Source organism: Nannobrachium achirus (genome assembly GCF_963921795.1).
Source record: "Nannobrachium achirus genome assembly, chromosome: 10".
Taxonomy (NCBI): Eukaryota; Metazoa; Chordata; class Actinopteri; order Myctophiformes; family Myctophidae; genus Nannobrachium; species Nannobrachium achirus.
In genome coordinates this window covers 14,448,688-14,520,776 of record NC_137819.1, presented here as the reverse complement: position 1 = coordinate 14,520,776, position 72,089 = coordinate 14,448,688, and the positions used below count along the sequence as shown (strand labels likewise).

The following is a 72,089-nucleotide window of genomic DNA, read 5'->3' as shown; positions in this document are numbered from 1 at the left end:
AAGAAGCAGTGAAAATAGCCCATTTACAAGCATACAACGCAGTGCAAAGCAACACCTTGTGAGCTTGTAGATAGGCTATTTTTGGTCTAATTTCTTGTGCTAAAAGGTTTGGGAACCACTGCATTAAAGGGTCTTTGACCAATTTATAATGTGAACCCTGTCAATCCTGTTCTGTAGTGACAGTTTTTTTGGCTGGGTGGGGACCCTCAGGTGCTCCCGAGGGAGTGGCACCCGGGGGGTCCCCAGCCCCCCCCCCCCCCCCCCCACAGCCAGAAGCAGTGTAATCGTCTTATCAAGGCACTCTCTCCAACAGACCAATAGTTAGTGTACAAATACTATCTGTGTTGTCGTGGCAGAGACCTCGTATCGCCATATTTCAACTTCTTATGTTTTTAAGGCCTCATTTACACTGGCAGCCAAATCCAGCCTGATACAGATCTGTGCCACATCCAGATTGGAATCTGATTGGTTTAAATGGTCACGTGGAACAAATCAGATCCCAATCTGGATGTGACACAGATTTGATTCAGGCTGGATTTGGCTGCCAGTCTAAATGGGGGCCTAAAAACAAACACAAAACTTTGTCGTACAGGAGTATGATCACACAAAGGGAGAGAGAATAGCCGATCTACACGTTTTCAAGCTTCGATTTTAAAATGTTTTTTTTTTTTTTTTTTTTTTTTATGATTATAAAAAGGGAAAAATTATTTGTGACATATACAGTACAAGGTTTCTGCCCGACAGCAACGATTAAACTCCCTGTCTCACGACCCGTCCTGTCTCACACCCTGTCCTCCTGTCTCACACCCCGTCCTGTCTCACACCCCGTGATCTCAACATGAGGTCCCGCTGGCAGTGAGGGCTATTTTGGTTATTTATTTATTGGCCAAAGAATGAGCTGCCGTCGCTCGCGGTGCGTCGGCACGCGTCTGATTGAAACACTCGACTTTGGATGACTTTTTCTCACCTCGTGTGCGGCTGCATGTCAGGATGGCACGTGAGAACACAAGTTAGGTAGTACGCAATCGTTGTCTTTCTATGGACCGTAGCTAGCTTACACACAGATCATCGCGTCTGTATTTTTTCATCTCTGCGTGAAAGAAAAAAGCCGCGAACGGCCACGAACGGGAGCGGCAGCGTGTAACACGTCCACAATGAAAATCAGGTAAAAACAATAGAAAGGATCCACGGTTAATCTAAGTGGGTTAACCCATTTAGGCCTAAAATTATAGGATGCTTTAACTATTAAAAAATAGCAGATATACAAGCTCACAGCGCGGCATTGCAGCTTGTAGATCTGCTATTTTTGAAAAAATCGTGAAAATGTGTGCAAATCTTTGAATATATGTATTTTCAAAGCGAACGTTTGTAACTCAAACTTTGCTTCTGGGTGGTCCCTGGAACTAAATATTTTGAGATGGGGGTCTGTGGCCAAATACATATCATTTTGGGGGTCCTTCACATGAAAAGATTTGAGAACCACTGACATAGTAGTCTCTCAAGAACAGGCTAACTGAGCTCCATTTAAGTGAAAAGGACCTTTTCTTTGACGATGGCGATTGCTGACATAAAAACATAGGTTTTTAAAAAAAACCTTAGAAGGATTCAAAAGACACTTATAGAATCGGGTCAAAATTCTAATTTTCACGATTTTTCTAAAATAGCAGATCTACAAGCTCACAGCGCGGCACTCGGTGCCGCGCTGTGAGCTTGTATATCTGCTATTTTTCAATGGTTAAAGCAGTCAATAATCCTAGGCCTAAATCTAAATGGGTTAAGGCAGAACTATGGCAGCCCGAGTGTTGAGACGGCGTTGCATCGTCACTGGTGGTCGGGGGGGAAGGCAGGGGCGTAGCGGGGGAGCTGGGAGGGGTGCGGGGGGGCCCGGTGGTGGTCTCGGCTCCCCTCTCTCCTCTTGGAGGCGTGGCTTCGGGGGGACCCCCACTCAGACTGGGAGGAGGAGGAGGAGGGCCTCTTCGCCCCGAAGGGCGGCCCGCCGGGGCCCAGGCCGGCGGCGGCGGCGCGGGCGGGGTGTATCCACTGCCCCGGGGGAGGAGGGAGGAGTCCATCGCCCCTGGGGGGAAACCCCGCGAGAGGCGGAGCCGCCGCGGGGGGGAATCCCTGGCCTCCTCGGGGGGACCAGGGATGTGATTGGTTAGTCCCTGCTCTCGGAGGTGTTTGGTTATATCCTCCTCTCGTATGTGATTGGTTAAACCCTCCTCTCGGATGCGATTGGTTAGATCCCCCTCTCGAAGGCGATTGGTTGAATCCTCCTCTCGGATGCGATTGGTTGGATCCTCCTCTTCTCGAAGGCGATTGGTCGAATCCTCCTCTCGGATGTGATTGGTTGGATCCTCCCCTTCTCGAAGGCGATTGGTGGAATCCTCCTCTCGGATGTGATTGGCTAGATCCCCCTCTCGAAGGCGACCGGTTCGTCTCGCCTCGCCACGATTGGTGGTGCAGGTCTCTGCGAGGGGACCAGTTAGTCCCGCCTCCTCTGGGAGGTGACTGGTGGTAGTTCACCCCCTCGCCGCCCCCGGCTTTGAAAGGGCGCCGCCGTCTTGGGCGGACAGCCTCGTACTGACTGTCTGTCCCGGACCACTGATGCCGTCTGTCCTCTTGTCCAATGGCCACGCTGTGTGGGCGGGTCAGCAGTCCGTCCTGTCCAATAGGGAGGCACTCTGGGCGGGTCACGGCCAGGCCTCTCATTGGGTCCTGTTCGGACTGGTCCATCCCCTCGTTGCTCCTCCTGGGCCCTGATTGGAGGTCGCCCAGGTAGTTCTGTCTCTCTATTGGATGACCTCTGGACGAGTTGAACAGCTGCACCGCCTCCCCGGGGTCAAAGCCATCCACATCTGTAGGAGAGAGAGAGAGACAGAGAGACAGAGGGGACAGACAGAAACGGAAAGAGAGAGACAGAGAGACAGAGGTCAGGGCTTCACAATATAATGCTTTCAACATCAACATGGCAATACAAGCATGTGCAATATTCACTTACAGAGGATGCAAGCAATAGCCGAGGCAAATTGACCCAGTCAATCACACGAAAAACTGTACAAGACCATTTTTTTAATATATAAAATAAAATAATGTAAAGGTCGGTACCTATGAGGTATCGACAGACCAGGTATCCGGTGCGGTTCAGTCCGTGCGTGCAGTGAACGCCGATCAGCTTGTCGTTGTCGGGGTTCTCTCGTAGGAAGTGACGCACGGCCCGTTTAAAACTGAGGATGGTCTGTTCACTGGGAACCTGGTGGCCCTCTGTAAAGATCTGCATGAGACAAAATAAAAATTAAGTAAAAAAAAGAAAAAGATCTGCATGAAGAGAAGAGTTAATCATAAGATCTGGAGTTATTGGGGAAAAATAGCAGATATACAAGCTCATAACACGGCACTGCGAGCTTGTAGATGTGCTATTTTTGAAAAAATCATATTTTAGTTTCTTTGAATGTATATTGTTCAATGGAAACGTTTGTAACTCAAATCTCTGCTTCCGGGGGTCCCCGGAACAACACATTTTGAGATGGGGGTCTGTGGCCCCAGGTCTAAAAAAAAAAAGAATCCAAACTAAACTGAAGCTGAAAACAAAACAAAAAAAGTCAAAACAAAACAAAAATAAAAAGGAATAATGAAAATATCATAAACAAAAGAAGAAAGAAAAAATGCTGTACTAGCCTTGATAAAAAGCAGGGACTACGGCAGGTCATGGAGCTTTACTAACTAACCTTAATAAAAAGCAGGGATTGAGGCAGGTCGTGTACTAACCTTGATAAAAAGCAGGGACTGTGGCAGGTCGTGCAGCTTGTAGTATCTGGTGGTGAAGGTGAGGTCGATGATGAGCCCCAGCTCCTGGCCGCTCTCCTGCAGAGCGTCGAGGAGCTCCCAGGGTCCGAAGGCCTCCTCCGGGGGGAGCATCCGTGTCAGGCCGGGCCTCAGGGGAACCTTGAAGGCAATGAAGCGCGTCCCGGGAATCCTCTCGCCCACCGCCCGGTAGTCCAGCCATCTGTCCGGCACGCCGTTCTTCTTGTTTTTGGAAAACATTGTGTTTGTCGCTGGGAGACGCCGACTCAGCAAACTAAGCACATTGCGGGAAATGTGTTAGTTTGTCAATTTAGAAATAGATATATAAGGAGTACAGCAAGGATCAGTCAGTGGCTCTAATAGATAGGTGCTCTTTGTTGATAGAGATAGGAAAATAATGAACAAAAAAGGTTTCAAAGAAGTGCTGCTTAAAGGCCCATTCCCACTGGGCCAGATAAAAAATATCTGTCTCCATTCAAGAGGATGGTAAGATACAGATACGCGTTTTATCTGTTTATCTGGCCCAGTGGGAATGGGCCTTAACTCCCTGAAGGTGTGGGTTGCAGACTCACAAAGAAACACTTCCAAGGCACTCCGTTTTTAATGTATGAACATTTCGCAACATGAAAACAATTAGCCAGTAGCTATGCCCCTCCCGAAAAAGCTTTTGTCCAATGCTAGCTTAGCAACCGGCAGTTTGCCAAGGCTGGTGCCAAGGCAAACCTTGGCAAGCAGGAAGTTACAGGCATTGACACTAAGGCTTGCCCACCTGCCCCCGGCAGGTAAATAAAACGTCAGGGCAGGTGAAGTTGGCTTTCAGGTTGCCCGACAGGGAAAGTGCTCATTTGAGAGGGGACACAAATGTCTATAAACACAACACGAGATATCTGTCTAAACACCTGAACGTGGCCAGTGCGCCAGTCTTCTGGTCTGTGGAATGTAAAATAAGAGTACTATTTACCTATAATGTGCTGTTTTTACTGTTGCTACATTTAAAAATATAAATTAACAAGTGTGAAACCATAGACATATTCAATCATAGCTAAAGTATTTGGTATTTGGATTTGGAGGTATTGAGGTATGACATTTTATCGCACAGCCCCAGAAAGTAAAGAAATAAGTGTTAAATTGAGCGGTAATTAAAATCGTACCTATCATTTTATAATGGACGATTTGCTTTTTGGGCAAGTGGGCATTACCTTCGGGCAAGTAGAACATGACCTGTACTTGCCCGATGGGCAAGTGCCTCTGAGACCTTAGTGTCAACCCCTGAGTTATTCTAAGCAAGCATTGGACAACAGCTTTTTGGGAGGGGCATAGCTACTGGTTAATTGTGGCGATTATGACAAAATAAATAGCGATTATCTCAAATAATTGAGATTGGTCTCGCAAACTAAACACATTATATTACTTGTTTTTTGTTTGAAGACACTGTCTGAAGAGTCTGAAGAACAGCATCCAAACAGCTCCAAAATGTCTGTCTTTTTAACCTTGGAAAAAATAAAAAGAATAGAATAAAAAGAAAAACAATGATCAAAGCAGCTACAACTCTATTCTCTTTACTCTCTTTTGAAGACACCGATACACCAAACTAAATACACTGGCGTCAAAACAAAACAAGTTATCAGTATAGTAGCAGTATGATTATCAATAGTGATGGAGTTAACCGTGACATATTAATGTCAGTTAATACAAACAAATAGGACCTTTCTATGTCATAAAGGGGCTGTCAATGGAGGGTGTTTCAATTTGGAGGTAGATCACATTTTGAATGAATATTTTATTAACAGATGGTAAATAGTACAGTCACAGTGGTACGATTATGCCATGCAATGATGCTAAAAATGACAACACATGTTTCTAATATGGTCCTGACCTGTGTTCAATTAATCTATTCTAGTCCAGTGATTTTCGACAAGTGGTCCGGGGACCACCAGTGGTGCCCAGCTAAATGATGGAAAGTTGGTAACCATATGGAACTTTATATATATTTAACTCTTGAGAGTGCACAATGAAACTTTCATTTCACGCTCTCAAGAGATGAATTATTATTAAACATCTGCATTACTTAATTTACAAGTGTACATAATTATTAGGACAATGTTGAAAGGGGGGAAAAAGGTTATTTCGGTCAAACGTTTGCTGGTTATCTCTCCACATCAATACAGCATGGTATTGTGGACAAAATCTTATCCAAGGACAACAAAATATTTGTAAGTTTTGGGTCTGAGTCTGAGAGGCTACATGTCATCAAATGGTGTTGGTCCCTGGCTCAAATGCAGAATAAATAGTGAACCTTGATATGAAGAAGGTTAAAAACCAATGTTCTAGACATACAATATGAGTTGTTTGTGGATAGTGTACCTAGTCTGTTCCCTCAGTCCTTTGTTCCCTAACCCCCACAACCCTAAACAGTCCCCCACTACTAGCAACAATGACTACTATTACTAGTAGCTGCTGGTGCTTTAAAATGTAATTACATTAGGTAGTAACTAAGGTAATGATTGATTGACGACTTTATTAGACGTTTGCATAGGAAAAAGTACAGTTTCAAGACGGTACAGTTCACGGGTACAAGGTCAACTCAAAGGAGATCCTAGGAAAGCACTTGGCTTATTTACACAGGAAACCATTGAAGTATTAGGACTGTATTATCGATAGTACTAGTAGTATTACAGTGTTATTGTACCAGCAGTAGTAATAACAGTAGCATTAGTAGTTATAAACTTTTGTGGGTTGGTTAGCTTAGCACTTATGTGTAATGTTAAAACTAAACTACCAGCAGCCTCCTCGTGGGAAAGCCGTGACGTTGGACCGGCACGAGCTTAAAAACCCTAAGCTGTTTACCTCCACGGCGTCCCGAGCCTCCGGTAACCTGGGCGGCAACCACGACTAGCTGGTTAACGGCGTTTCCATGGCAACGGGTCGGTTTACTTTGATTTGTGTCGACTAGAGAGAGACTAATCTACCGGAGCCGTTTGTTTACCACGTTACACTGTAGAGCTGGCGCGCTCCGATGACGTCGGGTTACGGAGGGGCGGGGCCTGGTCGCGGATAACTACGTCACCGCGTTCTGGTTGCGCGTGCGTGGCCCTAAGCCAAGGAGTAAGGAACATTATGATAAGGAGAGGTCACATACATCACGTTTTGAGCCCCTCTTTGCACCCATTGGTTGCTGTGTCCTGGTGGGCGCCCATTGGTTGCTGTGTCCTGGACTCCTGGTGGGACAAAAGTCCTTCCTCTCCATCCACTACCATAGAGCATCGCAGTTGAAGCCCCACCCCGTCCTCACTCTGGTGTCGGAAGCGTTTTCCGCATTCATTTCTTCCATAGACATTTCATAAAGTATTTATTTAAACGTTTTTAAGCCTTGGACAAAGCCACCTCGGCTGGAGAGGGATCATGTCAATATTCACATTTTTTTGAATGCAAAGATTAATTAGAAAGCTGAAAAAAAGGGCAGGGTACAAGACTGTGTACATCATTATTTTTAAAATTGCGGAAACTACACTCCCAGAATGCATTGCGAATGTTGTTGTTGTTTCCTGAAATAAAGCCATTAAATCACGCTCAGTTTAGTTATCCAGGCCAGCATATGGCCTGAAATGTAGTGATTGTCATCTCTGTGGACGCTCTTATCGTCATCCTTAGCATAGTGCATCATATTTGTAAAAGAAAGACGATCGCTCACGTTGTTCTGCTGACGTGCAATAATCCGCCGGGAAGACAGGGGGCAGTAGCTACTTCCGCGGTAACCACAAGATACATGAAAGAAGAAGAAGCTAGACCAATCACAGACGTCGATTTCACCGGATGTACATGTTTAGCAGTATGGGAAATGCAGTTCTTCTCCGTGCGATCTTGATTAAAACGTGTTTTTACTAAAACTAGAGTGATTGCATACATACTCGGGGGTTCTACAGGAGCATATAGAACCATTTTACAACCACCAGCCTAGTGGTAAGTGTACATTGAATTGCTACGACTTTGTGGCTGATAATGAAAAACGCTATGGTGAAAATGAATGGGTTGTTTACTTCCGACACCGCACTGCGATGCTCTATTGACATTCAGTTGCTTCTTATTGTTATTCTGTGTATTAAATTCTCATTTTAAACTTGGTTTCAGTAAAAAGGAGCCTCTCAGGTGCAGTATAGTGACTCAGCATGTTTTTAAATGTTTTTATTTCTCAAAAAAAAAAATAAAAAAAAAATAGCAAATTATATTCCCCCTGTTGACAAAATGTTGTAAATAATATTGACATTGACACACGTCACTTGCTAAGTGGCATTATTAAAGACAGTCCAATGTTAGATGCATAGTTTTGCAGACTCTAAGTGTGCCAATGTACAGTATGCATGATGTAAACATTTGGTTGGCCTACCATTTTAATGCCAAGGACCCCCTGTTTGACTAGCTCCTTTCGGAACCCCTCACTCCACTGCTACGCAGCTCCGAGATGGGGTTCCTACTGGTTGGCTGCCGAAATCCTGTTGTTGGATCCACGATCCGCCGTTAGCGATCACTTCTTACCTTTGTTGAACACTCTATCCAAAAAGTAACCGGCCTATGTGAAAGTATAATCGTTTTACTTTTTAAGCGTGGAACAACCTTGATGCACTGGGGTGAAATGAAGACTTTATATCGCTCGAAAGACCAGCCGGCTCTGTGTTTACCCGTGTTTTCCCCCGTTGTAGTCTCGCGTGGCTGTGAGCATTTGACCAAATCGCGGAGGCAACAGTCTGGCCACGCGAGACTACAACGGGGGAAAACACGGGTAACACAGAGCCGGCTGGTCTTTCGAGCGATATAAAGTCTTCATTGCTTCGAGGTTGTTCCACGCTTAAAAAGTAAAACGATTATACTTTCACATAGGCCGGTTACTTTTTGGATAGAGTGTTCAACAAAGGTAAGAAGTGATCGCTAACGGCGGATCGTGGATCCAACAACAGGATTTCGGCAGCCGACCAGTAGGAACCCCATCTCGGAGCTGCGTAGCAGTGGAGTGAGGGGTTCCGAAAGGAGCTACTGTTTGACATGCATTAAGCTATACGGACCCCCATTTAACGGCATTTATATTTCTGAGACCCCAATTTATTGTAAAATCAATGTTAATTTAACTCTGAGAGTAAGCTATCTGAGTTACATTGGGTTCCATTTGGTTGGACCCCACATAGACCCATGCCAGCTGGGGACCCCTGGAACTCCCTAAATGGGGACCCCACTTCGAGAACCAATGTATTACAGGACTCTGGAGGAGAGAGTCGACAACATTAGAAAGTGAATGACATAATTATGGCCTTCATCCAGCTGCAGACTTTGCAGTTCAGAATACCTGGAGCCTGGAGGGGGTCTGGAGCCTGGAGGAGATGTGTTAACTCCGGTCTATTAGGGCTGAAGTGGTTATACTGTATGTTTTGTATTTGTAATAATAATCACATTTACAAAGTAATAACTAACTAAATCTCTGTCATTTTTGTCTGTGTGAGGTTCTGTACTGTTCTGGGGATGTTGTTTGGCCCTTTCACCGCCAGATGGTGCAGTTGTGTCAGAAAAGGAAGGACTCGTGGCATTGTTTTGGTTCCAAAACAGACCGCTTCCATCCATCCTGGTGACGTCACCCTGCTTCCAGTCCTTCCTCTGACGAGAGGAAGGGTTTCCCGGAAGAACCGTGACGTCATTTACACCCACCCACCCATAAGAGGAGAGCTCAGTCCATGCATAGAGCTATAATAATAAAGGAGTCCATGGTCTGGCAGTGTGAGGCGTGGAGTCCATGGAGTTACAATAAGTTTATTATAAGAGCACAGTTGGACTAACGGTAACTTGGAACAACAAATCATTTTTAAATAGAATCGTTTGGATAAGAGATTTGTTTTCTTCTCATTTGTCTTTGCTTTTTGGCAAAGGTAAGTTATGATCTTTTATCCTTTACTAGTATGAAATATCCCAGACCAGTGGTTCTCAAACTTTGAAATCTCAAGGTCTACCCTCAACTCTGGCAGTGTACAAATGCATCCGTTAAGCTGGTTGCACACTGCTGCGTTTTTCGTTGCGAAATGCGTTTTTCAGGGCAAGGAGAGAGAGAGATAGAGCAAGGGACCGAGTGGTGCGCGAAACGGGCGGCAGTGTGCAAACGTGACTGACATAACGTGAGGTTGATTTTTTATTTGCGTGCTCCGAAATTCACTCCGATATTCGGCCCGAAAAACGCAGCAGTGTGCAACCACCTTTAGGGTTCATTTGGTTCCATTTGTACACTGTCAGAGTTACAGACTTGTGTGGGTCAATCAGACCCCCATAAAGGAACCCACAGAGTCCCTGCAATCCACTTTGAGAACCACTGTCCCAGACCATTAAGTTTTGTGGAAGATCATGCTTTTGTTTTGTAATTGATGTTATCCTATGTAAAGTACTAGGCCTATGTTCTAGCCGCCTGTCTTTCAATGTTATATGAGATACATAAAGTGGTTCTTGTGTAAATAAGCCGTAAAGCTTACTATAGGATCTCCTTTTAGTTAACCTTGTAACAGTGATTTGCAGCTGTCATCAAACTGTACTCTTTCCTAATGCAAACTTCTAATACATTCTTCAATCAATCAATCAATCAATCATGATGATGCTAAACCCATAGCACTACTACACTCCCCTTCCCTCAATGACCATACCATACATGAAGCTAGATAGCATTTTTAGGTTTTAGAAAAGTGTTTTACTGATTAGGTGCGTGGTCTAGCTATGTTATTGTTTTTCTAGATTGATTTTCCTATGGATTGTTATATTGTTGTTGATGTACTGACATATTATCTTGCTTATTATAGTGATGTATTACCTGCTTATTGTAAGTCGCTTTGGATTAAAAGCGTCTGCTAAATGCCTAAATTGTAAATTGGTGATTCTTCTGAACATGTGTTCAATCACCAGTTTGACCACTTCAGAGTTCAGACATCATACAGACTCAGTTTAATGTTACAACAAATAACTGAAAATAGCCGATTTACATAAATGTATGTAGGCCTATTCATAAAACACAATGTGGAAGACTAATTTTTAAACTAGAAATACTGTTCCTTCGAAACAGTGTGGGCTCGATTCCAACCCAACAAATAGGATACTTTAAGGTACTGTAAGGTACAGTACCCTACAGTATTGTACTGTACCTTACTATACTGTACTGCACCTTACTGTACTGTACTGTACTGTACTGTACTGTACTGTAACTTACTGTACTTTACTGTACTCTACTGTACTTTACCTTACTGTACTTTACTGTACTCTACTGTAACTTACTGTACTTTACTGTACTCTACTGTACCTTACTGTACTGTACTTTACTGTACTCTACTGTACCTTACTGTACTGTACTGTACTGTACCTTACTGTACTGTACCTTACTGTACTGTACTTAACTGTACTCTACTGTACCTTACTGTACTATACTGTACTGTACTCTACTATGCCGTACTGTAACTTACTGTACTGTACTCTACTGTACCTTACTATACTGTACTTTACTGTACTCTACTGTACCTTACTGTACTCTACTGTACTTTACTGTACTATACTGTACCTTACTGTACTGTATTGTACTTTACTGTACTGTACTTTACTGTACACTACTGTATCTTGCTGTACCTTACTGTGCTGTACGTTACTGTACTTTACTGTACTTTACTGTACACTACTGTACTGTACTGTACCTTACAGTACTGTACTTTACTGTACTCTGCTGTACCTTACTGTACTTTACTGTACTCTACTGTAACTTACTGTACCTTACTGTACTGTACTTTACTCTACTCTACTGTACTGTACCTTACTGTACTTTACTGTACTCTACTGTACCTTACTGTACTGTACCTTACTGTACTGTACTTTACTGTACTCTACTGTACCTTACTGTACTATACTGTACTGTACTCTACTGTGCCGTACTGTACCTTACTGTACTGTACTCTACTGTACCTTACTATACTGTACTTTACTGTACTCTACTGTACCTTACTGTACTCTACTGTACTTTACTGTACTCTACTGTACCTTACTGTACTGTATTGTACTTTACTGTACCTTACTGTACTGTACTCTACTGTACCTTTCTGTACTGTACCTTTCTGTACCTTACTGTACTTTACTGTACTCTACTGAACCTTACTGTACTTTTACTGTACTCTACTGAACCTTACTGTACTGTACATATTCTATGTGTTCTAGATCTACATTTTTGATTCTGTGTTTGGGAACCAGCAACTGTCAAATGGACTCCAACTGTAGTGGAGTATATTGAGTGCATATACTGTAGGCTAACAATCCCAGATCACATCTGTCCTCCACTATGTCTATAACCAAGGCGTTCTTCTATGTGGCCACTCCAGACTGAGGAGTGGAGCATGGCTTTTATTGTGTTTGTGGATCTGACTTGGAAATGCATTGGTTTTGATATCTCCCTGACAACCAACAACAACCACTAATATGGCTGACTGTCCCTGCGGGCTCTAGGATATATGGCTATGGGATTTACATCCCATCGCCCGGACTTGATTCTTGATCACAGCTGTGTAATCAGTAGAGTGGAGAGGGACATTTATTTATAGTTTTAACTATAACTATAGTTTTATACATCACACAGCTTAGATATTTGGATCAAATCAGAGAGCAGACCTGTGTGAACGCATTGATATAAATAGCATATCTGAAGTGTGAATATTGCAGCCACAGCGCCTTAATATAAACATGGGTCCCTTTCCTCACTAAACCCATTGGAAATGCATTGGGTGCTTAAAGTTAAACATTTTTATTTTTTTATAATTATACTACAAAACATTTCAAAAAGAAAAATACACGCACACTTGTCCTCAGTAAGCTGAACACATAAAAAATTGAATGGTGTCGAAAGGTGTAAGCGTTTAAGAGATGAAGCGCGCCAAAGTTTTGAGGATACTGACTAGTATAGAAATAAATAATGAAGATAACATACGTGTGCTCGCCTTCCAGGCGAGCCCACAATTAACCAATAGCCTAGGCCTACATTGTTTTGATTCAGTGATAGATCATATAATGACGTTACACATGATAAGTTTAAGGTTTTGAGACGTGAATGGTTATAGACTACGTTACAAATAAAAAACAGTAGGTCTATTTATTTATGTTACAGTTGTAGCCGAATATTTGAGTTACAAATGTTCGCCTTGATTCTGACGTGACATATTTGTTATATATTTATATAACTTTAATGATTTTTCAAGAAATAGCAGATCCACTTAAACCGCTTAATTGTATATCTGCTATCTTTCAATATCTAAGGCATAAAATAATTCCATGTCTTAATGGGTTGAATGTAATGTTTCTGTGCAGACATGCATCCTCTCCCGAGCAGCAGCAGCAGTATGATGATGATGATGATGATGGACAGTGACTACGACCTGGACCATCCCTGGTTCTTCTGTGCCGATGAGGAGGATCAGAACTTCTACCCAGCAGCAGAGGAGCGGCTCCAGGGACAGGCGTCCTGCTCGGCCCTCAGCGACGACATCTGGAAGAAGTTTGAGCTGGTTCCCTCCTCCCGCCCGCACAGTCACACACCCATCCCCGCCAACACCTCCTCCAGGTACGCATGATGTTGCCATTATTACCTAGATCATTGCCTCACAGCAGTTATTTGAGATTATAGAGCAGGGGTAGGCAACCTTAGACACAGGTGCCAACATTGGCACAGGGGAGGGTGATTACTGGCACACTGGCAGAATAACTCTGCATTCATTAAAACTCTGAATTTTTATGGCGTGTCATTAAAATGTATGTTGACTTGGCACACTGACTATCTAGAAAATAAAAACATGACACTTCATTTCAAAAAGGTCGCTGACCCCTGTTATAGAGCATCGCATGCAGTGGGTGTGGTTTAGCGGTGCCAAAAAAAACTAAAAGAAAAAAACAATTAAGCCTAGAATCAAGCCATCCAGGATGTCAGTGAATCATGACCATGAAACCTTTGATCCTGTGAAAAACATATTTGAATATTTAATTATTTGATACACTAAATTACATTTATTAAATACCATTTGCTTAGCGATTTTAAATCTTTCTCTTCACAGAATCAAAGGTTTCATGGTTATGATTCACTGACATCCTGGATGGCTTGGTTCTAGGCTTAAAATAATTGTTAAAAATAATTTAGTAAAAGTCTAACGGGAAAATTAATGAGAGATTTTTTTAGTGGCACCTGTACCGGCCGTGTCTGTTTAGGCCAGATCTTGTCATATCTGCCCTGATGCGATTTCTGCTCACAAAAAAACAAAAAGGCAAACAGAAATGAAATTTATGTTCCAACGTTCAATTTCCCACAAACTATTATTATTCAATTATTTGTTGTTTGACAATTATTCTAAAATCTCTCGATGGTTCGACAGCCCTGCTGCCCCTGGGGAATCTCTGAGAGACAAGTCTGTCAGCCAGAGCTTCATCTGGGACCGGGTTCCAGACATGGACCCTGATGCCTCCTGGTGGGATCTGGACCCTGACGGACCCTCCACCCTCAGCTCTGTGGTGGTGCAGGACTGCATGTGGAGCAGCTTCTCAGCAGTGGAGAGGCTGGAGAAGGTGGTCTCTGAGAGGTGGGCCTCCCTTCAGGCCAAGAGGAGCTCCTCCTCCTCCTCCTGGGGGTCCTCCTGGGGGTCCCGTGGTGGGGAGGCGGGCGGGTCAGATGCCCAGGTTCCAAGTCCTGACCATCTCCCCGAGGACTGCGTCGACCCGAGCGAGGTGTTCTCCTGCAGCCTGCGTGAGAGCCAGGAGGGTCCAGCGGCGACGCATCCATCTGTAGACCCCTGTCCATCTGTGGACCCCCGTCCCCCTCCTCACTGCCACACTAAGCCAGGTCAGTGGTCCTCCAAGTCTTTATTCATTTTAAACACCCCCCCCACCTAAGTCTGTGATGCATTAGGCCGCTGGTTCGATTCCCGACCAACCTTTGCTGCGTGTCACTCCCCATCTCTCTCTCCATTTCTGTTGACTCCGCGATTTGCAAATGCTCCCGTCATACAGTCTGGGGTAACGTAAGAAGAATGATGAGTACCCAGTTAAAACGGAAGTGAAGCCTCCTCCCCACTTCCGTTTCTGTCTCACATCGCGCACATTTATCATTATATTTTTTTTTTGTTATCAATTATTTTTATTTTCCATAACATAAAATTAGAGACATACATATGGACAGAACAAGAAAAAGTAAAACATTAATCAAAAGAAAAATGCAATTAACAGACAAACAACACAAACAATAGCAAAACAAGAAAAGGAAAAGAAAACCCACCCACCCCCTTCCCCCGGACCAACACGGAATGTACAATAGTGCATGCCTGTGCTAGGCTGTTACCACTATATAGTGATTTCTTGAATCATAGCCTTAAGCTTATCTGCAATCATTTATCATTATATGAATAAAAATCATCTAAGCATATTTAACTTGCTGCTTATCAGAAATGACATTTTAAAATATATTTTCTTGAACGGAAATGCCAGCTTCCATTACTCGCCGTTCAGGAGCTGTAGTTCCAGACTGTATAGCATTCGGAAATGGTGGAATAATTGTTTGGCTAAGCGAGACTACTGTCCTATCAATAAAGGCATAAAAGCCCCCAAAACATATCTTAACAGGACTGATCTATGAAGCTGAAGTTATGTAAACTCTCCATAATGTTCCTCTGTCCCCCAGAAGAAGTTGAAGAGGAGGAAGAGGAGGTCGACGTGGTGACAGTGAACCAGAGGAAGACGTCTCCTAGGAGAGCAGGCAGCTCAGGTGCTTCTTCATCGTCGGAAAGCTCAGGCAGCGCTCCTCGTCATCATCATCATGTGGTGAGGAAGAGGGCTCATGTAAACATCCACCAGCACAACTACGCTGCCCCGCCCCCCTCCTCCTCCTCCACAAAACGTGCGAAAAAGTGCGATCGGGACGAACAGCAGAATAACGACATCGTCACCTGTTCAGATGTGGATCGGCGCAGGGGCCACAATGTTAGTTTTGACAATGATCTTTTCTTTTTCAGTTAGTTTTAATTAGTTTTTAGAGCGGGTTTGATAGTTTCTGATTTTTTATAGTTTTTATTTGGTTTTTATTCGTAGCAACCACGAAAACTTTTGTGTAATAAAAAAAAGTCATCAAAAGATAAAAAAAACATATATACCGGTATATATTCAGTTACTGTTAGTAACGGGGAAAAAATATGTGCATTTTGTCTGTAATTTCTGTTTGATTTTTGTTAGTTTTGTAAACACACAATACAGTTTCACTTGGTTATCGTTTTTTTATTATGGTTTTTATTTAGTTCAGTTAACTAAAACACTGTTTCTCCAACTTTAAAATGTCAAGGTCTCCCCTTAACTCTGACAGTGTACAATGGAACCAAATGGACCCGTCAGGGTACAGACTTGTATGGGTCCATTTAGACCCCCCTAAAGGAACCCACAGATTCCCTAGAATCCACTTTGAGAACCACAGAACTTTTTCATGTTCATTAACTATAATAACCTTGCAGGAGAGACAACGCAGGAGTCACAACGTTCAGGAGAGACAGCGGCGAGACGAGCTGAAGCTCAGCTTCCTGTTGCTGCGGCGGCAGCTTCCTGAACTCAACCACGACAACAACAACAAAGCCTCCAAGGCGGTCATCCTGAAGAGGGCGCAGCAGTGCATCATGGGAATGCGAGCGGAGCAGAGGAGGCTGTCGGCGCTGGAGGAGCAGCTGAGGAGGAAAGGGGAGGAGCTGAAACGCAGACTGGAAGAGCTGAGGTCTGAAAAGACTCAGTTTAAAGACTCGGTCTGAAAAGACTCAGTTTTAAGACTCAATCTAAAAGACTCAGTTTAAAATACTCTGTTTAAAGACTCAGTTGAAAGACTCAATCTAAAAGACTCGGTCTAAAAGACTCAGTATGGAATCAGTTTAAAGACTCTATCTATGAGACTCAGTATGGCATCAGTCTAAAGACTCTGTGGCAGTGTTGACAGAGTCTGAAGACTTACTGTAAGGTGACCAAGTCTGTTGTTCTTAATATGGTTACGTTGAAAGTATATTATTTAATATATAACGTAGGTTTATAAAGCCATAAATAGTTCACATTTGGATGCTTTAGAAGGCAGGTAAAAACATGCATGTACAAATCACCTCTGTACAGTCCTTTACATACACATCTGTTTGATGTTATTGCTGCTAATTTCATTCAAGGGGCTGTGCTCAATCTATGGTCTTTTATGTGTTGGATTTTATCTTATCTTATTTATTTTGTATCGGTTTCATACTTTGTTTAATGTATTGTATTGTATTGTATTGTGTGTTTTTATGAGTGGTGGTTTTACTAGTTCTGTCTTTGCCCGTTTTTAATGATAACGATAATGAACTTCATTCATATTGCACTACTTAATGTGAAGAAATGCAGCTAAAGGTGTTGTACAACACAGCAGCAACATCAAGATGCTGAGTAATACATCTCATAAGATGCTAAATTAATAGCTGAGTCAAAAAGGTGGGTTTTCAGTTGACGCTTAAAGACGTTGACTGCGCTTAATGCCTCCCTGATAGTTGGTATCGAATCGTTTTGCAATGCAAATTATCAATTGTATGGATACTAAGTATTTGTGCTTTGTATTGCTATTTTAAGAAGAAAAAAGAGAAAGAGGGTTTAATTACTTTTCCATTCCATATCGCTTGGTCTATAGCGATAAATGTGTGTGTATAGGCCTATTCTCTGTGTTCATGTCAAGGTGTGGGTTTGTCCATAATGTGTTCAAATGCAATGTCCATGTATTTGCAAGAGAATCCCTATTTACTTAATTATATCTATAATAATAAATGTTTCCCTTAAAGAAAACCTTCTCTTTGTGTGCACGTGCACATGCTCACGGTATGGATCGGCACTATTGTGTTCATGGAAAACATTGTATTTATTTATAAGCCTTTTAAAAAGATGCAATATTTGCATGTTTTATCAGCGGACTGAAATATTTCACTGAACTCACTTCTTCTCATACACATCTACTCAGTTCCTTGTTTATTTAATGTAATGCCTGTTGTACCACAGTTCATTGATACAATAGCAATTTAGTTGTAGTTTGTCTAAAGTTTTGTGTATAATTCACAGGCATTGATCATTATTTATTTTAATAATTGTTAGTCCTGTTTGTCTGGTTTTATTGCTCACTATCCGTGGGGCTGTCCTGTATACAATTCACTGCATTTTAGAACTTTAAAAACAAATTAAGTACATTTAAATAATGGTTGATTGATTTATTGATGGATCTAACTAAGACATTTTATGAATCTGTTTCTCCACTGATGGCATTTGGTGAGCTGTCATTTTTCTGTGAGACTAACATAAGATGCTTGAGAGGAGAGGAGAGGAGAAGTTCAGACATGTGCTCTCCACATGGTCATGCCCCATGCTCTGACCCATGCTTTCATTGACCACACCCCCACTCATATAGACCACATCCCCACTCAGATAAACACGCCCCCACTCAGATAGACCACAAAAGACTGAACGCAAATACTTTGAAACTCTTTCAATAAAACCTATTATTCACAGACATGAGGGGGACAGGTGTCTGTCCCTTGTCCCACAATGGGACAATTCCACAAAGAAGATCCCATGCACCCTCTTCTAGGACAGTGGTTCTCAACCTGATCTACCTAACCTGATCGGCTATTTTCACAATTTATTTCTGCCTCTAATATTTGACAATTTGGCCAATGTTTTTATTTGTCATGTAGAGATATTAAAAAGTCCTTAAATTGTCACTTTAGAAATGTGCAGATACCCTCTATACACTTAAAACTTTATGTTGGTTTGTTTACTGTTGAGCGAGAAAACAATGTTGCACATTAAGTTAATAATTTGGAGACCGACCCACAGGTTGAGAACATAGCGGTTGAGAACCAGTGTTCGTAGAAAGTGACGTTTTCGGCCTCTCCTTCTTCTAGATTCTCCTTGATGTAACCCGGAAGTGATCCGCCGCTGTGTTTGTTTACATTTTCACCGTTCTTTCTTTGTTTTCTTTTCTGACAGAAGAAATAAAACATTATGACTCAAATAAAGTAAAGTAAACTAATATAAACTAGGGCTGGGCGATATGTCGATATTATTGTGATATGACACTATTGTCGTCTCGTATTTAGGATGTCGTGGATGGGTGGATTACAAAAGTGTTGTAATTACTAAGTAATAACGTCATTAATTATTTACATTATCCACTTGTAGTTGTTCTATTACTATTGATATTAAACGATATTGTCATGTAGACATGAATCATTCACCAAACATCTCTCCGTGTGTAATTACTTTGCCATCCCCACAATATCGATATTGAGGTATAAACCGTATGATTTGATTGTGTCCGGATATTGCTCAGCCCTATAAGTCTACAGTTATTATTGAAACAGTAAGGTGTAGTAACCATGTCATCGATAGACTCAGTGATCAAGCAGCAGCTGGTTTCAGCAGCAGAAGACATCATAGTTTTATTGAAATCTAGACGTTCGGATTCAGATAAAAGACGTAAAGGTAACGGTCTGTCCGTCCTCCGTGTGCTGGTGACAGACAGACTGATGGACGCTGTCTCTCACATCTTCACCGAGTTGGAGAAAACAACAAAAAGAACAACTGCAGGTAGGTTCATTAACATTAAAATAATACACACTGGATGAACAGAACAGCTCCACTGAGATTTAATCCACATGCTGCACAACAGTGACACCTGCTGCCGGGCAGAAGAACTTAGGGCAGCTACATGTGAAACCATTTAGTTTGTACTACACAACAAACACACGGATCTGAGTTGCTGAGTAAAATAAGATCAGATCATCAAACATATGTGTATTGTGTAACCTGCATATTTATGTGGGTTTACACCTTTGTCAGTTGTTGCGACCAATCCGACCATGTGTCTTAAGGCAGTTGTGCTCTTTAGCAAAAGTATTTCATTGTATTTGTATGGCTATAGCAGCCTGCAGCCTACAGTATGTGACAATACACACACACACACACACACACACACACACACACACACACACACACACACACACACACACACACACACACACACACACACACACAGGGTTTGACACTAAGGTCTCAGAGGCACTTGTCCATCAGGTGAGTACAGGTCATGATCTACTTGCCCAAAGGTCATACCCACTTAGTAAATCCTTACTCTTGTAGATCAAAATAATGTTAAATCCAATGGATAACTGCAGAGTGGCAACAGTCACTTTGAAAAACATCATTCTTAGTTCTTGTACTGTAATAAGTCAGAAGTAACCTGCTATTGGTTCCCTGCAGATCCTTCACCCACCACCTCATCCAATCAGAGCAGAGCTGAGAAAACCCCTCCCCTTCCCACCAGCCCTGTCAATCATGAGGAAACCCCTCCCCCTCTGACCAGCCCTGTCAATCATGAGGCCGAAAAGGAGGTTGACTGCAAGGCAGAGGATGTTGAAAATGAGGTTTGATTGATTGATTAGTAACTTTAATTTACAAGATTGTAAAATGTTATTATTAAAGGATGACAAATGTTATACTAGAGACAAATATTGTACTTTTACTCAACTACAATTATTTGAAAGCTGTAGTATTTTGTAGATGTCGATTATTTACAAAACATTCAGCCCTATTTAAAGTAGTAAGAGGCGGCATAGCTCAGGGGTAGAGAAACCGTTATTAGAGCACGAAGGGTTCCCGAAGGGTTCCCAGTTCGAATCCAGGCTCACCCTGAGTTAATGTCGAAGGGTCCTTTAGCAAGACTCTGAAACCCTAATTGCTCCCGGTGAGCAGGTTGGTAATGCACAATCTATGTAAAGCACCTTGGATAAAAGCGCATATGAATGCACCATTTACCATTTTACCATTTAAAATAACTTTGGCAGTTTTCAATACATCTTTTTAATACATTTTAGTGAGTGCTGTTTTCCCCACTCCTGGATTGCTCAGGTGGGCAGCAGGGCAGAGGAGGGAGGCCCCCAGCACTGCAGGGTGTGCAGACAGCGCTTCGTCACCAAAGGCTTTCTGCTCAGGCACGTGGACAAGCACCTCAGAGAGAAGGGCCGACTGTGTGGCCTGTGTGGCGACAACCTGGACACCACGGACGAGCTGAGATGCCACCTCCAGGTACAGACGGGCACAACTATCCTTTATTTAGTGTGTGTTTGCCCCTGCAGGGCATAACCACACTATAGGCTCTATGCACAGAGGCCATTTTGGAGAGAAGTTGGGTCTCTTCTCACTTCCTTCACAGGTGTTACCATTGCCAATGATACTAATGAAGGCTCTGTTAAATTTAATATAGCACAGTGGTTATCAAACCTTTTATTTCAAGGGCCACCATAATTCTGAGAGTGGACAAGCTACACGCTCACAACTTTGAGCTCCAAGCTTGTAGAGCTGCTATTTTCTAAATGTTCCTAATACATTTTAGACATGATAACTTGTGAAACAGAACTTTTTGGTAGTATATTTTAATGCAACTCTTGTACTTTTGATTACTGGACTTGTTTCTACATTGCAGTATTGACACATTTTACTTGAGTGTGTGAGTGCGTGAGTACCCTTTCCACCACCGTCACGACAAGATATTTTTATATATCTTCCAATCCCTGACTTCACAGGCTCACAGAGAGGTCGGCCGGACGTGCGACGTCTGCGGCAAGAAGTTCCCGTCGCTCCGCGCCCAGGAGATGCACCGGCGTCGGCACACCGGGGAGAAACCCTTTGGCTGCCACGTGTGCAGCAAGGGTTTCAACCAGAAGGGCAACCTGACCACGCACATGAGGACCCACTCGGCAGAGAAACCCTACAAATGTACCATCTGCGGGAAAGACTTCTGCCACGCGAGCTCCCTGGAGAGGCACGCCAAATCGCACGCCAGTCAGACGCCGTTCAGCTGCAGGGTTTGCGGCCAGGGCTTCGCTAAGAATGCCGAGCTCAAGAGACACGCGCGGGCGGCGCACAGAGGCGCTTCCAGAGCTGTCAAAGCCAAGCGCAGGAAGCAGGTATTAACCGCTGTCTATCACTGCTGCAAAGTGTGCGGCGGTGCCTTTCAGAACAAGGGAAACCTCATCAGACACGCGGAGAGACATTTGAATGAGCCGGCCGTGCGGTGCGGGGTGTGTGGCGAACGCTTGGACTCTGCAGACGATCTGAAGGTTCACCTGCAGGCTCACAGGTAAAACTGTGTTCTTCTTAGTCGTCAGTAACGCTGTAGGGTAATTGTTTCCCAAACACTGGGTCGGGACACATTTGTGGGTCGCGGACCCATTTTTATGGGTCCTCTTATTTTTTGTTTCCTTTCCTTTTTAAAAAAAAAAAAATATTATTACTTGTATTATTATTATTTCCAAAAAGAAAAAAAACATATTTTTCATTTATGAATTTTGCTCCAAGGAGCACTTTTTCGAGTTTTATGTGTATCTGTACTTTAACTGCTGTGCTGCCTCTGGTGACTGAATCAATAATCTGTTTGTCTGTCTGTCTGTCTGACTCTGTCTGTCTGCAGGAAGACGCTCAGTGAGTGTGAGGTGTGTGGCATCAGCGTGCGCGACATGGATCAGCACATGAGAGTTCACACCGGACTCAAACCCTACAGCTGCAAAGACTGCGGCAAGGACTTCCCACGGAAAGGTGTGTCCATCACCTGGAGTTTGTGGATATTAGATTAAAAGGAGTAGTTCACCCACCAAAATGACTACTCTCCCATGGAACTAGAATTCATGGATTTTGATGTTGTTTCTGTGGCAATTTCTAAGCCAGTAATTTGAAGAGACTCTTTGTGGAGACTCTTTGTGTCTCCACAGGGTCATCCAATTATTAGCTAAGGAATGCGACAAAAACTAAAGAATATATCTATGAATTCAAGTCCCCATGAGGTGAGTAATCGATAGATGAAACATTATTTTTGGGGGAACTATCCCTTTAACTTAATTACTCAAGAGATTTGAGGACAGAATGTGACGAGCAATGGTGTAGAGTAACTCAGTACAATTTAACTCTCAAATACCTGGAACGCGCCCGAGTCGCGTTAGATTTTAACCACTTTAACCATTATAGTATGCTTTAACTTTAGAAAAATAGCAGATATACAAGCTCACAGCGCGGCACTCGTGCCGCGCTGCGAGCTTGTAGATCGGCTATTTTTGAAAAATCGTGAAAATGTGTGCAAGTCTTTGAATATCTTTGACCCGACTTCTAAATCCTTCCTCTAAATCAGTGGTTCTCAAACCTTTTCATGTCAAGGACCCCAAAATTACAGGTATTTAGCCACGGACCCCCATCTCAAAATATGTTGTTCCAGGGACCACCCAGAAGCAAATATTTGAGTTACAAATGTTTGCTTTTAAATAGATATATTCAAAGACTTGCAAAGAAAAATCATGATTTAAAAAAAATAGCAGATCTACGAGTGCCGGGCTGCGAGCTTGTATATCTGCTATTTTTCAATAGTTAAAGCAGTCAATAATTCTAGGCCTAAATGGGTTAATCAAGTACTGTACTTGGGAACCATTTTGAGGTATTTTTACTTTACTGGAGTGTTTCCAATTGTCAGTACTTTTACTTCTACTCCACTGCATCTCAGAGCCAAATACCATGCTCTTACTCTGATATAATTATTGTAAAACTTGAGTTACTAGTTACTTTGTAGATTTGGATTACAAAACACATTATCCACTTCAGCCCTGTATACATTTCGGCCATTGAAAAATAGCCAATCTACAAGCTCACAATGTGTCGCGATGTGACACTTTGTGAGCTTGTAGATCGTCTATCATGTGATCAGTGACATCATGAAAGTGTACTCTTTGCCTTGCAGAGTACACCTTCATGATGTCACAGATCACATGACCCCACAATCAATCCTCCAGTTCTAGGCAACACAGAAGGGGGGGGGACAGCATGTCCGAATGTGCATGTTTTCATAGAATGTCCTAACTGGTTAGGCGTATTTCCCTCATTGCTGCATCTGTTCTGAGATCTGTTGCTCCTTCCCCACAGCTAAAACAGGCTCTTCATCATCTCCCAAAAGTGCATTTTTCGGCCGCTCCAAAGTATTTTTTTTTAAATGAATCGTCCAAGAGATGCACAGTGTTATTGCGTCAGCAGCATGCAAAGCATCAGAACCGGCCAGTGGAGTTTCGCTTTCTCTGCCCAGGCGAGATTCTCGCCTTCTCGCGAGACGTCTGGGCCGGCTGGGAGCCCCGTCGTAGAGTTATATGGGAGCCCCTTTAAGTAGAAAAATGTGAGTACCTTTTTTCCACCAGTGGTATGAGGAGTCATTCATTACCGTACATTTCCCATCATGGCAGGTTCTCTGGAGCGACACATGAAGCTGCACGGTGCGGAGGAGTGGCCGTTCATCTGCGAGTTCTGCGGGAAAACCTTCCCGGAGCAGGGCGTGCTGCGGCGCCACCTCAGGAGCCACGGCGGGGACAAGACCAGGGCGCACGCCTGTGACGTCTGTGGGAAGAGCTTCACCCTGAGCCAACACCTGGACGTCCACAAGAGAATACACACTGGAGAGAAACCATACAGGTGAAGATTAAACCCATTCACACCTGCAGTTTACAGTTTAGGCATTTAGCAGACACTTTTAATCCAAAGCGACTTACAATAAGCAGATACAACATCACAATAATAAACAAGATAATAGGTCAGTACATTAACAGCAATATAACAATGTAAATGGATATCTATCTAGAGAAAACACAATATAATCAAAGTTCTAAAGAAACCTAAACAAAACAAATGCTAACTAGCTTCATGTATGGTCATTGATTTTACTGTAGTGCTAAGGGTTTAGGTGGAGTCTGAAAAGGTGAGTCTTCAGTCCACGGCGAAAGGTAGCTAGTGAGTCCGTTGTTCTAAGTGCGACAGGGAGTTTATTCCACAACTTGGGAGACAAGAGGGCAAACTGTCTCGGACGAGTGGATTTTTGCCCTGGAGCTTTTAGCGAGGGTTCGGTCAGCATCCCTGTGTTGGCTGATCTAAGTGAACGAGTGGGGGTGTAGGGGTTGATCACCTGGAACCATTCGGTTTTATTCCGTTGTAACATTTAGTTTTATAAATAAACCTTACGTTGTCTTTACCCTGCAGCTGTACGGTGTTCAGTAAAACGTTGTGTTTACCTTACAGCTGTACGGTGTGCAGTAAAACCTTCCGGCAGGTCGGAAACCTGGACTCACACATGAGAATTCACACCGGGGAGAAACCCTTCATCTGTAGCCTGTGTGGGAAACGCTTTCGCCAGAAGGTATTCTTTCATTCATTCATTCATTATTTCGTCGTCCGGCAGAAACCAGCTAACCTTTTTTTCTTTTCTTTTTTTCATAAATCAGTGCTATTGAACATCCTTTACATCTGTGTGTTGGTTAAAAAAGAAATATTGACAAGTAGTAAAAAGCGCTTCAGCCAAAACCTCTTAACTGCACTCACTGGATCCTCACACTGTCTGCCAAACCAGCTAACTCCACCCGTTTAGCCCTCTTTAATTTATATATTTTTCATACCCTTTATGTCTGTGAGTTGTTTAAAAAAGAAAATGAGTAAAAGCTGGATGTTGTTGTTTTTCTTTTTTTCTTTTATCCTGAAGAATTAACATTTTGGAGTTACTGTAGCTGGTTTCTACCTGACAGCAGAGATTTATTAGATCCATTTATCCTTATATACAACTTAGAAGTTAGCCACTCCCTGAGAAGTTAATCTCGCCCCCTGTACTGTATCCCGCTGCTACACTGCAGCTATGTTAGCACAGACCCACGGCCCAATTCCCGAAACCATTTAACCAACAGCACAATCATACCTCTCGCTTTTGGACCGTCGCTATTTATTGTCTCTTTATGCATTCTTTTACCTTCTTTGCCACGCTTTTCTGCCTCAGCCGCTAACGGTGCTACGTCACATATCATTCTTCCTGAAAGGTCTGTCCTTCTTCCTGAGACGACAATCACTTATCCTTTACAGTCTCTCCTTCTTCCGTGTCTCTCAAGTAAACGTCCCTGACGTATGCGGATGCGACGTGCCTTTGCGCAAGTGGAACCTATACTTCTCTGCCGGAGCCGCCGCTACGTCACTGACTCCACCTTTGCCTTCAGAACCCATGCCGCCTCTCGCGACCGAGTTTTTCCCGGTGAACCTAAGCGCAACGGTGGGGGCTTGGGAGTGTGGGGAACACGCACCACTGACTACTATTGCTGATGATGGAGAGCTTATATAGCTTAGCCTTTGTATTGAAAATGAGAGGCACTCTTGCCGATTTATTAAGAGTCGAGACTCGTCGCCAATTGCAAGATATTTAAAAGTTATTTGGGGCCATGATGATGATGATATCCTTTTCTTCCCACAACTAGACTAAGGATTTATGTGCGAACACTAGGATTCGCCCGCCAAAGGCGGGCGATATTCTAGTTTACTTACATTTTAAAAGATATTTGAAAATAATAGCGGACATGGCTGATCTACATGCTCACAAAGGGTGGCGACGCATTGTGAGCGAACAAAATTACATCAATACACAATATTCATGCAACAGACTCACCACAACATACAACACTGCCTGTCAATGATGGTTTTATTTTGACACAAAAATGAATCGAATGTTTTATGGTAATGGTTCACCAGGAGCCTGGATGGCTCGCTTCCAGGCTTAAAATAATACATATTTTCAGAAATGTCTCATCAGAAAAATTAATGGGCTTTCTATCTAAATAATAATTATTCACTCTTAGGGATGGGACGATATGAAAATGTCATATCACGATTATTGTGACAAAAGAAATCCCGATTTACGATATTATCGCGATAATCAAAATCCATTATCCTGGGGCGGAACATTTGCGCTACGACACGTTGTGAGCTTGTAGATCTGCTATTTTTTGGCAAAGACATTTGATAGAGAGTGAAAAAAAGATAATCAAGTATGTATATTATAAGTACCTTTTACCAATTATAGAGGGTTTAAGTGGTACCGGATTAAGCAGATTTGCAGCTCGGCAAATAAAAGGTGAATTGATCCCATTGCACGACGGAGGACGATATCACGATAAATTAAATCTCCACGATACGATTATCATGAGTGTTTTTTATCACGATAAACGATAATATCGCTTATCGTCCCATCCTTAATTGTGAGCGAACAACATTACATCAGTACACAATATTCATGCAACAGACTCACCACAACATACAACACTGCCTATCAATGATGGTTTTGTTTTGACACAGAAATTAATCGAATGTTTATGGTGATGGTTCACCAGGAGCCTGGATGGCTCGCTTCCAGGCTTAAAATAACACATATTTTTGTAAATCTCTCATCAGAAAAATGAATGGGCTTTCCATCTAAATGAATAACGATTCACTTGTATTTGGTCTCGTTGGCTACAGGTGTCTCTGGAGATACACGAGAGGTTCCACAACAAAGAGAAACCGTTTGGCTGTCAGCTGTGCGACAAAGGCTTCTGTCAGAAGATCGACCTGAAGCGTCACATGTTGACGCACACGGGAGAAAAACCCTACGAGTGCAGCGTCTGCGGGAAGAAGTACCAGGAGAAGAGATCCATGTTTACTCACATGAAGGTCCACAGACCTCTAGATTTAAACCAAATGAAAGTCCGCAGTCTCCGCACCAGTCCAAATGTAACTGGCATGAAGGTCCACACAGCTCCAAGTTTCACCAAAGAATCTGTTGTGTCGACAGACAGCCAGCAACATGAAACTGTCAATACAAACTTCATACAACTGTAACTTTATACGCAGTGCTGTGTTCTACCTCATACTTGGGTGTATACAGCGTATGCTGTGAAGAAAACAGTGTATGCCCTTGTGTACCTTTCAAAGTAGCATATCTGATAGGCATTTTGCACTGGCGTATGAGCTCGGCACAAAAAAGATCTAGAACACACCACTGTTCATACGTAAAACACATACCTACCTAATGTATACACCTGTAAAGCTGCTGAATTTATCAACCGACATGTTTTCACCTTTGTTTATTCGTTGAGTTGATTCTCTCAATGGATTTTATGCTGTTTTTACAGTTTTAATCTATAATAGACTGTAAGAAACAATGAACAAAGGGAGCCGTGGCGTGACGTCACACACCGGTTTCTACGGACTCGTTTTGAAGGCACCATTTCAGCAAATTAAAATCTGATCATTTTGGTCCCATTTTTTGGTCCCGAAAGGAACCAGAAACAAATGCGATTGGGTGGAAGGGAAACGAGGGCGGGTCTTCATTTGGTTGAACCGATAGAAGCCCTCGAAGCATTCCTTACTTTATCATCAATTTATCAAAATATATTAAAACATTTATATAACAATAGAAACATCATGGTTTGTTTTCTTTAAAACCTTGAAACAAATGAGTTTTCTTTGTGATGAATAGGAACGTATTCCTTAATATATATTCAGTCAGACAACTCTAGGATTGAATTTAGGATATATATTGTGTTGAGCAGAATTGAGCATAGTTATAGGAAGCATAGTTTGGAGTAAGGGCTCTCTGTCTCTATTCATTCACTCTAAGCATGAACATTTTAGTTCTAAGTTATATGGCAAGGGAATTAATTAAGACCTCCTAGGGCAGGGGTGGGCAACTTTGATGATGGTGAGGGCCACTATATTTCCACCTTCACTCCAGAGGGTCACATTTGTCATTCTAGTATTGCATACAAAAGAAGCAAAAATAGCAGATCTACAAGCTCAAAACGCATCGCAGCAGATCGGCTATTTTTGCTTCTTTTGAATTGGAATCCTGAATAATTTTTTGTTATTTCTTAATTAATAAAAAAAAAAAAAAAAAACATTTTAATACGACTATACTAGTCATTAAGCTACTAATATAGACTGATGGAATTAAAGCAGGTCATGTTTGGAATTGTAACAGCTGAAATCAATAATATAAGTGTATCAGTATTCTGGTATTAACCTGCGGGCCGAATTAAGTGAAGGTGGGGGCCGCATGTGGCCCCCGGGCCGCCAGTTGCCCATGTATGTTCCTAGGGGGATCTAGAAATGGAGCCTACAGGTGGATGCTGGGAGGCGGTGGGATTTCAAAACTTCAAGGTCAGCAGCAGCAGACAGCGAGCAGGGCAACGGACGGCAGCACAGCCAGGAGAGAAGACAGAATGAACAGGTAGGCAGAGAGGTTTAAATACCCGCCCTGATCAGGCAAAGAGAGCATGTGACTGATCACCTGATCAGGGTGGCGCGCTGCCTTGAGTTGACTGCCCTGAACTAGCACTATAACGCCACAGTGTATTGATCCAAGCTGGAACACAATGGATTGATTGATCGTGAAAATGCACGTGGCCCACCCATCTGACCACTGAACACGATCGACAGCCCACAACGCTTTTGAGAAGTGGGCCCTGATCGTGAAGAGGTTGAGAACCACTGCTGCAGATGGTCTATTTTGGCATAATGTCATCATGAAGTGTAAAACTGAGCTTAATATGCCTTATCTACTCACTGCATTAAAGATCCCCGCCCTTCTAGTGATGAATTATTCTTCTCTGTGGTGAAAGGTCTTTGTTCTCCAACCTATGAATAAAATGTAGACTTATTCATTCAGTTGACACTTCAGATCAGTTCCACAACTGACCAGTAGGTGGAACTACATGACCATTTTTGGGGAGATAAAATATGAGTAATTTAAACAACAGAGCTGATAGTGCTGTCAAACAAGTATGTCTCTTGTCAGGTGGAAACCTCATTATACAAAACTCTTTCTTTTCAGGATCCAAATTCAAGAGTAGCAGATCTACAAGCTCGCACAGTGTTTTTAGCTTGCAAATCTGCTACTTGATGCTTTTTGGTGCAATGCTGTAGCATGATCATGTGGGCATTAATTTACAAAAAGACTAAACAAAACAAAAATTTAAAAAATACAAATATGGAGATAAGAGGTTTCTGCCTGACAGCAACAGGAAGCCAGTGGTGTAAAGTAGACATTTACTAAGTACAATTTTGTACATGTGTATTTCAAATTTACAATACTTTTATTACAGTATTGATACTTTTACATAAGTAAAAAGGGGGAAAAAAAGTATATGATTATGTCATATGTAGCCTAGTCTCTCGATTACAGACTTCTGCAGTGCTGCAAAAGTGAAAAGAACTTTTCTTTGATGATGGCTAGTCAGATTGTATGTAGCCTAATGGAGGGGGTCCCTGCTTCATGTCTCTCTCTGATAAGGGGTCCTTGGCCTGAAACATATTGAAGACCCCTGTTATAGAGGGTTGGTTCAGTAACAGGGCTCTCCCAATCTCTAACACTCTGAAAACACATTTTCAGGTGGGACACCAATTTCATCCAATTTAGGAGAGAGATTTTATCAGCATCTGTAGTGCTTTCAGTTCAATGTTGTCTCCATCCCTCCCCTGTTGCTGAACAAACACTAATAGATGCTATCACAATATATAAAGCTATAACACCACACATAATCATGAGCTAACAGATGATCATTTTAGACACTACAGTATGCAGGGGCGTCACAAGGGGTAGGAAAGTGGGACTGAGTTACTGGGGCCCAAGGTGGAGGGGCCCTAGTAACTTTAGCTATTGAAAAATAGCAGATATACAAGCTCACAGCGCGGCACCGAGTGCCGCGCTGCAAGCTTGTAGATCTGCTATTTTTATAAGTCGTGAAAATGTGTGCAAATCTTTGAATATGTATTTTTTAAGCGAACATTTGTAACTCAAATTTTGCTTCCGGGGTAGTCCCTGGAACTAAATATTTTGAGACGGGGGTCCGTGGCCAAATTCATATAATTTTGGGGTTCCTTCACATGAAAACGTTTGAGCATCACTGACATGGAAACATGGGTTTCTTGCACACATTTTCACAATTTTTCAAAAATAGCAGATCTACAAGCTTGCAGCGCGGCACTCGGTGCCGCGCTTCAATAGTTAACAACATTCATGGGGGGCCCACAGTGAATCCTTGTACCCAGGGCCCAGAATTTGGTGTGACGCCCCTGACAGTATGTAATGTATGATGAAAATGGGGTGTTGCAGTTTTACGTGAATCGACTTTTTAGTGTAGACTGGTCCTGGTGAATACGTGGACATTTCTGGGTTATTGCAAAACTTTAAATGCTATAGTGCAGGGCCCGGGGTAGGCAACCTATGGGGCTGTTAAGTATGACATCATTTTGTAGGCAGAGGAGAATTTCTGCCCCCAGTTTCCGTGAATCTTTTTACAATTTTTACTATTTACACATTTTTCTTCTCTTTGTTGTTGAAAGGAAAGTGTTAGAATTATACTTTAGTCGTTATTTTTTAGTCGTTGCTTTTTGAAATAGCGAGGGACAGAAAATGCTCTGGGGGCAGATTCTCCTCTGCCTACAAAATGATGTCACGGCTTAAAAGCCCCATAGGCACGGTTGCCAACATTGGAGGGTCACTGGCACACTGGCATATTTGTGAGAGAGGATTTTACTTTTAAAATTAAATATTAGAATCCTGCACATAATTCTACATTATTTAAACTGACAACTCTGACTGCAAGCAGTCTGGGAGACAGGTGGGAGTCTAATGATCATTACATCCTGAAAGAAAATATTACAAAGGTTGTTATGCATATAGCCTATGGACAGTCAAAAAAATCAGTTGGAAATATAAACATTTGATATGGTGTCATGATCAAACTTAATGTTCACATGCCACACTGACTATCAAGAAAATAAAAACATGGCACTTCATGTCAAAAAGGTTGCAGACCCCCTGCAAGGTAGCCGATTCACCTACTGGTACACCGTACAGGCCTACGATTAGGCTATTTGATTCAGGCCCATGTCCATCCACCCATCATTTATCTTTCTTTGGTATGGGACCAGTTAGAGATAGGAGCAAGCTCACCCAGGTAGTTAATCAGGCAAGTAAGATCATTGGAAACAAACAATTGCAACTTAAGGATATATATTATATAGTCTACTTATACAACCACACCACCAAAAAGGCAATGTATAGTGACTCTACTGTACTCAGCCTCTTCGTCGCTCATTTGTGCTGTTACCATCAAACAGGAGGCTTGAAGTACCTCTATCAAAAAAATAAGGGTTACAAGACATTTGTGCCATCTCTCTGCTGTAGTCATTCTAAATAAGGAAATGTTTAAATACCGGTAGTTCCAATCCAACCCCTACAGCCCTTGATCACTTCTGCCATGGGATGCATTTTGTAGCCTATAGTTTTTAATGAATTTGAGTATTCTATGTATGTTTTATTGTTGTATACTGACTGACTGCCCAAAGTCTTTTTTCCATTTTATGCAAAATTTGATGGACAATAAAGTTCTCTTATCTTCTTATATTCTTATCTTTCCCTCCAGCAGGGGCGCTGTGGTTTTACTTGTCCTTCACGTACGTGTCCTTCCTTTACTCTTCATTCAGGACAGGACCCGGAAGTGGCTCACGGTGTTTACATACTCTATGGGTGTTTATTGTTGTCGTGCCCGCTGTGGAGAGAAAGAAAGCAGCGAGTAGTAGCGACGGCGAGGGAACTTTTTTTTTTTTTTTAACACATTTCAACAACAATGAAGACAACTCAACGAGCTCCACACGAAACATTAAGCAGAGGAAACAAACGCATCATTTGAAAAATAGAGAATTTAAGCAACATGCTTGAGCCCGACCTGCTGCTGAGCCTGCGGGTGGAGGTGAGGAGGAGGATGCAGACCGCGGCCAGAGAGGTGGACGTGGTCCACAAGCAGAAGCGGGGCAGAGGACAGAATATGGGCGGTGAGACGCTCAGGGTTCTGATGGCCGCGGCCGAGGACATACTGGAGCTGTTCCACCTCACCCTGTCCGACATGGAGGACACCCTGCACCACCAGAGGGCGCTGCTGGACACACTGCACGCTGCTCAGCAGCTGGTCACACTGAGCACAGATGCAGGTACATCAATGTTTATCAAACTTTCACATTTCAAGGTCTCCTCTTAATTTTGACAGTTTACAAATGGAACCAACTGGACCCATTAGGGTTAATTTGGTTCCATTTGTACCAGGGGTGTAGTTGCCATCCCCTGGATTATTCATGAAGCATTCCCGGAAGAGAAAGATCCCATGATTGGCCGCTAGTTGCACTGTTTTCCCCCTGCGAGGTACCAAAAATAAAAATTCTCCATTGGACTCCATTCATGGTCCTCATTGATTTTCTAACCTTAATAAAATCGTCATAAATACTTTATGGTTCATGTCGCCAGTGAAAAAACTGCCTTTCAATTACCATGATATGTGTTTTGTTAAAATTGATGATAAAGTTGCGGGGGTGTGGCCAACTAAACTGAGGCGGTGTCGGTACTCGATCGCCTGATTATGGATCCCACTGGGAAAGATGGATGGAAACGGCATAGAGCGCTCGTTTTCACAGTTATTGTCCACAACATTGCAAGCGGCGCGAAGGCCAGCGGGCGGCGCTCGGGCGCGAAGAGCAGGACCAAGGCCGCGCGAGTTACGAAGCCGTGGTGAATGCAATCGTTATATTACGGCCTGGGCAAGCGCACGATAAACGCCATGATAATTGGGTTTTGGTGCACCTCGCGCAGTCCAAGTGACTACAACGGAACGCTCCCTACGTCCGGTTCAGCCAATCACAAGCTTCAAAAATGAGTCCGGGGCGTGGTTATCCATCTTTCCCAGTGGGATTCATAATCACGCTACTCGATCTTCTCGCTCTGCCTTTTCTGCTCTCTTCCGGCGCTTGCGACTGACGTCACAAATATGGCTGAAAACAGCAGACCTACAAGCTCAAAACGCATAGCAAGCGCAACGCTTTGTGGGCTTGTAGATCGGCTGTTTTCGCCACCCAACACAGCCACCGGTGCCCAGTCGTTTTTAGAATACTACAGCTACATGGATTATTAATTCTTATTGAACACAGGAAAATAACACGTTTCTTTAAAGAATATTTATTATTAAAAGAAACTATTTACTATATTAATAATATAGTAATAGTTTATTTTAATATAGTAATAATAATAATATAGTAAATAGTTTCTATATTAATAATATAGTGAATAGTTTCTTTTATAAATATCAGCGGTGAGAGACACCCTGGTGGGCAGCAGCGAGGCCCCCGCCGCTGGTCCCGTGGTCAGCGGCGAGACCTCCGCCGCTGACCACGGAGCCGCTGACCGTCACCGGCGAGGCGAGGTGACGGTCATCGGCGAGGCGAGGTGACCATCGGGTCTCCCGGTGGAGGGTCGACGGATCCCCACACGGTAGCCGTGAGTCAGCCGCCCTGCGGGGGTCTCTCGCCGCGGTCACCACGGGGTGGTGGTCAACACGTGATGGTGGTCTCCCGGTGGAGGGTCGACGGATCCCCGCACGGTGGCCGTGAGTAGCCGCCCTGCGGGGGTCTCTCGCCGCCGACCACGGACCTCGAGGAGCGGCGAGAGACCCCCGCAGGGCGGCTACTCACGGCCACCGGGAGACCACCACTCACGGTCAGTGACGGACCTCGCCCCGTGGTCGGCGGTGAGAAAGCCCCGCAGGACGGCTGACTCACACTGAGGTCTCTCGCAGACCACCGGTCCTCAGGGGGGTACCTCAGTACTGTTATTTATTATTAAAAGTTACTTGGAATTTTCGGCAATAAGAATTAATGCAATACTGTTATTTATTATTAAAGGCAATAAGAATTAATGCAGTACTGTTATTTATTATTAAAAGTTACTTTGGGGGATGTTGTTAGTCCTTGTTCAATAAAGGTTTGAAGAGGAAAAGCCAATCACAACATCATATTGTGTGCCGTCAGTTGCAACCGCCGGATGTGCAGAGTTAATATGGCAGGCGCGCAGATCTGGACCCGACACCTGTCGTGTTCTTCTTCGTGTGCTGTATTTCGGGAGGCTCCGACCACATTCTCCCATGTATCCATGCGGTTCCACGTGACCGTTGGCAGCCAATAGCATTCCTTATGATTCCTGGAGTTCAAACAATGATGGCGACACCCATACAAGGGACAAAAAAGCGTCGTTTTTGCCGCATAGAAACCAATGGCTTTGCATCGTCCATATTTTTTTTACAGTCTATGATTTGTACACTGTCAGAGTTGTATGGGTCAATTTAGACACCTCTAAAGGAACCCACTTTGAGAAACACTGAGGAAACATTGAGGAAATGGACAAAAGTATCAGCATCAAAATATAGGTACTTAAAGGAGTAGTTCACCCCCAAAATATTTTTTTCTATTGATTAGTCACACCATGGAGACTTGAATTCAATAATAGTTTTTTGTATTTGTCACATTCCTAAGACAAAAAATAAATAAATACAAAATGATTAGCCTATAGTAAATGTACCCCCATTGACTCTGGATGGGGTCATGGGGACCCAAATGCATGGCCCTGGATAGGGACCCAAATAAGGCCCTGGATGCGTTTGGGTCAGGGTAAATTTACTTACCCCCATTGATTCTCACACAAATCGTTACCTTGTTGTAAAGGTGACTAATCAACCATAAAAATGGTATAAAACACAATACCAATTGGTATTATTAAACCTGAGATAAAATGGACCAAAGTTAAGTTTCTGAACTTTGTGTGGGTACGTTCTATGTTTCTCAAATGGGGGTACTGCAGGGGGTACAGGAGAACATGTATTTTACTGTTAATGATAAAACAAACAGACTTTGTGTGAACCTGCTCACGACACCTGTAAATTGTTAAACCAAGTTGCATCAATAACTTGACTAGTGCAACTATTATTGAATGTAAAGCTATGTTTATTTACCATTATGCTGTTTTATTTTGAACATATTGGTGTTCAAACCATATCGCCATTGGAACTGGACTTTTGATGCCTGTTTTTCTAAGCAAAATGCTGTGGTCAGGGGAAGGAGGTACTTGGCTTAAGAAATCAGCATAAGGGGAACTGGAGCTAAAACATTTTGAGAACCACTGGTTTACACTGTTTATTATATTAGTGCTGTTCATATACGTGTATCTCTGCTTTCCCTGCCCTCAGCTGATAGAAACATTTGGCTAAAATCTAAAGACACATTTTACTCTCTCTCTCTCTCTCTCTCTCTCTCTCAACCTCATCTAGAACCAACCAATCACAGCCAACCTTGTCCAGAACCAACCAGTGACGGACAAGCTCCATCGGAACCAACCAATGACGGCCAAGCTCCATCAGAACCAACCAATGACAGTCAACCTCCTCCAGAACCGATCAATGATGATCAACCTCCTCCAGAACCGACCAATGATGATCAACCTCCTCCAGTACCGACCAATGATGGTCAACCTCCTCCAGAACCGACCAATGGCCTCCAACCATGTCCAGAAGAACCAGCCAGTGTTGAGTCCTCAGACCAGGACGATGACGAAGAAGACAATGGTGATGATGAAGATTGGGTTGCGGGTGGCGGAGAGAGCGAGGAGGAGGAAGGACCTAATCGAGGTTACATCGATATCGTTCATGTGAACTAGTTTGTTGAAGCTTATTCATTATACTCATCGAAATCGCCATGACCGCGCCGCGCCGTACCGCATTGTGGCCGTACCGCGCATCACCAGTGCACCACACAATGAAGTGTCTAGCAGGAGACTTCTATGCAAGATCCACATAGCGATTTATTTTATAATTTCAACAAATATTCGCTGTGTGTTCACTCCATTTTGTTCCAAAATGTTCCTATTTATCATGACAAAGCAAAAAATTAAATAAAAATATAAATAAATATCAATTTAAAACTACACTTTCGCCATTAATATTAATGGAAGAATGTGGACTTTGTCCCACTGCATAACTCCGCCCCCGGTAGCAAAAGAGAATGATTTTTCTGGTTGGCCAGTCAGGGACCAATCAGAAGGCTGACAAAGGGTCAAATAGTTGGCACTACATTTAGTTTGACTCTAGTGAGTCTAGTCCATTGTGAAAATGTATGACAATTAAATGGGGGCTAATATGTCATGCTTGTGACGTCTGCACACAGGAGAGAAACCATTCAGTTGTGAGCAGTGTGGCAGAGAATTCACCAGGCAGCAGAGCCTCAAGGCCCATATGAAAACTCACCAGGCCAGGAAACCCTACAAGTGTAAGGTAGGTAACAGGTTCCATTTAAACCATACATGGACAACTTTACTTAATTTCGGCCCGCAGGTTAATGCCGGAATACTGATATTATAATTGATTTCAGCTGTTAGAATTCCAAACATGACCTGCTTTAATTCCATCAGTCTATATTAGTAGCTTAATGACTAGTGTAGTCGTACTAAAATTATTTTTTTTATGTCCAATGTATTTGTATTTAGGTTCATTAAGTTAACATGAGTACATAACTAAATGCGTTTGAAATGAAATCAAAATGTTACATTATAGGATTCCAATTCAAAAATAACAAAAATATTATTCAGGATTCCAATTCAAAAGAAGCAAAAATAGCCGATCTACAAGCTCAAAATGCATCGCAGCGCGATGCGTTTTGAGCTTGTAGATCTGGCTGCATTTACACACCTGCTTGTCATTAACGCCTTCATTATCTATGACCTTTATTTTTGTCAGATGAGGGCAACCTTTGATTCGACGGCCACCATCCAGCCAGGGATCGGAAGAGGCAAGGTCTTAGTGCACGAGGGGTTTCGTTACAAAAAGAACAAGGTGCAGAAAGAGAAGATCCTCTGGCGCTGTTGGCGCACTAAGGCCTGCAATGCCTACCTTCATACGCCCGTGTTTGACATGGACAAGGAGGTTGCCAACATCGCCGTCATACAAGTGGCACAGCACGACCATCCCAGCGACGCGGATCTCATTGAGACCAGTGCACTGAAGAGGAAAATGTTGGAGGCAGTGGAGGCGGACCCATCGAGCAAAATAAAAGAGGTGTACGACCAGGTGATTCTAGGTGCCCGAGTGCGTGCCCACGTGCCAGAGTTCAAGACCGTGAGGACGATTCTAAACCGACGACGTGCCTCCCGACGTGACTCCTCTCTACCGACGGCTTCCATACAGCCAGGGAACGGAAGAGGCAAGGTCTTAGTGCACGAGGGGTATCGTTACAAAAAGAACACGGTGCAGAAAGAGAAGATCCACTGGCGCTGTTGGCGAAAGTTCTGCGGTGCCTACCTTCAAACGCCTGTGTTTGACGCGGACGTGGAGGTTGCCAACATCGCCGTCATACACGTGGCAAAACACGGCCATCCCAAGGACGAGGCTCTCATCGAGACCAGTGCACTGAAGAGGAGAATGCTGGAGGCTGTGGACGCCGACCCGTCGATTCCCTTAAAAAAGGTTTATGAGCAGGTGTTGGCGGGAGTCGGAGACGCGCGACAGGACGTGCCACAGTACAAGAGTGTGCGCTCGCTTCTAAACCGACGACGTGCCTCCCTAAAGCTACCCTCTCTGCTGGACACGCTGCACACCGCTCAGCAGGTCACTGTCACCAATGACAGTCAACCTCCTCCAGAACCGACCAATGACAGTCAACCTCGTCCAGAACCGACCAATGATGATCAACCTCCTCCAGAACCGACCAATGGCCTCCAACCATGTCCAGAAGAACCGGTCGGTGATGAGTACCAGGCGCTGTCCTCAGACCAGGTCGATGACGAAGAAGACCATGGTGATGATGAAGATCTTGTATATCTGCTATTTTTCAATAGTTAAAGCATACAATAATAATACACTATAATGTGTACCCGTTCTAAATGGGTTACATGGGGGTTAACATGTCATGCTTGTGACGTCTGCACACAGGAGAGAAACCATTCAGTTGTGAGCAGTGTAGCCGAGAATTCACCTGGCGAGATAGCCTCAAGGCCCATATGAAAACTCACCAGGCCAGGAAACCCTATGAGTGTAAGGTAGGTAACAGGTTCCATTCAAACCCTATGAGTGTAAGGTGGGTAACAGGTTCCATTCAAACCCTACGAGTGTAAGGTAGGTAACAGGTTCCATTCAAACCCTATGAGTGTAAGGTAGGTAACAGGTTCCATTCAAACCCTATGAGTGTAAGGTGGGTAACAGGTTCCATTCAAACCCTACGAGTGTAAGGTAGGTAACAGGTTCCATTCAAACCCTACGAGTGTAAGGTAGGTAACAGGTTCCATTCAAACCCTATGAGTGTAAGGTAGGTAACAGGTTCCATTCAAACCCTATGAGTGTAAGGTAGGTAACAGGTTCCATTTAAACCCTATGAGTGTAAGGTAGGTAACCGGTTCCAGTTAAACCCTAGCACCCAAAGGGGGACTGCATGCTAGGGATGTGAAAAAAAATCGAAAATCGACTCGAAAATCGACTCATGCTCACGGCGACTCAAAAAGTACGAGTCGAAAAATCGAATATTTTTTTTATTATTTCTTTTATTAAATTTTTCTAAAGTTTTTCCCCAAAAAATGTTTTAATCGCTTCAAAAACGTTATAAGCGTTAATGTTTTCCAAATGTGAGAGGACCGGTGTGTGGGTCTCTGTGTCGGGGACGAGTGCATGTCTGTGTTGTGCAAGCATGCATCGCAGATTCGCATGCATGCGGCGCTAGTTAGGTCCGCGGACGACTTGTTGAGAAACACTGCTGGACTGGTCTGATGCGCGCGTCATAGCAGTGCGCGCTGACTTGTTTTGTTTACGTGCCTGTGTGCATGCATGCTTGACACGAAAGCTCGCTTGGCAGCGTCGCCTCGTGTGCAGTGATTTTGTCAAGATTGACAATAAAACAACACAAAATACATTACTCGTCGTTAATGCGAAACACCCGTGGACCCGGTCGGGGAAGGATTCAAGGAGAGCGGGGCAGACAAAAGCTCCACATTGATACACCAGCCTGGGTGCGGGAGGAGTACTATCCCTGTTTGGGACAAAGTGCGCTCTCTCACATTCATCGAATCGTATCGCCTCTCTGTGCATAGCGCAGCATAGACTTGGCCAGAGAGAGAGAGGGGGGGAGAGAGCATGAACCATAATGAGAGAGAGAGTGTGTGCGTGGCTGCGTGCATAACGCTCACTGTGACTCACTCACCACGTCTTCATAGACGTCTTCATAGAAATAACGGTGCGAAAAAATATTTTTAATGCTTTATTTGATCTACACAGGGCCTTCCAGGCGGCGGGCCCTGGCGCTTAAGCACAGGTTAGTCCAATGGTTAGTCTGGCCCTGAAAGTAATGCGCCGTTGTATTGAACTAGAAAGTCGCAGCGCTACGCGCCGCTCCTATCTAGCCCCCCTCGCCTCGTTGTTAACGCGAAAAGCTCTGTGAATGAGACCTCTAGACAGGCGAGGAGCAGCCTGACAAACACACAGAATATTTTTAAACTGGATAAAAAAAAAAAAAGAAAAAGCCACGTTATGAATGATGAATCTCCTATTTGTGTACAGCAGGCTACCCTTTGTTTGTTATTGTGAAGGAAATATATTCAAACGCAACAGATCATTGAGAAACCATTATGCACGCTGCATGTCAATGCGCAAATGGTAATGTGGGTAATTAATGGATTTGTGCAAGATGACCCTGCTATAACATTTTCGTATTACTAATGTTCTTCAAACAGTTCAATCCAAAATACAATGCTTAGGCTGCATTTACACACCTGCTTGTAATTAACGCCTTCATTATCTATGACCTTCATTTTTATCAGATGAGGGCAACCTTTGATTCGACGGCCACCATCCAGCCAGGGATCGGAAGAGGCAAGGTCTTGGTACACGAGGGGTTTCGTTACAAAAAGAACAAGGTGCAGAAAGAGAAGATCCTCTGGCGCTGTTGGCGCACGAACGCCTGCAATGCCTACCTTCATACGCCCGTGTTTGACATGGACAAGGAGGTTGCCAACATCGCCGTCATACAAGTGGCACAGCACGACCATCCCAGCGACGCGGATCTCATTGAGACCAGTGCACTGAAGAGGAAAATGTTGGAGGCAGTGGAGGCGGACCCATCGAGCAAAATAAAAGAGGTGTACGACCAGGTGATTCTAGGTGCCCGAGTGCGTGCCCACGTGCCAGAGTTCAAGACCGTGAGGACGATTCTAAACCGACGACGTGCCTCCCGACGTGGCTCCTCTCTACCGACGGCTTCCATACAGCCAGGGAACGGAAGAGGCAAGGTCTTGGTGCACGAGGGGTATCGTTACAAAAAGAACACGGTGCAGAAAGATAAGATCCACTGGCGCTGTTGGCGAAAGTTCTGCGGTGCCTACCTTCAAACGCCTGTGTTTGACACGGACGTGGAGGTTGCCAACATCGCCGTCATACGCGTGGCAAAACACAGCCATCCCAAGGACGAGGCTCTCATCGAGACCAGTGCACTGAAGAGGAGAATGCTGGAGGCTGTGGACGCCGACCCGTCGATTCCCTTAAAAAAGGTTTATGAGCAGGTGTTGGCGGGAGTCGGAGACGCGCGACAGGACGTGCCACAGTACAAGAGTGTGCGCTCGCTTCTATACCGACGACGTGCCTCCCACAAGCTACCCTTTCTACATGGAGCGCACCCTAAATAATGTTGACTGTATATATGTTGCTATGATTTTTTCTCTTCAATGTCCCACATTGCCATGGTTACCATAGACTTCCATGTAATTGTGCAATTGTGTAAAAAGTGCACGCCCATGCCTAGCTGATGCACCACGTGTGTGCACACTTTTCACAGCTTTCAAACAAAAAAATACGCTTGGAAATCCGTTCAGGCATTCATGATTTATGGGCCATTATGTTTTCTTCAGATGTAAATAAACATGGCTGCCATGTTTGAAAGAATGGGTTGGTATGGGGGTTAAACATGCTATTTCACAATCGCGATCATGCCTAATACATTTCTGGAGGTCCCAAAAAAAATGTTGAAAATTTTTTTTTTTTTTTTTTTTCTTTTTCAAAAACGGACCAAACTCGGGAAACTCGGGGTTGGCACAGCGTTAGTACCAATACAAACTCGGAAAACTCGGGGTTGGCACCAGATGTGTTAAAGGTAGGGTAAGTGATTTCATTTACGTTTCAGTTTTCATTTAAGTGACAGGCGGCCAGGGGGCCTTCCTCCAATCATGATCAAGTGGGGGCAGACCTTGTTGCACATAAGACTCGACCATGATTGGAGGAAGGCCCCACTCTATCCTGATTGGAAAACCTGTCACCCAACAGTTTTGGTAGAGCAACTGAGGCGGCGTTCACACTGCGTTTTGGCAACGAGAATAACGCAAAAGGAAAAGTCAGATAGGCCTTCCGTTCAGACGACAACGGCATTTTCGGGGGTTAAAAACGGAACGATCTTGAAACGCAAAGTAGGGTGGAAAAGCTGACTCCTCTCTCCCCTCGCGTCACCGTGTGAGCGACACAGAAACGCAAAAAGCAACAACGCATGTAGACTTTTTCTGTTATACTAATGGCCCATACGGAATGCCTCACTTAGTGTTATGGTTTGGTGGCCTAGTGGTTAAGGCATTGTTTTTTCCGACCCAAGCGGCGGGGGTTCGCGTCCCGCACGGACACCTCATTTTTCGGCGATAAAGTTATTATTATTATTACATTATTCACATAACTCGGTAACGCGCTGAGTCGGCTCATCGCCTCCGTCATGGATAATAATGTAATAATAATAACTTTATCGCCGAAAACAAAAATTGTCCGCGCTGGTAGAAAGAGGTGGCCGTGCGGGACGCGAACCCCGGCCGCTCGGGTCGAAAAAACAATGCCTTAACCACTCGGCCACCAAACCATAATGCTATGAAGGGTGTTCCGTATGGGGCATTAGTACGACAGAAAAAGCCTACATCATGTGTCGTTTCTTTTTGCGTTTCTGTGTTGCTCACACGGTGACGTGGACACTACATCATTTCGGCTGCATATGAACGCTTGATAAAAAGAAAAACGAAACGGAGATATCCCGGGACCTCGCCGTTTTCTCTACAGAGCGTTGCCGTATGTACGGGGCCTGAAACTGCTTTATTTCTCCTCACAGGGGAAAAGGCTGGTGTCCAAATATGGACCAAACACTCTATATTAACAAGTATTATCAGAACAGAGACCCATTTTGTTATTATTTGAATTAAATGAAATCACTTAACCTACCTTTAACCCAGAAAGATGTCCTCTAGATCCTAATGGTTTTCTTCTTTATCTGTGGTGAACAAAGTTTTATGCTTAGGACACCTTGAATTATATGTAGGCTACTGTGTAGGCTACTGTATTTGACCGCGGACCCCCTTCTCAAAATATTTTGTTCCAGGGACCCCCAAGAAGCAAAGATGTTCGTAAAAAAAAATCGCTTTGAAAGAATAAAGCATATATTCAAAGATTTGCACAAATTAGCATTTATTTATTTATTTTTATTTTATTTTTAATAGCAGACCTACAAGCTCATAGCGTGGCACTCAGTGCCCGTCACCCAACAGTTTTGGTAGGGCAACTGAGGCGGCGTTCACACTGCGTTTTGGCAACGAGAATAACGCAAAAGGAAAAGTCAGATAGGCCTTCCGTTCAGACGACAACGGCATTTTCGGGGGTTAAAAACGGAACGATCTTGAAACGCAAAGTAGGGTGGAAAAGCTGACTCCTCTCTCCCCTCGCGTCACCGTGTGAGCGACACAGAAACGCAAAAAGCAACAACGCATGTAGACCTTTTCTGTTCTACTAATCGCCCATACGGAATGCCCTACTCAGTGTTATGGTTTGGTGGCCGAGTGGTTAAGGCATTGGTTTTTCGACCCAAGTGACGGGGGTTTGCGTCCCGCACGGCCACCTCATTTTTCGGCGATAAAGTTATTATTATTATTACATTATTATTATTACATTATTCACATAACTCGGTAACGCGCTGAGTCGGCTCAACGCCTCCGTCATGGATAATAATGTAATAATAATAATAATAACTTAATGGCCGGAAAAGAAATGTGTCCGCGCTGGTAGAAAGAGGTGGCCGAGCGGGACGCGAACCCCGGCCGCTCGGGTCGAAAAAACAATGCCTTAACCACTCGGCCACCAAACCATAATGCTATGAAGGGCGTTCCGTATGGGGCATTAGTATCACAGACATAGAAAGGTAGACGCCTCTTCCGGCTGGGGGGTGCTGGTCCAAGACCGCTGGCAAGCCTCCCAATAACTCTACGCAAGCCTCCAGAATTCTGAGGCGGGGCTCTTGGGAATTCTGAAGGAGGCTTCCTTGTGCGTCACAGAATGGGAAGCTCGGTAGTCCAATCAGATGCAGGACTGGCAGGACTCCCTCTTTCCCATTGGAGGGGGCAGAGTGCCTTCCGCAGTTCCACAGTTATGCTCTTCCGCCAGAGGTGTTTGACCAGTCGCGCTAATGAACTGCAGCGGCGGAGGAGGTATCTAGCTTTTTATATCTGTGATTAGTATGACAGAAAAAGCCTACATGCGTTATTTCTTTTTGCGTTTCTGTGTTGCTCACACGGTGACGTGGACACACTACATAATTTCGGCTGCATATGAACGCTTGATAAAAAGAAAAACTAAACGGAGATATCCCGGGACCTCGCCGTTTTCTCTACAGAGCGTTGCCGTATGTACGGGGCCTGAAACTGCTTTATTTCTCCTCACAGGGGAAAAGGCTGGTGTCCAAATATGGACCAAACACTCTATATTAACTAGTATTATCAGAACAGAGACCCATTTTGTTATTATTTGAATTAAATTAAATCACTTAACCTACCTTTAACCCAGAAAGATGTCCTCTAGATCCTAGTGGTTTTCTTCTTTATCTGTGGTGAACAAAGTTTTATGCTTAGGACACCTTGAATTATATGTAGGCTACTGTGTAGGCTACTGTATTTGACCGCGGACCCCCTTCTCAAAATATTTTGTTCCAGGGACCCCCAAGAAGCAAAGATGTTCATAAAAAAATCGCTTTGAAAGAATAAAGCATATATTCAAAGATTTGCACAAATTAGCATTTATTTATTTATTTTTAATAGCAGACCTAGAAGCTCATGAGCTTGTATATCTGCTATTTTTGAATAGCCAATATGTTAAAAAAAATAACAGCAGGGTTTCTCAAAGTGGTTGCCGATGCAAGTCGAGGGTTACCACACAATACTTTGATAATGTTTGGAATGAATCAGTCAATGTCACTTCAGTTTAAGTGCCAAGCATAAAAGTTGTTTTTCATCTGTCCTGATGGAAACCTTGTGAGATTGTATCCCAAGATTGACATATTTGACATAAATCTAAAGTGCTGTCATTTAGATTGGTTAAGAGCTTGTTTTTTGTTTTTTTTAAACACAAAGTATTTATTTATATTTCACTCACTGTCTAAGCCTAATGTTTTTTGATGTGTGTTTGTTAAAAGAACATAAAAGAACATTAATCACACCATGTTGAGACTTATTTGTGCATTAAATCATAGCCACGGGTGAAGATGATTATTGAATAATCATGGTATATACAGTATTGACAGCTGTAGTTTTACAAAATGTTTTACTATGTTTTATTGATCAGGCTTTTTTTTTTTTATTAATTTTTATCCCACGATTTTGCAACCCATTTTCACTCAGTGCCAATTGCCTATGTAATCCTGGGCTCTGCTCTCCCTCTGCCGCGCCTGGGGAGACAACGGACTGACCTCATGCTTGCTTCAATGCATGAGTACTCCAAGTTGTTTCTTTTCACCTGACAGGGGGGATTTCCCCGGGATGGACGTAGCGCGTGGAAGGAAAGGAACACGTTATTCCAACCAGTTCCTTTCCCCTCCATCAAGCGCCCCGGCTGGCCAGGGGGAGACATTATTGAGACCAGGATTACTGCATGTTTTTGTGAGGGTATCAACCCTAGGAGACACGGGGAGAACATGCAAACCCCACACAGAAAGGCCCTATCGCCGACCCCACCTAGGGTGTGGGCGCTGATGACGCAGAGGGAGAAACACGCCCCCAGCACCCACAGCGTCCCCCGGCAGGAATCGAACCCAGGACCTTCTAGCTGTGAGGCGAAGTGCTAACCACTGCGCCACCGTGCCCCCCTATTGATCAGGCTTAAAGGACAACGTAGTTGTTGTTTTTTTTTTTACAACAAGGGTCCATATTTTAGATTGTAATTAGAGAAAAGAAAAGATGAGTGTTAAAATCTTTTAATTGACTGCTTTCTATCGTTTTAGCCATTTTATAGAGTTTGATTTCAGTGGTTGGGGGCATGTGTACAAGTGGCTAAATATGTATTTTTAGTTGCAATAAGCCCATTCCCAACATGCACCAGAATCTTTCATGGTTAGATGTCGCCCTAAAGGGCAAGGTCGCGCACATGGGCGTGTGCACGCATCCGCCTGGGTGACAGCAGACTGCTTGCGATCAACTTTGACCAAGAAAATGCACAGACCTGGTTGGACAAAATGTGGCCAAACTCATTTTCAGGTGGGACACCAGTTTCATCCAATAAAGTAGAGAGAATTCATCAGCTTCTGTAGTGCTTCCAGTTCCAATTGTGTCTCCATCACTCAGTTTCTGAACAAACACTAATAGATGCTATCACAATATATAGAGCTATAACACCACATATAATCATGAGCTAACAGATGATCATTTTAGACACTACAGTATGTCATGGATGATGAAAATGGGGTGTTTTTAGTGTAGCCTGGTCCTGGTGAAGACATGAACATGTCTGGGTTATTATTGCAAACCTTTAAATTAGGGATGGTCCGATCAGGTTTTTTGGAACCGATCAGGGAGCACCGATCACAAAAGTTTGATCACCCGATACCGATCAATCACCGATCCGATCAAGTTATTATTTATATTTTCTAAATGTTAATGTTTTAACTTTAATTCATTCATTCACTCACTCATGAATTAATTTATTGCGACCGTAGGTCGCACTTACTATCAAAACCGGCACAAACTGTCAGTCTGTCTGTCTGTCTGTCTGTCTGTCTGTCACACCTCACACGTCACACTATTGCCCTGCTCATATCTCCGCAACCGTTGCCCCGATCCATGCCAAATTTTGCACACACGCTCCTTGGCTGCCAAACTACAACCTCCAAGGACCCCAGAGCTCCAGGGACCCCCAGGTCCCTGGGGGACCCCCAGATGTAAAAAATGACCAAATGACCACCCCAACGTGGCTGCTCACGGGGAATTCCCGGGGACCACCGACTCCTGGTGCTCCAGAACGGATGCAGAAGTGGTGGCGCCCCCAGTGGAGGACCCCCTCCACTGCAGCTCACATAAAATGCCGTAACTCGGGCTAGGAGGGTCCGGGAGAGCCGGGGCCGGTACCTATTCGTCCGCCAAGGCAACGCGGACACCCCACCCCTCATTTCTCACATGGCCCTGTTCTAGCGCCACCATGAGGCCGATTTTTAAAACACATTTTTGGACACTGCTCCTACAGTTTTTGCCCTAAAATCACGCAAATCGCTACACAGTATGTCTACACTCATGGATCCGGAAGATTTTGGAAAAACACATTTTTGCCCTATTTGTGGAGATAAGCGACCTACGGTCGCTTATCTCCCGATTAGGGAGTCTTACTGGTATATTTGCCTTATAGTTATTTACCAGCATTACTATGTATTTATTATCATAGCAGTAACTAATTATTCCTTCATCACTGTGGAAATCAATACCCCAAAATGGCCTCAAGTGGGCATACTGAACGGCTGGTTGATCGGATGCACCGATCCGATCGGATCTGTGAATTTACCTTTTGATCTAAACCACCGATTATCGCCGATCACGCTTTGATCGGCCCGATCCGATCCATTGCCGATTGATCGGTAACATCTCTACTTTAAATGCTATAGTGCAGTGGTTCTCAACCTGTGGTACATGTACCACTGGTGGTACTTGAGCCTAGCCTCGCAACAGCCAGACTCTGGGAGTCCTCCATAGACCACGCTTTACGATGATGTAGTTACTCACTTTGACTGACAGGTCCAGTCTGTAGTCATAAGCGCATCAAAACATTGTCGGCAGAACAACAAATACGTCTTTTCCAGACAGAAATTCCAAAGGTGCAAACTGTTCATTTTTAAGTTATGAGATGCCGTTGATTTCAGATAAAAGTTCGCTTAATACAGCTTTTATTTGCGTTTTGTAAACTCGTGTCAGGTATGGGGGCCGACATTTTTGTTTTCAAAATGTTAGAGCTGTAGCAGCCACTCGACCAATCAGGAGCGGTGTGAGGCGGTTTTGCTCCAAATGCAGCCATTTCATTGGAAATTAGAACCTAAGTTCTCATAAAGAGACTCGATGGGAGGGACACCAGACCGAGAAAGGAAGCACATTGGTGATGACGTAGCTCGGGATGGCCGTGCAAGGCTAACTTGAGCCCCCCTCCTGTGGTACTCATGCAGAGAAGTCTCCCAAAAAAGAAGACATATTTATATTTATATTACAGGTAGTTTGTCTGACCAAGCAATTGGTTGAAATAGGCTCCCCAAACGTGCTGAAATGACAATGACACCTAACAGTTAATAGATCTGAGAAAACTAAATCTGGACGATGACCCGGTCATCAAGCTTAGGAATGCAACAAAAACAAAATTCACATGCACCCACCTGTATTTTCACATTATGGTGGTACTTTATTGGAGAGACAGATATTTTCTGAGGTGGTACTTGGTGTAAATAGGTTGAGAACCTCTGCTATTGTGTGTATAGCCGACTCACCTACTGGTACACATTACAAAACTACAGGCCTACAATTATTTGGTTCAGGCCCATCCATCCATCCCATCCATCCACCCACCCATGTCCATCCACCCATCAACCCATCATTTATCTTTCTTTGGTATGGGACCAGTTAGAGATAGGAACAAGCTCCCCCAAGTAGTTAATCAAGGAAGATAATCGGAAACAAACAATTGCAACTTCAGGATATACAGTATACAACTGCACCATTGATTGATTGATTGATTGATTGACAAATTTATTAGAAGTTTGCAATAAAAAAAAGTAGTTTCATGACAGTATAAATCGCAAAGGTCAACTAAAAGGAGATCCTAGAAAGCCGAGGCTTATTTCCACAGGAACCACACTTTAAGTATCTCATATAACATTGAAAGACAGGTGGATAGAACATAGTACTTTATCTAGGATAATATCAGTTTCAAAAGCATAACATCAAGCATGGTGGCAACAAGTCACTGGTAGCAGCCGCCTGAAGGTGACTTTTCATACCAATTTTGAAGGAGGCTAGGGATTCCACATGTTGATGGTATAGCAGGAGAACGAGTTAGAGCCTTGTTTAGTGTTAAATCTACTATGATGATTAGTGGAGCTGCCTCTGGTGTTGTGGTGAACATCCTTGATAACCATAACCAAAAAGGCAATTCAGATTTGTAGTGACTCAGTCTACACAGTCTCTTCGCCCCTCATTTGAGCTGCTACCATCAGGCAGGACGAAGGAGGCTTAAAGGAGTAGTTCACCCCCAACATGACTTTTTTTCTATTGATTACTCATGCCATGGAGAGTAGAGTTCAATAATATTTTTAGTTTTTTGTCGCATTCTTAAGACAAAAATGTGATAACAATAAATTTACCCCCATTTTTTTTACCCCATTCCCCATTCCGGATGGGGACCCGTTTCGAAACGGGTCCCCATCCGGAACAATGGGGGTAAATTTACTCGAATCAAACACCGTGACAAAAACCCAAAAATATTATTGAACTCTACTCTCCATGGCATGAGTAATCAATAGAAAAAAAGTCATGTTGGGGGTGAACTACTCCTTTAAAGTACCTCTAGCAAAGAAAATAAGGGTTACAAGACATCATTTGTCCCAACTGCAGTGGAGATTCTATATAAGAAAATGTTAAATAGTTCCAAACCCTACAGCCCTTGAACACTGCTGCTATGTTATGAGATGCATTTTACTGCTCAAAGAATTAAGGGAACATTTTGTTCCCTTCATTTCTTTGAGCAGCGTAGTTTTTAATGCATTTGTGTATTCTATGTAGGCTATGTTTTATTGTTGTATACTGACTGACTGCCTGTATGCCAAAGACACATTTCCATTTTATGCAAAATTTGATGGACAACAAAACTCCAGCACCAGCCATGGCGCTGTGGTTTTACTTGTCCTTCGCGTATGTGTCCTTCCTTTACTCTTCATTCAGGAATGTGACGTTCGTGTTGTTGACCCGGAAGTGGCTCACGGTGTTTATTGTTGTCGTGCCGTGGAAAGAAAGAAAGCAGCGAGTAGTAGCGACGAGGGAACTTTTATTTTTAAAACAGCAACAAGTCTATTCAACGAGCTCTACACGAAACATTAAGCAGAGGAAACAAACGCATCATTAGAAAAAAAGACAATAATAGATAAGAGAATTTAAGCAACATGCTTGAGCTTCCCGACCAGCTGCTGAGCCTGCGGGTGGAGGTGAGGAGGAGGATGCAGACCGCGGCCAGAGAGGTGGACGTGGTCCACAAGCAGAAGCGGGGCAGAGGACAGAGGATGGGCGGTGAGACGCTCAGGGTTCTGATGGCCGCGGCCGAGGACATACTGGAGCTGTTCCACCTCACCCTGTCTGAAATGGAGGACACCCTGCTCCACCAGAGGGCGCTGCTGGACACGCTGCACGGCGCTCAGCAGGTCACAGTGGGCACAGATGCAGGTACAAAGATGTTTATCAAACTTTCAAATTTCAAGGTCTCCTCTTAACTCTGGACAGAGTTGTATGGGTCAATTTAGACACCTCTAAAGGAACCCACCTTGAGAAATACTTAGGAAACATTGAGGAAATGGACAAAAGTACTAGTAAGACACCTCAGGGTGACTTGCGACCTCGCCAATTCTTGGCCATATGGCCAGTGATGTATATGGGACCAGTTACTATATGGAGACCTTTTCATAATAGTTATGTTATGTCAAAAGTCAAAACATGCCCATATATGGACATTACCAAATATGGGCATTCCCATATGTCCTTAATATTGATAACATAATGTCCTTAATATTCACAATATAGGAATCTCTATATATGGGCATAAAACGTACGTTAATTAGTAATGCCAAGCAGAGCCTTGGTGAGTTATAGGGCCTTGGTTTGATGCCTGTGGATCTCCATATATGGGCATAATGGGGTACCCTAACATTCTCATTTTCTGCCTGGGATTTATGACATCAGAAATCTCCATGTATGGGCATAACAGTTTTTTTCTTTTTCTGGGAATGACCATATATGGACTTTTATACCCTGTGAAATCTCGTAGCTTGACTGACTGTCAGTACAGGAAGTGATGTCACGCATAAAAGTTTTTTTTCTTTTTCTGGGAATGACCATTTATGGACTTTTCTACCCTGAGAAATCTCGTAGCGTGTCTGACTGACGCGTGCCTCCTTTTACCATACCGCTCCACCTTCGGCTAGGGGGCGTATGCATTGAGCAACTAAGGGAATCTTCATCGCTTCCGTGTTCATTGCTTCCACGTGCGTCACACATACGGATGTCGGTAAGCCAATCAGAGGCAGGTGGGGGCAGGTCTTTACGTATGCAGCCTGTAAGAACAGCTGAGCAGCGCAACATCGGAACTGGCTCTGTTGAATTGAATTGTAGTCCTTGGATAAGTCCCGGAAAAACCTTTGGTCGCAACAAATAGCATCAAAATATACTTAAAGGAGAAAAAAATATTTAGATTTTTATTATCGCGAGAACAATGGCTTCCACTTTAAAATTGCAACTTTTCAGGAATAGAAAGCCTGCAGTTTCTATAAGCTGGATTGGCAATCGATGATGTCACAAGACGATGGGTTTCTGACCTGCCCACAACCCTCTAAAAAAAAAAAAAAGAAAAAGCCATTTTTGAGTGAGGACCAATTATATGAACATAGGTTGAAAAGTGGTGGAGTTCCCCTTTAAAGGAGTAGTTCACCCACAAAACACTTTTTTTCTATTGATTAATCACACCATGGAGACTTGAATTCAATAATATTTTTTTGTATTCGTCACATTCCTAAGACCAAAAAAAAAAAAAGATTATAGTAACTTACATAGAAAATGAATTGGAACCCCCTTCTCCCCTCATTCTCAAACGATACGGAGAAGATGTCTCACGCATATTTGTGATTGTGGCCTTAAACCAAATTGCATCAATAACTTGACTTGTGCAGCTGTTATTGAATAGAAAGCTATGTTTATTTACCATTATGCTGTTTTATTTTGAACATATTGCCATTGGAACTGTACTTCTGATGTCTTTTTTACTGGAGCTAAAACAGTTTGAGAACCACTGGTTTACACTGTTTATTATATTAGTGCTGTTCATATACGTGTATCTCTGCTTTCCCTGCCCTCAGCTGATTGAAACATTGATTAAAATCTAAAGAAACATTTTATTCTCACTCTCTCTCTCTCTCTCTTTTCAACCAGAACCAACCAATGACAGCCAACCGTGTCCAGAACCAACCAGTGACGGACAAGCTCCATCCGAATCAACCAATGACGGCCAAGCTCCATCGGAACCAACCAATGACAGTCAACCTTGTCCAGAACTGACCAATGATGATCAACCTCCTCCAGAACCGACCAATGATGGTCAACCTCCTCCAGAACCGACCAATGATGGTCAACCTCTTCCAGAACCGACCAATGGCCTCCAACCATGTCCAGAAGAACCGGTCAGTGATGAGTACCAGGTGATGTCCTCAGACCAGGTCGATGACGAAGAAGACCATGGTGATGATGAAGATTTGGTTGTGGGCGGTGGAGAGAGCGAGGAGGAGGAAGGACAGAATCCGGAGACTGAAGAAAACGAACAAGAGGAGAATTCACAGCAGGCACGTGCACACACAGACTTTTACTCATCTGTAAAAAGTGCCCTCTCCCGACCATGCATGCAGTTTTTACTATGGTGAAAGAAATGCAAATGCCTCTCTTTCCATGCCATACCTGAAGGCAGCATTCAAGAGAATTGCCGCGTCCAAACTCTGCTGAATTTGAATGCAACATCTTATGTTGAAAGAATTGCCCTCTCTGTGTAGAAATCCATGCCGTTACGCCACATCTTCAGTATTGACTCGATTATGCTTAGTTCAGTGTGGTATCAAGCACCGAAAATAGCTGAACTCCAAGCTCACGTGAGCTGACCACTAGTTGAGCAGCTTCCACAGTACAGCTTTAACGTTCTCTGCATGTCCCTGGTTTCGCAGGCTCCGTTTCACCCGTGTCTGGTGTGCTTCCAGTCCTTCGGGAGCGCAGAGGTCCTGCTCAGACACGTCATGAGGAGGTGTAACAGCGACGAGACGCAGCTCCGCTGCGGCTTCTGCGGGGAGCTGTCCTCGTCCCACGAGGACCTGAAGTCTCACTATGAGACCCACCGAGAGCACTGCAACCTCTGCAGCACCTGTGGGAAGTCGTTCCGACACTCGCGGGATTTGAAGAAACACACCTTGATTCACACGGGTAAGCCTTCGATGAGTGCGGTGGTGTATTGTTTTAGAGCACTGGTTCTCAACCTTTTCAGGCCGCGACCCCCCAAAATAATCATATTTGAACTGGGAATTGTATGAGTTGGCAATACATTTAGTTTGACTCTAGTCCAGGGGTTTTCAAATTGAGTGACGGGGCACCGTGAGATAATTTGATAATATTAGGAATTTATTTGAACACTTATATATTTATCATATCAATTTTATCATCAAGTTATTTTCAGTCAGTTCTAACCAAAATGGCTATTATCTCAACGTTTTCCTCGCAACATAATCACTAAAATATGGTCACTGTCGGGCAGAAACCTTGTATCTCCAAGTTTCAAATGTGTACGTCTTTTTGTAAAGCAAAGCCCTGCTTCATCATACAAGACTGTCGCACAAAACTAGTGAAAACAGCCGATCTACAAGCACACAACGTCTCGTGATGCGAGGCGTTGTGTGCTTGTAGATCTGCTGTTTTCACTAGTTTAGTACATTTTATAGATGATAAATACAAAACGAACGGTTTTGGACATACCGTAACAAGGTTTCCACCCGACAACGGCGCTATGCTATAAATATAAGGTGCTGGGAGTGAAAATTATAATGTAGGGGTGCCTCGGATTAAAAAAAATATTCATGGGGTGCTCTGAGACAAAAAAGTTTGGGAACCCCTGCTCTAGTCCATTGTGAAAATAGCCAATCTACATCGCAAGTATTTGTATGACAATTAACTGGGGGCTAAAATGTCATGCTGCACACAGGAGAGAAACCATTCAGTTGTGAGCAGTGTGGCAGAGAATTCACCTGGCGAGATAGCCTCAAGGCCCACATGAAAACTCACCAGGCCAGGAAACCCTACGAGTGTAAGGTAGGTAACAGGTTCCATTCAAACCCTATGAGTGTAAGGTGGGTAACAGGTTCCATTTAAACCCTACAAGTGTAAGGTAGGTAACAGGTTCCATTTAAACCCTAGCACCCAAAGGGGGGACTGCCCATTAGTCCAACGGCTCCCCTTTCCGAAAATCACAAGGTTGGCAAGTCTGTGTTTGCCATATATACTGTATGTATTGAATGTGGGGCTCAAACATGCCCGTTCTGATTTGCTACGGGCACAGACGGCACCTCTCGTGGCCTCTATGCCTCGATATTATGAGGTCACCCTGTGCCCCTCTCACAGCGTTACGTCAGCAAAACACGTATTATTAGTTTGAATACGTTACAGACACTTTCAAACGGGAGGGCACTTGTGATTAAAGTTGGCAAGTTGTCCAACCACTAATTAACAACAATGCACACGCATTTGAAGTTGAAAACATCCAACAGACAACATGAATGCTTAAGACTCTTCACAACACTGGACTCACATCAAGATGAAACACGACGTTAATCGTAAGGTGGACACCTTAATACGTTGAAACTTGAATGAGGAGACGTCATCCCCACAAATGCTTTAGCATAAATTAGCAACTTTCCAAAAAAGCTGTCCTCCACTGCCTGTATCTATTACAGTATAACTTGTGAGTACAGTAGCCTATAAAATATTGCCTTAAAGGACAACGTTCATATTTTAGATAGTGTTTAGAACAAATTAAAGATGAGTGTTAAAATGTTTTCATTTACTGCTTTTTATCATTTCTTTTTTCCTTTTTTCTATTTGACCAGATCTGCTGGGGCATGCGTGCAAGTGGCTAACTATGTATTTTTAGACACAATAAGCCGTCGATTTCTGAATTACTATTTACAGCAACACTAGTGTCGTGCAATAAAAATGAGTGTATGTTTCTTGAAGAACATTGCTTTACGGCGCTCTTGTGCAATGTGCACGGTAGACGCTGTTCTGTATTTTTGTTCATCCCCGAAGTTTACACTATAGTTTACTGGAATTATACCTCTCTGTGTGGACATTGAAATCCTGCGGCAGACTTCCAGCTGAGCTCACCGGCTGTACATTCACAGACACTACACCATCTCCACTCTCTAATATTGGATCTTGTGTCATAATGGACTTGATTGCCCAAAGTTTTGGAAGATCCGTCCAACTCGGACACCAAGCAGCTCACGATTTTCACTCGACTTGCTTTCACGTTCCAAAGAAGATCAACCAAAGCCAGCAGGACCTGATGGCAACCTATCTATAGAGTGAGTGTAACTATATCAAGATGTTATTTACCTTGTGTCTGACATACAACGCTCTTGGAACAGCCTTTTTGTCTTCTTTGATTCTGGGCGTAGCGTCCAGGTCTTTAGCACTCAATTCTTCTTCGGAGGTTTCTACGTTAGCCCTGGGTGCCAGCCTGCTCGCTCAGTTCCGCGATATGTTTTGTCTCCTATCTCCAAGGGGAGGTGTGACATGGCTGGAACACAACCACGGCTTCCTCCGATTGGTCTGTGGTGCGGGGCGGGACAAATTCACCAGTGTGTATTGGCTGGCTGATGACGTAGCTACGCTAACCCTACTCTGATTCATTGGAACAACATCCAATCAGCAATGACGGCGCCTACGTCACAACTGACACTCAGAAATACAAGTCAACTGAATCATTTCCAGACTGATGCGGAGAGAAAACATATTACGGAACGGAGCTAGCAGGCTGGCACCCAGGCTATTTCTACGTCCCTTTGCGGTACGAGCCATAGTTTGAGTGTTGTCGCAGCCTGGCAGCTGCCATTACTGTGGAGTAGACTCAAATTCCCAAGGTGTACCGCAATCTTCTTACTATTAATAGTGAAAAAGAAATCGCTGGCTTATTGTGTCTAAAAATACATAGTTAGCCACTTGCACGCATGCCCCAGCAAATCCGGTAAAATAGAAAGAAAGAAAATAAACGATAGAAAGCAGTAAAGGAAACATTTTAACACATCTTTTATTTGTTCTGAACACTATCTAAAATATGAACCCTTGTTGAAAATCAAAAGTTGTCCTTTAACAGGTCAGCTGAGCCACTTTTGTTTGTTATTGTGAAGGAAATGTGTTCAGACGCATTGTGAAGGAAATGTGTTCAGATGCAACAGATCATTGAGAAACCATTATGCAAATGGTAATGTGGGTAATTAATGTATTTGTGCAAGATAACCCTGCTATAACATTTTAGTACTAATTATGTTTCAAACAGTTCAATCCAAAATATAATGCTTAGGCTGCATTTACACACCTGCTTGTCATTAACGCCTTCATTATCTATGATCTTTATTTTTATCAGTTGAGGGCAACCTTTGATTCGACGGCCACCATACAGCCAGGGAACCGAGGAGGCAAGGTCTTAGTGCACGAGGGGTATCGTTACACGAAGAACAAGGTGCAGAAAGAGAAGATCCACTGGCGCTGTTGGCGCCAGAAGGCCTGCGGTGCCTATCTTCAAACGCCCGTGTTTGACATGGACAAGGAGGTTGCCAACATCGCCGTCATACAAGTGGCACAGCACGACCATCCCAGCGACGCGGATCTCATTGAGACCAGTGCACTGAAGAGGAGAATGGTGGAGGCGGTGGAGGCGGACCCGTCGAGCAAAATAAAAAAGGTGTACGACCAGGTGATTCTAGGTGCCCAAGTGCGTGCCCACGTGCCAGAGTTCAAGACCGTGAGCTCGATTCTAAACCGACGACGTGCCTCCCGACGTGGCTCCTCTCTACCGACGGCTTCCTTACAGCCAGGGAACCGAGGGGGCAGGGTCTTAGTGCACGAGGGGTATCGTTACACAAAAAACAAGGTGCAAAAAGATAAGATCCACTGGCGCTGTTGGCGAAAGTTGTGCGGTGCCTATCTTCAAACGGCCGTGTTCGACGCGGTCGAGGAGGGTGCCGACGTGACTGTCATACGCGTGGCAAAACACAACCATCCCAAGGACGAGGCTCTCATCGAGACCAGTGCACTGAAGAGGAGCATGGTGGAGGCTGTGGACGCCGACCCGTCGAGTCCCTTAAAAAAGGTTTATGAGCGGGTGGTGGTGGGAGTCGGAGACGCCCGACAGGACGTGCCACAGTACAAGAGTGTGCGCTCGCTTCTAAACCGACGACGTGCCTCCCTCAAGCTACCCTCGCTAAATGGAGCGCACCCTGAATAATGTTGACTGTATATATTAAAGGTAGGGTAAGTGATTTCATTTAAAGAGGCGGTGCCATAGTTTTGTACTTTTTCTGGTTTTCATGTGTCTAGGAGGTTGACAGTACTTCATTAGACCCCCTGGTGTGGTTGTTATGAGCAATTATGTATTGCCTTTCTATTTGGGTTTTAGCTGTAGGCTGCCACCTTGTGGGGCCAGACGTGCCGGTCCAAAAACACACATACTTATTACATCACAGAATCAACCCCTCCCCTAATTACCATTCACATACGTGGGTGTGGCTAACTTCAGCTGGGTCACCACTCACCACCCACCATGACAACCACGCATACCAATGAACTGGTGGGTGTGGCCACATAAAAACATAATTTTAACTCTTTCTGTACACTTTTTTGGAAAAAATCTTCCTCCTAGTATAATCATAATACCTGATAATAACTTTTTAGAGGGGGGAAAAATCATGGCACCACCTCTTTAAGTTTCAGTTTTCATGTAAGTGACAGGGGGGCTTCCTCCAATCATGATCAAGTGGGGGCGGGCCTTGTTGCACATAACGCTCGACCATGATTGGAGGAAGGCCCCACTCTATCCTGATTGGAGGCCTCACTCTATCCTGATTGGAGGCCTCATTCTATCTTGATTGAAGGAAAACCTGTCACCCAACAGTTTTGGTAGAGCAACTGAGACTGCTTTATTTCTCCTCACAGGGGAAAAGGCTGGAGTCCAAATGGTTTTCTGAAAAAAAAAAAAAAAAAAAAGTATATTTCTTTATCGGTGGTGATCAAAGTTTTATGCTTAGGACCCCTTGAATTATATGTACCGGTACTGTATTTGACCGCAGACCCCCTTCTCAAAATATTTTGTTCCAGGGACCCCCAAGAAGAAAAGATGTTAAAAAAATTGCTTTGAAAGAATAAAGCATATATTCACACAAATTATCATTTATTTATTCAATTGTATTTAATTTTTTTATAGCAGATCTACAAGCTCATAGCGTGGCACTCAGTGCCGCGCTATGAGCTTGTATATCTGCTATTTTTGAATAGCCAATATATTAAAAAAAATAACAGCAGGGTTTCTCAAAGTGGGTGCCGATGCAAGTCGAGGGTTGCCACACAATACTTTGATAATGTTTGGAATGAATCAGTCAATGTCACTTCAGTTTAAGTGCCATGCATAAAAGTTGTTTTCAATCTGTGATATTGTATCCCAAGATTGACATATTTGACATAAATCTAAAGTGCTGTCATTTAGATTGGTTTAGAGCTTTTTTTGTTTTTTTGAAGCACAAAGTATTTATCTATATTTCACTCACTGTCTAAGCCTAATGTTTTTTGATGTTTGTTTGTTAAAAGAACATAAAAGAACATTAATTACACCATGTTGAGACTTATTTGTGCATTAAATATCATAGCCACGGGTGAAGATGATTATTGAATAATCATGGTATATACAGTATTGACAGCTGTAGTTTTACAAAATGTTTTACTATGTTTTATTGATCAGGCTTAAAGGACAGCTTAGTTTTTTTTTACAACAAGGGTTCATATATTTAGATTGTAATTAGAGAAAAGAAAAGATGAGTGTTAAAATCTTTTAATTTACAGCTTTCATGTGTACAAGTGGCTAAATATGTCTTTTTAGACACAATAAGCCCGTTCCCAAAATGCACCACAATCTTTCATGGTTAGGTGTGACTTATGGGGCTAGTCGTGTTACTGTAAATAGTAATAAAGAATTTGTCAGCTCAGTGTGTCTAAAAAGACATTTAGCCACCCACTGAAATCAAACTCGCTAAAATAGATAAACAATAGAAAGAACACATTTTTTCCTCTTAATTACAATCTAAAATCTGAACCCTTGTTCTAGAAAAACAAAGTTGTCCTTTAAGATTATAATCGTAAAGGAGTAGTTCACCCCCAAAATGACTTTTTTTCTATTGATTAGTCACGCCATAGAGAGTAGAGTTCAATAATATTTTTTTTTGGTTTTTGTCACATTCCTAAGACAAAAATTTGATTCGAGTAAATGTACCCCCATTGTTTCCGGATGTAGATCGGCTATTTTCACAATGTAAAAAAAAAAAAAAAAGTTTCTTAGGCTGGATATGGCAGCCTGGAACGGTTGTTCAAGTGCAGCAAAACTTGCCATGTTAGTAAACGTGCCACAATTAACAATAATGCATTGCACCTGTGCAGCTGACCTGCGGAACCTGAGAATATACCATTCTGTCAAGATGGGGAGAATATAATTATAATACCTTGTTAAAGTGACCATATTATGTAAAATGTTGCATTTGTAGTTATTTTACTGTAATTTAACAACATAACCAGCGCAGATAGACAAAGAGATATTCATGGATTTATATTTAAGTAACTTTTAGTTTTCCCCCTGGACCCAGGGTATGGCAGCTGCATACCCCTGCCACACCCAATTGACGCCCCTGGGGTCCCCATCCGGAACAAATGGGGGTAAATTTATTGTTATCACATTTTTGTCTTGAGAATGCGACAAAAAACTAAAAAATATTATTGAACTCTAGTCTCTACTCCTTTAATACCAGTAAGGCAGCCTAAAGATGATAAGCGACCTTGCCCTTTACACATCCTCCTGGGTGACAGCAGACTGCTGGGCGAGCGCTGGCACTTTGGCATGGGATCAACTTTGACCAAGAAAATGCACAGATCTGATAGGTTGTTTAACAAATATTTTCCCAAATATGGAGATGACTGACGTCTGACATCATAGATGTTTGATGTCATAGACCACATGATGAGACTGACACAATATGTCCAAATATGGGCATTCCCAGATATGGGCTTAATATTGATGACATCAGGGATCTCCATATTTGGGCATAAAACGGATTGTGTTAGTGTGTTTGCCCTAAACAGGGCATAATCTGGGAATGCCCATGTATGGATTTAACAGAACTGGTCGGTGCAAATTAATTCTGTCTTGGCCATTCATTTGCATCATTTTGATGTCAGAAGAGCATGAGGTGTGACAGACATGAGCTGGAGGTTTTTATACTAAATTGCGACCTATGGTCGCAAATAATTATAAACACACTTTCAACACGTCTGCTGTGCAGACTATAGAGCCAGTGTGTCTCCACTCTGTCACATTGACAGGCTGGACAGACAGACAGACAGACAGACAGACAGACAGACAGACAGACAGTGCAGTGAATGCAGTCAGAAGTGGTAACAGTAGCCACCAACATTATATAGGAATTAGGATTAGTATTCAATGATGCTGGTTGCAGTGGAATCTAAAATAACAACTAAACAAAAGCCTTATTAATGGATAAAGGATCACTTTAGGCTATTCTATGAAGTCCAGCAGTAAGTAATTTCCAGGTTTTGTCCCCCATTCTCGCCCCCTCATCAAACGATAAAGTCGACTTCAACTCAACTTTTTACTGAGTCGAGTCGACTTGCAGAAATCACAAGTCGTTAATGCCCTATTGTGTATCCAACTATATATGTTATTAACATTTCACACGTTAGTGTATCAAGGAGCTTTCCACCTGCAGTGTCTATTAATATTGCTGCTTCTGCTTTGTCCTAATTCATAGCCTAGAACAATAGCCTACTCGTGTTGAGTTGGAAACATGCACGCACTATAACTATAAAAATAAATGTATAGTTTTAAAAATCATTCTAATTCAAGTGGGTGGCAGTGGTCAGATTCAGATTACTTTATTAACCATTGTGTAATACACATAGGAATTTGCTTTGGCATACTACATTTTTGCATTCAAATCATTTTTTCACATATAACATAAAAACAAAAAAACAGACAAACACCAAACAACACCGACAGAACGCAACACGTAGTCACCACAGCAGCCATGGGCGGTGCTATCATCACACCGGCAATTACAAAAATGTATACAATGGTGAACTATTATATATTATCTTTAAAGCCATGATGCCCAGTGGGTGCAGATAAACCCAGATACATAGCTTCCAACACATAATGTGCCACACCTACCCCAGAAAACATATACATGCAAGATATCAACACATTGTGTCATGGCATGTCGACCGCTTATAGATCTGTTATCTTGGGCACATATACCTATAGAGGCTTGACAGACAACATAAACGGATGATCCGATCATCTTATAAAAGTATTAAGCATATGCCAAGTTAACTAAAGTAAGATATGATGCTGAGCTACAAACATGTGTGTTTAATTTAGAAGTCTGACATGTAAAGGTTATAATGTCTCCACTCCCCACACACAGTGACAACAGCTGCATGCCATATTTACACAGATACAGATGGATAATATGTAGGTGACATAGCCTACAGTCAGATATCCAGAAGCAGTCTGATATACAACGTTTGGATAATTGATTGATGAATTAAATTACAGAGGTGATGTCTGCTGCCTGCAAGGTAAATGTATATGAAAACACTAAAGTGTCCCCATTTAGCAAGTAAAATAAACAGAATAGCATTCAATTGTGGGCTAATAGGCCTACATATTAAAACGTATTATCATTGGCAATGCACCGGGATCTTGTCTCTGCTGCAGCCATCCGACTGTTATGAAGGCCCCCCCCCCCCCCCCCACACACACACACACACACTCATAGATTATATAGAGAAGTAAAACAAGGGTATTGTCTTTGGGAAACGTGGCCCACTAACTCATTCAAGTGCCCCCATGCAGTGTTACACATGAACTGGGCCGCACTGAGTCACTATTCACTGAGCTGCAAAAAGAAAAAGCTGTAAAAACCTTTATTTTATTGTATTTATTGAAGACTGTATTAGAAATGCATAAGAAAAGGTACAGTTTCATGATGACAGTACAGTTCACTGGTACAAGGTCAACTAAAAGGATACGCTCAGAAAAGCACATGGCTTATTTACGTTGAGATCCATTTTTGAACTTGTATAACATTGAATGACACTCAAAGAACAAACCGTTATATAATGTATTGCATTGCATTGTATGTCGGCTCTTGATGTTTATGGGACAGGGTTCCCACGGTCATGAAATTCCTGGAAATATTTTGAAATTAGAAAAATATTTTTCCAGTACTGGAAAGGTTTTGGAATTTATCAAGGGATCATGGAAGGTCCTGGAAAAAATAGCTATGCATTGTCTTTGGTTATTGATTTTGTTAATACCTCTGAAATGACAAATGAAACATGGGCCAAATTGTCAAATATATAGAGGCAGAAATTGTGAAAATAGCCGATCTACATGCTCACAACGCCTCGCAACACAATAGAACCGTGTTATACAAAATTCCTCAACTCTTAGTGCTCGTCAGGGTGCCGGGGCCCCAGTTAAAACATGATTATTTCGGGGGTCACGGCCTGAAAAGGTTGAGAAGCACTGGCATACACTACCTGTTTTTGGGCATTGCGCATAGGACATACATGGGCAACTGGTGGCCCAGGGGCCACATGCGGCCCCCACCTTCACATAATGCGGCCCGCAGGTTAATACCGGAATACTGAATATATTACTGATTTCAGCTGTTACAATTCCAAACATGACCTGCTTTAAGTCCGTCAGTCTATATTAGTAGCTTAATGACTAGTATTAAAATTTATTTTTTATGTCCAACATATTTGTATTTAAGTTCATAAAGTTAACATGAGTATATAACTAAATGCATTTGAAATTAAATCAAAATGTTAGATTTCAGGATTCCAAATAAAAAATAACAAAAAATAATCCAGTATTCCAATTCAAAAGAACAAAAAAAGCCGATCTACAAGCTCAAAACGCATCGCAGCGCGAAGCGTTTTGAGCTTGTAGATCGGCTATTTTTGCATATGTAGCAATATGCATTGTGGCTCTCTGGAGTGAAGGTGGAAATATAGTGGCCCTCGCCATCATCAAAGTTGCCCATCCCTGGCATAGGAGTAAGCGACCTGTTATTGAGCTGAATTATTGTTATATAGTCCTGGAAATTGGGTTAAATATTCTGGAAAAGTTTTGGAAATTAATTGGTAAAAATGTGTGGGAACCCTGAGACTGATTAGGAATATGTCTGTCTGTTGTCTTTCTCGCTATCTATCTATCTCTGTCTGCCTGTCTCTTGCGCTCTCTCTTTCTACGTGTCTGTCTGTCTGTCTCTGTCCGTCCATCCATCCATCTATCCACCCACCCATCCAAGGTGTGCAAGAAAGTGTGCTACGACTTTAGCTCTCTGAACAGACACGTCACCGACGAACACTACGGCAAGAACCGGCACGTCTGCGCCATCTGCAGGGAAGAGTTCCGCACGAGGCCAGAGCTGGTGCAGCACTGGACCCAGCACGGCGAGGGGCCGGCGGAGAAGGAGAAGTGCCGTCCCAGACCGCGCCACGCTCACAAGTGTAAAGCCTGCGGGGAGGAGTTCTACAGGAAGTGTGGCTTTTTGAAACACGTGAAGGCGCACGCGAAGGTAAGGCCTATCGCAGTGGTTTTCAACCAGTGGTCCGGGGACCACAAGTGGTCCTTGCGGGGTCCCCAGCTTAAAGGGGTAGTTCACCCCCCCAAAAAATGATAAGTCATGCCATGGAGACTTGAGTTCAATAATATGTTTGTGTATTTGTCGCATCCCTAAGACAAAAAACATGCATGGGCCTGAATAGGAACCCAAATAGAGCATCGCAGTGAGGTGTCGGAAGCAAGCTGGCCATTCATATTTACCATAGGGTTTTTCATTATCAGCCACAAAGTCGTAGCAATTCAATGTACACTTACCGCTAGGCTGGTGGTTGTAAAATGGTTCCATATGCTCCTGTAGAACCCCCGAGTATGTATGCAATCACTCTAGTTTTAGTAAAAACACGTTTTAAAGTTGTACCATGTAACTTTTTTTATAAAACAAATCTTAAAATTGTCCTAACTCTTAAATCGCTAAAGTTTTAGAACACCCACTCCGTTATTTTCAGCTTCTGAAGCCTTCTCTTTATATATTTTCTTCTAGCAGTGACAGGGGCGGGATTTCCCGCCAAAATGACGTCATCATACACTACCGGCCAATCACAGCGAGGGTTATACACTGCCGGCCAATCACAGCGCATCTTGAAGTGGGGTCGCTAGCTATCACAATAGGGCGGCCATATTTGTAGGCGCCCGTGTGTCTCTATCTATACTCGGGTGAAACACTCCGTTTCTCCGGAATGCCTGAACGCACAGGAACCAGGGACCCCTCCAAAGATAGATCTCGGCGAGGTGGAGGCAGACGCGGGGGTGGCGCGGGGGTGTGAGGCCCGGTCCGCGGCGAAAAACGGCCAAAAGACGCGGACGCTACTCACCACTAGTTGAGCAACTTACACAGTATAGCTTTAATCAAGATCGCACGGAGAAGAACTGCATTTCCCATACTGCTAAACGTAAAAACGACGTCTGTGATTGGTCTAGCTTCTTCTTCTTTCACATATCTTGCGTTTACCGCGGAAGTAGCTTACTGCCCCCTGTCTTCCCGGCAGATTATTGCACGTCAGCAGAACTCCCGTGAGCGAATACGTTCTTTTACAAATATGATGCACTAGTTAAAGATGACGATAAGAGAGTCCACAGAGATGACAATCACTACATTTCAGGCCATATGCTGGCCTGGATAACTAAACTGAGAGTGATTTAACGGCTATATTTCAGGAAACAACAACAACATTCGCAAAGCATTCTGGGAGTGTAGTTTCCGCAATTTTAAAAATAATGATGTACACAGTCTTGTACCCTGCCATTTTTTTCAGCTTTCGAATTAATCTTTGCATTCAAAAAAATGTGAATATTGTCATGATTCCTCTCCAGCCGAGGTGGCTTTGTCCAAGGCTTAAAAACGTTTAAATAAATACTTTATGAAATGTCTATGCAAGAAATGAATGGAGAAAACACTTCCGACACCAGAGTGAGGACGGGGTGGGACTTCCACTGCGATGCTCTATAAGGCCCTGGATGGGGTCAGAATCAATGGGGGTAAATTTAGGGTCAAGTAAATTTACCCCCATTGATTCTCACCAAATGCATTTGGGTCCCCATCCAGGGCCTTGTATTTGGGTCCCCATTCAGAATTAAAGGAGAAGTTCACCCCCAAAATGACTTTTTTTTCTATTGATTAGTCACGCCATGGAGACTAGAGTTCAATAATATTTTTATTTTTTTGTCGCATTCCTAAGACAAAAATGTGATAACAATAAATTTACCCCCATTCGTTCCGGATGGGGACCCGTTTCGAAACGGGTCCCCATCCGGAATCAATGGGGGTAAATTTACCCGAATCAAATTTTTGTCTTAGGAATGTGACAAAAACCAAAAAATATTATTGAACTCTACTCTCCATGGCATGAGTAATCAATAGAAAAAAAGTCATTTTGGGGATGAACTACTCCTTTAATGGGGGTAAACATACTATAATAATTATTTTGTCTTGGGAATGTGACATATACATATATATATATGTGAACTACTCCTTTAATGATGGGGGAGTTGTTAACCAAATAAAATGGACCCTTATAATTATTTAACTCTTGAGAGCGTAAAATGAAACCAAATGGACCTGGTTTAATTTTACACACTTAAGAGTTAAATTATTGTTAAACATCTGCATTACTTCATTTACAAGAAGTCTACACAATTCACCCTTTGTCCAGTCCCGCCCCTCTTCACACCCATTGGTTGCTGTGTCTTGGTGGGACACTCGGTGGGACACCCCATCCACTACCATTTTAATTCAGTTGCTTCGTATTGTTGTTCTGTGTGTTCAATTCTTATTTCAAACTTGGTTTGAGTGTTTAAAAATTGTTGCATTGTAATTTTTTATTTTCTGTATCTCTGCTGCCCAAGTTGACCTGTTTACAAAAAAAAAAAAAAAAAAAGTAAAAAAAAAAAAAAAATGGAGCTGCTCAGTGGCAGTATAGTGACTCAGCATGTGTTTAAATGTTTTTTTTATTCCTCCAAAGACTATGTTTTTGCAAATTCAACATAAAAAAGGCAGAACCATGCAGGGCGGGACCACCCTGTGCACAATATGCCTTCCGGGTGGTTCCATGATTTCTAGCGGAAGTGCTGCGTTTAACGGAAGTTACGTTGAGGAAAACCGGGGAAGCTCACTTCCGGTGAAGATCACACGGCGGAAGTTGAACACTTTCTGCCTTATATGGTCACCAGGCTTTTCTCTTCGCAGATGAGTAAAGCCTGGCTACGCGAGGCTAGGGCGGGACAAGGCAGATAAAGCCTGCTGGTTGGTCAGTCAGGGACCAACCAGCCAGAAGGCTAACAAAGGGTGAAGCGGACAAGAACTTATTTTGATCGAGGTTTTTCCTGTTATCTCTCCTATGGCACCACATCAATACAGCATGGAATTGTGGACAAAATCTTATCCAACGATAATGAAAGAAAGGCTTGGGTCTGAGAGGCTAAATCTCATTAAATGGTGGTCTGTGGCTCAAACGCAGGACCAGTGGATCAGACACTCCCCCTTCCTATACAAACCCATCTGTCACTCACTGCAGATACTATGATCAGACTCAGATCAGCGGCTTTCGGCACCAACAGACCCTGTTTCTTGTGTCCAACAGCGGCTGTATCTTCTCTTGGTCCCCCGCTGCTGTTCCATACCAGTGGTGATCCAGATTTTTTTTTTTTTTTTTTTTAAATGAGTCGGGTTGGCCCCGATCGTCCTGCGAGCCACTCGGCTGGGCTCAGATTGGATCTGTGAACCCTCACACTAGACGAAGTTTATGACCGAGAATCTGCGCCATCTGCAGCCCGATAGTCGGGAGGGTCATTAAATGCCCCGATTATCAGCTAGTGTGCGGCCAGCTTATGTGTGTTCATTGTGTAGCATTAGCATTTTGAACAATAGTATATTAGCATTAGGCATTACCATTTTTTCATTAGCATTTTAGTGTTAGCATTTGCCCATAACTCCAGTTCGCAGCATGGTACTGTCTCGAAACTTGGTGTTTGTACTTAAACGGCTAATAGGGACGAGCTGTAATTCTTGAAGCCCCACCCCCTCTGTCTTCCTATTGGCTGGGCTTTAAACAGCCATAACTCCAGTACGCAGCATGGTACCGTCTCAAAACTCGGTGTGTGTACTTAAACGGCCAATAAGGATGAGCTGTAATTGCTGAAGCCCCGGCCCCTCTGTTTTCCTATTGGCTGGGCTTTAAACACCCATAACTCCAGTTTACAGCATGGTACCATCTCGAAACTTGGTGTGTTTACTTAGACGGCCAATAGGAACGATCAGTAATTGCATAAGACTAGGCCCCTCTGTCTTCCTATTTGCTGGGCTTTAAACATCCATAACTCCAGTTCCCAACATGTTACTGGTCTCAAACTCGTTGGGTGGTCCCACAGACCCAAACACCTAATGGCTAACCGCTAATGCTTACCGCTACTTCCGCTAATGCTAAAAATGCTAATGCTACAATGCACACACTTACCAAGCTGCAGGCCCACTTAAAATATCTTAGGAATGTTCTTTTCTATGTTCCAATGTTTAAAGCTAAATCAATAACAAATATTTGCACAAGGATTCATTCTTTTCATTCTTCGATCTTTTATGATCGCTCCAACCCCATCAGAATCTGTTTCAAGCTTCATCGTCATTGCCTGGTTCCAGACCTTAGACCCCGCCCACTCTCAGAGTGGACTGTTTCTCTGATCTGGAGCTGAGACGCTGAGTACATTAATCGGCAGTTTAACAGCCAAAAACTGCGGCTGATCCAATGAGCGCAGGGGGTGAGGGTGGGATATCCAATCCGCGCAGCAGTTGAAACGATTCAACGTCGCGTTCGCGTCACGTTCTCTGTACATCGCGATCACTCGCGCGCGGTTCTGCGCGTGCACGCTCGCAAAAAAGTCCCTCCCCCGCAAATCGCTCAGAATAGGACACAGTTTCAGACTAAAGCGTGAGAGTCTGAAATCAGGCTATCATTGTCACATAGATTTTTATAGGTGTAAAGTTATTATTTGTATTTTTGTGTCAAGGAGTCATCATCGTTGTGTTGTGGCCTGTGCGGCCATCAAGCCCAGGACACACGGAGTCTCTCGGTCCACCTGCTGACCCACAGAGAGTTGAGCCATGTGTGTCACGTGTGTGGGAAGGGCTTCCCCTGCGCCGGCAGTCTGGACATGCACATGAGAGTTCACACCGGAGAAAAACCTTTCGCCTGCTTGGAGTGTGGCAAGACTTTTAAACAGCCAGGATCTCTGAACACTCACATGAAGATCCACACCGGCGAGCGGAGGTTCGCCTGTGGCATCTGCGGCAAAGCTTTCCACCAGAAACAAACCCGGGACACCCACCTGAGGTTCCACAACAAGGAGAGACCCTACCTGTGTCAGGTGCACGGCTGCGGCAAAGGCTTCATGCAGGGCGTGGACCTGAAGAGGCACACGCTGACGCATACCGGGGAGAAGCCCTACGAGTGCACCGTCTGTGGCAAGCGCTTCCAAGCCAGGAGATCCCTGAACATTCACATGAACACTCACACCAAGCCAGGAGATCCCTGAACATTCACATGAACACTCACACCAAGCCAGGAGATCCCTGAACATTCACATGAACACTCGCACCGGAGACTGCGCCGCGGAGATTAATGGAGACAACGCCACGGAGAAGAAGCTGAAAAGAAAGAAAGTATGAACGTTGACACGAACACTCATGCGAGTGGAGAGTGGAGACCACAGCGAGGGGGAGACTTAGTCAGGGGATATCTTCAGAAATGGTGTCAAATCCTGGAATACATTTCTTACCAAAAGATTTCTAGGGCTGTCACAATATGACATTTTAGATGACAATTAATTGTCACTCAAATAATTCAGTAGCGAAGTGTGATGTCACTTCCGTGAAATGGCGTGAAATGTCGCCCTCTACGGGGTTCATGCTGGTATTGTTTTGTATTCAAATGGCCATTGGGGAATTTGCGATCACCGCATATAAGAACTGTGTTAAAAATATAAACACACCATGCTCTCGGATTGACCCAAATGGATATGAAGCATCGACTAAGGTGGAAATGTACAAGAGTAACACAATAAACGCTAGAAACGAGTTACAACAGGCTATATCAGATATGAATGAATATCATAAACTATGCAGAACCCCCCCCGCTGACAGAAACGCGCACATGGTGTGTTTATATTTTTAACACAGTCCTTATATGCGGTGATCGCAGATTCCCCAATGGCGATTTGAATACAAAACAATACCAGCATGAACCCCCTAGAGGGCGACATTACGCACAAATGACGACATGGCTTCGTTTCTCTATTGCGATTAACGATTTAATTGTGTTTTTGTCGTTGACAATTACATTTCTGTTTGGCTTTGAAGTTGCACATGGCAGATATGGACACGTAACCTAAATATACAATGACATGACTGACATATTTGACAACTTTATACTTAAAAAAGAATATTGATATTGGAAATAGCCGCTAGAAATAGCTGCTATTTCCACCATTTTTGACGATTATGGCGATTATGAAAAATAATCGCGATTATGTCAAATAATTGCGATTAGACGATTATGTAATAATTGTGACAGCCCTTAAGATTTCTTCACCAATGTGTTTGTAAAAGTGTCTAGTAACACATCTCACAAAGACTGAAATTCTGTTTCCCTTGGAGAATCCTTGATAGCTGATGAAAGTTGGGGTCCCATTAAATTAACTATACAGGATAAAACATACCAAAATAAATATGCTTTAAGTAGCATGTGAGGGGTCAAACTAGGGTTTTTTCATGATTCTGAATCCATTACAAGCATTTATTTTTGCACGAAAAACATTCCTTGGGCTAAAAACGGACCCACTTCTACCCCAAGGAATGTTTTTTGTGCAAAACAAATGCTTGCAATGGATTCAGAATCATGAAAAACCCCTAGTGGTTGGTGAAGAAATCTTTTGGTAAGGAATTTATTCCAGGACTTTATAAGATATCACCTGACAAACTGCAGACAACGCTATTCTTTGAGACATTCTTTGAGACCGGGTGGCTTTCACCATTGGAAATGCATTATGGAATGTACAACGTTGTTACAATTAATGGGTTTATTTTGTCATAAATCAACATATGGTGAAGTATTGTAGTGTGTAGGTAATTCCCCTGATCTACTGTTTGCTGTTTACTGGGGGAAACAAACAACGTAGTGATGAGCAAGTCGTTTGCTCAGTGGAATTATGAGCCATTGTGTTGTGAATGTTGAACTATAAGGGTTAACCCTAATCTTTATAGTTTTCCACACTAAAATGATGATCATTATTGAATTTGACTGTTCAGACCAGTTGTATCGACATTATAATAAAGCCAACAGAAATACAACAAGTATTCGGGTGAGTCTGAATATATACTGTATACGGTGTGTCTCTTGCACATACATGGACATATTTCAACACATAAGGACAAACCCGCACCTTGACATGAAAACACAGAGATTACACACATTTATCGATAGACCAAGAGTAGCTTAACCTGACTGCGCCAGATAATGGCAGCAGTGCGTATGCCTGGCTCCATACCGCTCTGCTTACCATCATCTGGGATCGCTCGGGCAGACCCGATGTAAGGGGCGGGCCATTTTTTCGAATTCTTTAGCAGGTGATTGGATGGGGCCGTCTCTCTATCACAGTCTGGGAGTGCCAACTCCAACCACTGATATTGGCCTGTCTGCATGACATTACAACCAGAGTCCGCCTCCTGGGTTTCCACGTGGTCTGCAATCAGACTCTATTGGCTCAGAGCCGCTCAGAGCCCGCCTGTAGCTGCCGCTGATTCGTCCGGCCTGGGACTGGGTGTTATCAACTCCCCCCGAGAGATCTCAGATGGTAAAGTAGGGCGGTATGCACTACTGCCACCATCTGGCGCAGTCAGGTTAAGAGTAGCTATATGGAATGGAAAAGTAATTAAACCCCTCTTATACATTTTTCTTCTTAAAATTGATAAATACAAGGCACAAATACTTAGTTTCCATACAATCAATTATTTGCACGGCACAATGATTCGATACCAATTATCTGCATTGTAAAATGATACAGATACGATACGAAGCCAAAACGGTACGATATATTCTTTTGCATATCGATATATGCAAAAGCATACATGGGCAACTGGCGACCCGGGGGCCACATGGCATGTGGCCCTCAACTTCACTTAATGTGCCCCACAGTTTAATATCGGAATACTGATATATTGTTGATTTCAGCTGTTTAATTCTAAACATGCAAACATGACCCGCTTTAATTACTTCAGTCTATACTAGTAGCGTAATGACTAGTACTAGTCTTTGTTATGTACATTGTGCAAAGTACTTGTATATAAGTTCATAAAGTTAAGAACATATAAATGCATTTGAAATTAAATAAAAATGCTAAGGTTCAGGATTCAGGATTCCAATTTAAAAAATAGCAGATCTACAAGCTCAAAATGTGTTGCACTGTGACACGTTTTGAGCCTGTAGATCGGAAACTTTTGCTTTGACTGTATCATGCAATGTGGCCCTCTGGAGTGAGTGTGAAAATGGAGTGGCCCTCTCTCAATCATCAAAGTTGCCCACCCCTGGTGTAAAGCTATTCTTTTTATTTGTATTTTTGTGTCAAGGAGTCGTCATCGTTGTGTTGTGGCCTGTGCGGCCATCAAGCCGAGGACAGGCGGAGTCTCTCGGACCACCTGCTGACCCACACAGAGGTGAGCGACGTGAAGCACGTGTGTCACGTGTGCGGGAAGGGCTTCAGCCAAGCCGGCCCTCTGGTCATGCACATCAGAGTTCACACCGGAGAGCGACCTTTCGCCTGCTTGGAGTGTGGCAAGACTTTTAAACAGCCAGGATCTCTGAACACTCACGTGAAGATCCACACCGGCGAGCGGAGGTTTGCCTGTGGCGTCTGCGGCAAAGCTTTCCGGGTGAAACAAACCCGGGACGT

The 72,089-nt window shown here is 43.3% G+C and overlaps 4 protein-coding genes across 5 annotated transcripts; all 4 read left to right on the top strand.

The window, feature by feature from the left end:
* Positions 1–13,157: 13,157 nt before the first annotated feature.
* Positions 13,158–16,616, top strand: LOC308292849 (transcriptional regulator Myc-A-like; the record flags this gene model as incomplete). Its single annotated transcript, XM_080735273.1, has 4 exons — positions 13,158–13,408; positions 14,211–14,674; positions 15,509–15,807; positions 16,329–16,616. The coding sequence occupies 4 exons, from the start codon at positions 13,158–13,160 to the stop codon at positions 16,614–16,616; spliced, it is 1,302 nt and encodes a 433-aa protein (XP_080591399.1).
* A 2,268-nt stretch (positions 16,617–18,884) lies between these two features.
* LOC308292621 (uncharacterized protein) lies at positions 18,885–27,983 on the top strand. Of its 2 annotated transcripts, none has more exons than XM_080735009.1 (8): positions 18,885–19,452; positions 20,125–20,288; positions 20,773–20,949; positions 21,447–22,003; positions 22,334–22,458; positions 24,138–24,363; positions 24,964–25,081; positions 27,214–27,983. In XM_080735009.1, exons 1-8 carry the CDS (start codon positions 19,242–19,244, stop codon positions 27,571–27,573), a joined length of 1,938 nt encoding a protein of 645 aa, XP_080591135.1. In that variant the 5' UTR covers positions 18,885–19,241; the 3' UTR covers positions 27,574–27,983. The 2 variants fall into 2 exon arrangements, with proteins under 2 accessions (XP_080591135.1, XP_080591136.1); XM_080735010.1 differs by having other exon boundaries at positions 19,336–19,452; positions 20,739–20,949.
* An 8,155-nt stretch (positions 27,984–36,138) lies between these two features.
* Positions 36,139–41,463, top strand: LOC308292848 (uncharacterized protein). Its single transcript, XM_080735272.1, has 5 exons — positions 36,139–36,239; positions 36,775–36,881; positions 37,344–38,400; positions 38,535–38,641; positions 40,409–41,463. The coding sequence occupies exons 2-5, from the start codon at positions 36,843–36,845 to the stop codon at positions 41,267–41,269; spliced, it is 2,064 nt and encodes a 687-aa protein (XP_080591398.1). The 5' UTR covers positions 36,139–36,239; positions 36,775–36,842; the 3' UTR covers positions 41,270–41,463.
* An 8,452-nt stretch (positions 41,464–49,915) lies between these two features.
* LOC308292847 (uncharacterized protein) lies at positions 49,916–57,736 on the top strand. The gene is made up of 5 exons (XM_080735271.1): positions 49,916–50,329; positions 52,085–52,491; positions 52,864–53,116; positions 53,889–53,995; positions 56,328–57,736. Exons 1-5 carry the CDS (start codon positions 50,053–50,055, stop codon positions 57,186–57,188), a joined length of 1,905 nt encoding a protein of 634 aa, XP_080591397.1. The 5' UTR covers positions 49,916–50,052; the 3' UTR covers positions 57,189–57,736.
* Positions 57,737–72,089: the final 14,353 nt, after the last annotated feature.

Excerpts from the sequence above, each read along its gene's own strand:
- LOC308292621 (XM_080735009.1), top strand. The coding sequence starts at position 19,242 with ATGTCATCGATAGACTCAGTGATCAAGCAGCAGCTGGTTTCAGCAGCA. Across the intron at positions 20,289-20,772 it reads CAGAGGATGTTGAAAATGAG|GTGGGCAGCAGGGCAGAGGA; the intron begins GTTTGATTGATT and ends TGGATTGCTCAG. Across the intron at positions 20,950-21,446 it reads AGCTGAGATGCCACCTCCAG|GCTCACAGAGAGGTCGGCCG; the intron begins GTACAGACGGGC and ends CTGACTTCACAG.
- LOC308292848 (XM_080735272.1), top strand. The coding sequence starts at position 36,843 with ATGAAAACTCACCAGGCCAGGAAACCCTACAAGTGTAAG. Across the intron at positions 36,882-37,343 it reads GGAAACCCTACAAGTGTAAG|ATGAGGGCAACCTTTGATTC; the intron begins GTAGGTAACAGG and ends TATTTTTGTCAG. Across the intron at positions 38,401-38,534 it reads CGATGACGAAGAAGACCATG|GAGAGAAACCATTCAGTTGT; the intron begins GTGATGATGAAG and ends GTCTGCACACAG.
- LOC308292847 (XM_080735271.1), top strand. The coding sequence starts at position 50,053 with ATGCTTGAGCTTCCCGACCAGCTGCTGAGCCTGCGGGTGGAGGTGAGG. Across the intron at positions 50,330-52,084 it reads CACAGTGGGCACAGATGCAG|AACCAACCAATGACAGCCAA; the intron begins GTACAAAGATGT and ends CTTTTCAACCAG. Across the intron at positions 53,996-56,327 it reads GGAAACCCTACGAGTGTAAG|TTGAGGGCAACCTTTGATTC; the intron begins GTAGGTAACAGG and ends TATTTTTATCAG.